Source organism: Hordeum vulgare, chromosome 5H, assembly GCF_904849725.1.
Source record: "Hordeum vulgare subsp. vulgare chromosome 5H, MorexV3_pseudomolecules_assembly, whole genome shotgun sequence".
Lineage (NCBI taxonomy): Eukaryota > Viridiplantae > Streptophyta > Magnoliopsida > Poales > Poaceae > Hordeum > Hordeum vulgare.
The window spans coordinates 487,730,273-487,802,361 of NC_058522.1; the positions used below are offsets into that span (position 1 = coordinate 487,730,273).

The 72,089-nt window shown below is 46.6% G+C and overlaps 3 protein-coding genes and 1 long non-coding RNA gene across 5 annotated transcripts; 3 read left to right on the top strand and 1 right to left on the bottom strand.

Annotated features, from left to right (window-relative positions):
* Window positions 1-29,547: 29,547 nt before the first annotated feature.
* Window positions 29,548-32,371, bottom strand: LOC123396072. 2 transcript variants are annotated; one of them, XM_045091103.1, is made up of 5 exons: window positions 32,067-32,371; window positions 31,757-31,890; window positions 30,438-31,292; window positions 30,194-30,349; window positions 29,548-30,109 (listed from the first exon to the last, which is right to left on the bottom strand). In XM_045091103.1, the coding sequence occupies exons 1-5, from the start codon at window positions 32,251-32,253 to the stop codon at window positions 29,741-29,743; spliced, it is 1,701 nt and encodes a 566-aa protein (XP_044947038.1). In that variant the 5' UTR covers window positions 32,254-32,371; the 3' UTR covers window positions 29,548-29,740. The 2 variants fall into 2 exon arrangements, with proteins under 2 accessions (XP_044947038.1, XP_044947037.1); XM_045091102.1 differs by having other exon boundaries at window positions 29,548-30,349.
* Window positions 32,372-36,055: 3,684 nt separating this feature from the next.
* Window positions 36,056-50,922, top strand: LOC123396978 (pyrophosphate-energized vacuolar membrane proton pump-like). Its single transcript, XM_045091712.1, has 3 exons — window positions 36,056-36,296; window positions 49,834-50,405; window positions 50,539-50,922. The coding sequence occupies exons 1-3, from the start codon at window positions 36,056-36,058 to the stop codon at window positions 50,920-50,922; spliced, it is 1,197 nt and encodes a 398-aa protein (XP_044947647.1).
* Window positions 50,923-51,272: 350 nt separating this feature from the next.
* On the top strand, window positions 51,273-51,773 carry LOC123396979 (COP9 signalosome complex subunit 5-like; the record flags this gene model as incomplete). Its single annotated transcript, XM_045091713.1, has 3 exons — window positions 51,273-51,335; window positions 51,412-51,559; window positions 51,667-51,773. Coding segments are annotated over 3 exons (318 nt in total), but the record flags the coding sequence as incomplete, so codon positions are not given.
* Window positions 51,774-52,664: 891 nt separating this feature from the next.
* LOC123396073 lies at window positions 52,665-53,495 on the top strand. Its single transcript, XR_006609891.1, has 3 exons — window positions 52,665-52,729; window positions 52,826-52,915; window positions 53,477-53,495. It is a non-coding gene; the product is annotated as an uncharacterized LOC123396073 (long non-coding RNA).
* The last annotated feature ends 18,594 nt before the right edge of the window (window positions 53,496-72,089 follow it).

Here is a 72,089-nt window from a genome sequence, read left to right on the forward strand (position 1 = left end):
CCTCGGAGGAGGCTAAGGAGGATGTCTGGATGAAGGAGTTCATGACGGATCTTGGAGTTGTGCCGAGCGCACTAAATCCAATAACTTTGTTCTGTGACAACACTGGTGCCATTGCTCTAGCCAAGGAACCAAGGTTTCACAAGAAGACTCCTACTACAACAAAAGACCTTCCAACGGCGCCAGAAATAGGCACATCGACGGGAGAATACTTGGCTTGATCTTTCTGCTAAGGCTACGCCTTAAGGGACTTCCTAGGCAAGTATGCAAAGGATTTCCCCCGTGGCCTTGGAGCCTTGCGTTGGTGTTCCCTCGAAGCGGAAAGGGTGATGTAGCGTAGCTGTGGTAAGTATTTCCCTTAGTATGAGAACCAAGGTATCAATCCAGTGGAGGAGTATCTCAAGATCCTCCACAAACACAAAAAACTTGCTCCCAACGCTATGAAGGGGTTGTCAATCCCTTATAGATTGTTTGCCAAGTGAGAACTGAAAGCAACAAAGTAACAAAGCAAAGTAAAAGCGGAGGTGTAAACGATGGATGTGAATAAACCTGGGGGCCGTAGTGTTTACTAGTGGCTTCTCTCATGAAAGCAAGTAGACGGTGGGTGAACAAATTACTGTCGAGCAATTGACAGAACCACGCAAAGTCGTGACAATATCTATGCAATGATTATTTCTATAGGCATCACGTCCAAAACAAGTAGACTGATATTGTCTGCATCTACTACTATTACTCCACACGTCGACCGCTATCCAGCATGCATCTAGTGTATTAAGTCCATAAGAACAGAGTAACGCCTTAAGCAAGATGACATGATGTAGAGGGATAATCTCAAACCAAAGATAAAAAACCCATCTTTTTACCCTTGATGGCAACTACTTGATGTGTGCCTTGTTGCCCCTACTGTCACTAGGAAAGGTCACCACATGGTAGAACCCAAAACCAAGCACTTCTCCCATTGGAAGAATCATAGATCTAGTTGGCCAAACAAAACCCAAGACTCGGAGAGACTTACAAGGATATCAAATCATGCATATAAGAAATCAGCAAAGACTCAAATATATATCATAGATAATCTTATCACAAATCCACAATTCATCGGATCTCGACAAACACACCGCCAAAGAAGATTACATCGGATGGATCTCCATGAATATCATGGAGAACTTTGTATTGAAGATCCAAGAGAGAGAAGAAGACATCTAGCTACTAACTACGGACCCGTAGGTCTGAAGTGAACTACTCATGAGTCATTGGAGGGGCGATGATGATGAAGAAGAAGCCCTCCAACTCCGAAGTCCCCTCCGGTAGGGCGCCGGGAAGGGTCTCCAGATGAGATCTCGCGGAACCGGAAACTTGCGGCGACGGAAAAGTATTTTCAAGGCTCCCCTGATTTTTTGCGGAATATTTGGGAATTTATAGGCCAAAGATCTAGGTCAGGGGGCGGCCAGGGAGGCCACAAGCCTGCCCACCGCCGCCTCCCCCTGGTGGCGGAGTGGGGGCTTGTGGGCTCTGTGGAGCCCACCTGGCTTGGCCCAAAGGTCCCCTGATCTTCTTCCGTTCGGGAAAAATCATTTCGAGGTTTTTCTTCCATTTGGACTCCGTTCCAAAATCAGATCTGAAAAGCGTCAAAAACACGGGAAAAAAAACAGGAACTGACACTTGGCACTGAATTAATAAGTTAGTCCTAAAAAAGATATAAAAGGTACATAAAACAACCAAAGAAGACAAGATAACAGAGTGAAACCATCAAAAATTATAGATACGTTTGAGACGTATCAAGCATCCCCAAGCTTAACTCCTGCTCGTCCTCAAATAGGGAAGTGATAAGAATGAATTTTTGAGGCTTTCATGCTACCTAGCATAGGTGTCCTTTGTAATTCCTCTTAGGTGACGTGAATTTTCAGATCCATTAGATTCAAAACAATAGTTTGCTATTGACGTGGAAACAATAATAATTCAAGCAAAGTAGCAAAGTAATCATGAACTTTCGAAATAACAAGGCCAAAAGAAAGTTATCCCTACAAAAGCATATAGTCTGGTTATGCTCTATCATCATTGCACAATGAATTTAAATCATGCACAACCCCGGTATTGGCCAAGTAATTGTTTCACACCTTTACTTTCTCAAACCTTTTCAACTCTCACGCAATACATGAGCGTGAGCCATGGTTATAGCACTATAGATGGTGTGGAATGTAGTGGAGGTTGCAAGACAAAAAGGAGAAGCAAGTCACATTAACTAGGCATATCAATGAGCTGTGGAGATGCTCATCAATAGATATCAATGCGAATGAGTAGGGATTGCCATACAATTGATGCACTAGAGCTTTGAGTATGTGAAAGCTCTTGAAGGAAGCTAGTGGCCGTGCATCCAACTTGCTTGCTCACGAAGACCTAAGGCAATTTTGAGGAAGCCTATCATAGGAATATACAAGCCAAGTTATATAATGAAAATTTCCCACTAGCTATATGGTGGTGACAAAATGAGAGACTCTCAATCATGAAGATCATGGTGCTTAATATGCACAAGTGCGGAAAGAGTGGTAGCATTGTCCCTTCTCTCTTTTTCTCTCATTTTTTTGGTGGGCTCTTTGGCCTCTTTTTTTTGGTGGGCTTATTTGGCCTCTTTTATTTCGTCACATGGGACAATGCTCCATTAATGATGATCATCACACTTTCAACTCAAAACTTAGAGTAACGATGACTCTATATGGAATGCCTTCGGTAGTGTACTGTGGCAATGATCTAGCATGGCATAGACATCAATGGAAACATCATGCTAGCTATCTTACGATCATGCAATGGAAATGTAGACGTGGTGGCACATGTCATGGTTGTAGGTTCATGGCAATATATCTCGGAATGACTTTGAAAAAGCCATAGTAGGTCGGTATGGTGGCTGTTTTGAGGGAGACTAATGGTGGGTTTTGTGCACCGGCGAAAGTTGCACGGCACTAAGAAGATAGTGATGGTGGAAGGTGAAAGTGCATCTAAACCATGGACTCAACATTAGTCATGAAGAACTCATATACTTGTTGCAAAAGTTTTATTAGTAATCGAAACAAAGCATTCAACGCATACTCCTAGGGGAAGGGTTGGTAGGTATAAACCATCGCGCGATCCCGACCGCCACGCAAAGGATGACAATCAATAGACTAATCATGCTCAGATTTCATCACATAGCGGTTCACCATACGTGCATGCTACAGGAATCACTAACTTCAACACAAGTATTTCTAGATCCACAACACCTTACTAGCATGACTTCAATATTACCATAACCACAACTCAAAACTAATTGAGATGAATCAAACTTCTCTAACTATTCAATGCACATGAAGGTGGAAGTTTTCGTATCCCTTTGGATAACTAGCCCTTTTGAGACTACTTTCAAAGCATAGATCAACTACCAAGCCACGCACCGCTGTGCTCTAAAAGATATAAGTGAAGCACATAAAGCAAAAGTATCTAGCTCAAAAGATATAAGTGAAGCACATGTGAGCTGAATTGTCCACCAAAAGATATAAGTGAAGCTCGACAAAATCATGGTGTGTGCATATCTCTCTCTCTAGGTGTGCAGCAAGGATGATTGTGACACAACAAAAATAAAAGACTCCTACGATACAAGACGCTCCAAGCAAAAATACATAACATGTGGTGAATAAAAATATAGCCCCAAGTAACGTTACCGATGGATTGAAGACGAGAGAGGGGATGCCTTCCCGGGGCATCGCCAAGCTTAGGCTTTTACGGCATCCTTGAATCTCTTGGGTTTCCTTGGGCATCCCAAATCTTGATCTCTTGCTACTCTTATCTCTGTGTCCATAAGAACTTCACCCAAAACTTGAAAACTTCACAACACGAAACTTAAACAGAAACTCGTGATAACATTAGTACAAGAAAGCAAACCACCACTTCCTTAGGTACTATAGAAAACTTAAATTCTACTTGTGCTGATGTTGGGTTACTGTAATTTCAATCTTCCATGGCTAATACCCCCCGATACTATCCATAGTTTCATCAAAATAAGCAACCAACACAACAAAAACAGAATCTGTTAACAGCAGACTAGTCTGTAGCAATCTGTATATTTCGTATACCTCTGGTACTTCACAAATTCTGAAAAATTACGACAGTCTGAAGAATTTGTGTAGAAATCATCAGCAAAAAGAATCAACTCAAAATATCTTACAGAAAAAAAAATTCCTTTCGTGAGCAGAAAGTTTCTGTCTTTTCCAGCATGACCAAACGATCATCCCCAAGACTAATCATAACGGTTTTGCTTGGCACAAACGCAAAAAGAAACACAAAAAACACAATCATAACAGAATTATGAAATTGTGGAAAACACAAATCAGAAATAAAAATGATAGATTCGTTGGGTTGCCTCCCAATAAGCGCTTTTGTTTAACGCCCTTAGCTAGGCGAAAGTGATGGAATCACGTATAGTCATCTTTGGTGCTCAAACCATAGGTAGCCCTCATCGTAGATTCATAAGGCAATCTTATTTTCTTTCTAGGAAAGTGCTCCATGCCCTAATTTAAAGGAAATTGAAATCTAATATTCCCTTCCTTCATATCGATGATAGCACCAATAGTCCTTAGGAAAGGTCTACCAAGAATAATGGGACATGAAGGATTGCAATCTATGTCAAGTACAATGAAATCCACGGGTACATAGTTCTTATTTGCAACAATAAGAATAGCATAGATCCTCCCCAAGGGTTTCTTGACAGTAGAATCCGCAAGATGCAAATTAAGAGAACACTCTTCAATCTCATGAAAACCAAGAATATCACATAAAGACTTTTGAATCGCGGAAACACTAGCACCCAAATCACACAAAGCATTGCACTCATAGTTTTTGATCTTGATTTTGATAGTAGGTTCCCACTCATCATGAAGTTTTCTAGGTATAGAGACTTCTAGTTCGAGCTTCACTTCAAGAGATTTCATCATAGCATCTACGATATGCGCGGTAAAGGCTTTGCTTTGGCTATAAGCATGTGGAGAGTTTGCAATGGATTGCATCAAAGAAATGCATTCAAACAAGGAGCAATTATCATAATTGAATTCCTTAAAATCCAAAGTGGGAGTTTCATTACTACCCAAAATTTTGACTTCTTCTACTCCACTCTCCACACCTTTATCATCAAGATAGGTGGACTCCGAATCATTGGGGCGTTTTTCAACCAAAGAGGATTCATATCCAGCCCCTCCATAAGTAGGTTTGACACGCGAAATCAAAGATTCAAGAGGAGACACACCAAGTACTTTAAGATCATCGTGATTTGCATCACTAGAACGCACCCTTTTAAACCATTCATGTCTAGCGCGAATTTTGGCGGTTCTTTCTTTGCTCTCATTCATGGAGATACGCATAGCTTTCAAAGTTTCATCCAAGTTGACCTTGGGAGGAGCGCATCTAACTTTCAAAGCATCAATATCACAAGACATCCTATCAACGCTCTTAGCCAAATCGTCTATTTTGAGTAGTTTTTCCTCTATGGACGCATTGAAAATCTTTTGAGAGTTGATGAACTCTTTGATATTACTCTATAAATCAGAGGGTAATTTGTTGTGATTTCCATAAGTGTTGTTGTAAGAATTGCCATAATTGTTAGAGGAGTTACTAGGAAAAGGCCTAGGAACATAGTTTCCTCTAAAAGCATTATTGTTGCCAAAATTGTTCCTACCAACAAAATTCACGTCCAAACTAGCGTTGCTACTCTAAATCAAAGAAGATAGTGGCATGTCATTAGGATCTACGGTAGTGTTTCTAATAGCAACCAAATTCATCAACTCGTCCATCTTAGCACTAAGCGAGTTAATCTCTTCTATAGCGTGCACCTTTTTGCTAGCAGGCGACCTTTCAGTGTGCCACTGAGAGTAGTTGGTCATGATATTGTCTAGGAGTTTTGTAGCGTCTCCTAACATGATTTCCATGAATTTTCCAACTGAGGCGGAGTCCAAGATATTACGAGAAGCAAAATTCAAGCCAACGTAAAAGATTTGTATAATCATCCACAAACTTAGGCCATGAGCGGGACAATTTCTAATCATAAGCTTCATCCTCTCCCAAGATTGTGCAACATGTTCATGATCAAGTTGCTTGAAATTCATGATATCGTTACGTAAGGAGATGATCTTAGTGTTGGGGAACGTCGCATGGGAAACAAAAAATTTCCTACGCGCACGAAGACCTATCATGGTGATGTCCATCTACGAGAGGGGATGAGTGATCTACGTACCCTTGTAGATCGTACAGCAGAAGCGTTAGTGAACGCAGTTGATGTAGTGGAACATCCTCACGTCCCTCGATCCGCCCCGCGAACAATCCCGCGATCAGTCCCACGAGCTAGTACCGAACGGACGGCACCTCCGCGTTCAGCACACGTACAGCTCGACGATGATCTCGGCCTTCTTGATCCAGCAAGAGAGACGGAGAGGTAGAAGAGTTCTCCGGCAGCGTGACGGCGCTCCGGAGGTTGGTGATGACCTTGTCTCAGCAGGGCTCCGCCCGAGCTCCGCAGAAACGCGATCTAGAGGAAAAACCGTGGAGGTATGTGGTCGGGCTGCCGTGGAAAAGTCGTCTCAAATCAGCCCTAAAACCTCCGTATATATAGCTGGGAGGGAGGGGACCTTGCCTTGGGGCTCAAGGAGCCCCAAGGGGGTCGGCCGAGCCAAGGGGGGAAGGCTCCCCCCCCCAAACCGAGTTGGACTTGGTTTGGTGGGTGGGAGTCCTTCCTTCCCTTCCCACCTCCTTTTTTTTCTTTTCTCTTTGATTTTCTTTCCTAGGCGCATAGGGCCCTTTTGGGCTGTCCCACCAGCCCACTAAGGGCTGGTGCGCCACCCTCAAGGCCTATGGGCTTCCCCGGGGTGGGTTCCCCCCCCCCCCCCCCCGGTGAACTCCCGGAACCCATTCGTCATTCCCGGTAACTCCGAAAACCTTCCGGTAATCAAATAAGGTCATCCTATATATCAATCTTCGTTTCCGGACCATTCCAGAAACCCTCGTGACGTCCGTGATCTCATCCGGGACTCCGAACAACATTCGGTAACCAACCATATAACTCAAATACACATAAAGCAACGTCGAACCTTAAGTGTGCAGACCCTGCGGGTTCGAGAACTATGTAGACATGACCCGAGAGACTCCTCGGTCAATATCCAATAGCGGGACCTGGATGCCCATATTGGATCCTACATATTCTACGAAGATCTTATCGTTTGAACCTCAGTGCCAAGGATTCATATAATCCCGTATGTCGTTCCCTTTGTCCTTCGGTATGTTACTTGCCCGAGATTCGATCGTCAGTATCCGTATACCTATTTCAATCTCGTTTACCGGCTAGTCTCTTTACTCGTTCCGTAATACAAGATCCCGCAACTTACACTAAGTTACATTGCTTGCAAGGCTTGTGTGTGATGTTGTATTACCGAGTGGGCCCCGAGATACCTCTCCGTCACACGGAGTGACAAATCCCAGTCTTGATCCATACTAACTCAACTAACACCTTCGGAGATACCTGTAGAGCATCTTTATAGTCACCCAGTTACGTTGCGACGTTTGATACACACAAAGCATTCCTCCGGTGTCAGTGAGTTATATGATCTCATGGTCATAGGAATAAATACTTGACACGCAGAAAACGGTAGCAACAAAATGACACGATCAACATGCTACGTCTATTAGTTTGGGTCTAGTCCATCACGTGATTCTCCTAATGACGTGATCCAGTTATCAAGCAACAACACCTTGTTCATAATCAGAAGACACTGACTATCTTTGATCAACTGGCTAGCCAACTAGAGGCTTGCTAGGGACGGTGTTTTGTCTATGTATCCACACATGTAAATGAGTCTTCATTCAATACAATTATAGCATGGATAATAAACGATTATCTTGATACAGGAATTATAACAATAACTATATTTATTATTGCCTCTAGGGCATAATTCCAACAGTCTCCCACTTGCACTAGATTCAATAATCTAGCCCTCACATCATCATGCGAATTACATTGTAATAAATCTAACACCCATACAGTTCTGGTGTTGATCATGCTTTGGCCGTGGAAGAGGTTTAGTCAGCGGGTCTGCTACATTCAGATCCGTGTGCACTTTGGATATATTTACGTCCTCTCCCTCGACATAGTCGCGGATGAGGTTGAAGCGTCGTTTGATGTGTCTGGTCTTCTTGTGAAACCGTGGTTCCTTTGCTAAGGCAATGGAAATCGTGTTGTCACAGAACAAGGTTATTGGATTCAGTGCGCTTGGCACCACTCCAAGATCCGTCATGAACTGCTTCATCCAGACACCCTCCTTAGCCGCCTCCGAGGCAGCCATGTACTCTGCTTCACATGTAGAATCTTCTACGACGCTTTGCTTGGAACTGCACCAGCTTACCGCACCCCCATTAAGAATAAATACGTATCCGGTTTGCGACTTAGAGTCGTCCGGATCTGTGTCAAAGCTTGCATCGACGTAACCTTTTACGGCGAGCTCTTCGTCACCTCCATACACGAGAAACATCTCCTTAGTCCTTTTCAGGTACTTTAGGATATTCTTGACCGCTGTCCAGTGATCCACTCCTGGATTACTCTGGAACCTACCTGTCATACTTATGGCCAGGCTAACATCCGGTCTAGTGCACAGCATTGCATACATGATAGAACCTATGGCTGAAGCATAGGGGACGGAGCGCATATGCTCTCTATCTTCATCAGTTGTTGGGCACTGAGTCTTACTCAATCTCGTACCTTGTAAAACTGGCAAGAACCCTTTCTTGGACTGTTCCATTTTGAACCTCTTCAAAACTTTATCAAGGTATGTGCTTTGTGAAAGTCCTATCTGGCGTTTTGATCTATCCCTATAGATCTTAATGCCTAGAATGTAAGCAGCTTCTCCTAGGTCCTTCATAGAGAAACTTTTATTCAAGTAATCCTTTATGCTCTCCAAAAACTCTACGTTGTTTCCAATCAGCAATATGTCTTCCACATATAATATTAGAAACGCCACAGAGCTCCCACTCACTTTCTTGTAAATACAAGATTCTCCAACCACTTGTATAAACCCAAATGCTTTGATCACCTCATCAAAGCGCTTGTTCCAACTCCGAGATGCTTGCACCAGTCCATAAATGGATCGCTGGAGTTTGCACACCTTGTTAGTATTCTTAGGATCGACAAAACCTTCGGGTTGCATCATATACAATTCTTCCTTAAGGAAACCGTTAAGGAACGCCGTTTTGACATCCATCTGCCAGATTTCATAATCGAAAAATGCAGCTATTGCTAACATGATTCTGACGGACATAAGCATCGCTACGGGTGAGAATGTCTCATCGTAGTCAACTCCTTGAACTTGCGAGAAACCCTTTGCCACAAGTCGAGCTTTATAAACGGTCACATTGCCGTGAGCGTCCGTCTTCCTCTTAAAGATCCATTTGTTCTGAATAGCCTTGCGGCCCTCAGGCAGTACCTCCAAAGTCCACACTTTGTTCTCATACATGGATCCTATCTCGGACTTCATGGCTTCTAGCCATTTGTTGGAATCCGGGCCCACCATTGCTTCTTCATAATTTGCAGGTTCATTGTTGTCCAACAACATGATTGACAAGACGGGATTACCGTACCACTCTAGAGCAGCACGTGGTCTCGTCGACGTGCGTGGTTCGACAGAAACTTGAACCGGAGTTTCATGATCATCATCATTAACTTCCTCCTCAACCGGCGTCGCAATGACAGAGGTTTCCCCTTGTCCTGCGCCACCATCTAGAGGGATGAGAGGTTCGACAACCTCGTCAAGTTCTATCTTCCTCCCACTCAATTCTCTCGAGAGAAACTCCTTCTCGAGAAAAGCTCCGTTTTTAGCAACAAACACTTTGCCCTCGGATTTGAGATAGAAGGTGTACCCAACTGTCTCTTTTGGGTAACCTATGAAGACGCACTTTTCCGCTTTGGGTTCGAGCTTTTCAGGCTGAAGCTTTTTAACATAAGCATCACATCCCCAAACTTTAAGAAACGACAACTTTGGCCTCTTGCCATACCATAGTTCGTATGGTGTCGTCTCAACGGATTTTGATGGTGCCCTATTTAAAGTGAATGCAGATGTTTCTAATGCATAGCCCCAAAACGATAACGGCAAATCAGTAAGAGACATCATAGACCGCACCATCTCTAAAAGAGTACGATTACGACGTTCGGACACACCATTACGCTGTGGTGTTCCAGGCGGTGTTAACTGTGAAACAATTCCACATTGTCTTAAGTGAGCACCAAACTCGAAACTCAGATATTCACCCCCACGATCAGACCGTAGGAATTTGATCTTCTTGTTACGATGATTTTCAACTTCACTCTAAAATTGCTTGAACTTTTCAAATGTTTCAGACTTGTGCTTCATCAAGTAGACATAACCATATCTACTCAAATCGTCAGTGAAGGTGAGAAAATAACGATATCCGCCGCGTGCCTCCACGCTCATCGGACCACACACATCGGTATGTATGATTTCCAACAAGTTACGTGCACGCTCCATTGTTCCAGAGAACGGAGTTTTAGTCATCTTGCCCATGAGGCATGGTTCGCATGTGTCAAGTGAATCAAAGTCAAGTGACTCCAAAAGTCCATCAGCATGGAGTTTCTTCATGCGCTTTACACCAATATGACCTAAGCGGCAGTGCCACAAAAATATGGCGCTATCATTGTTAACTCTAACTCTTTTGGTCTCAATGTTATGTATGTGTGTATTGCTATCAAGATTCAATATGAACAATCCTCTCACATTGGGTGCATGACCATAAAAGATGTTACTCATAGAAATAGAACAACCATTATTCTCTGACTTAAAAGAGTAACCGTCTCGCAATAAACAAGATCCAGATATAATGTTCATGCTCAACGCAGGCACTAAATAACAATGTTTTAAGTTCATCACTAATCCTGATGGTAACTGAAATGAAACTGTGCCGACGGCGATTGCATCAACCTTGGAACCATTTCCTACGCGCATCGTCACTTCATCTTTCGCGAGCCTTCGTCTATTCCGCAGTTCCTGTTTCGAGTTGCAAGTATGAGCAACAGAACCGGTATCGAATACCCAGGCACTACTACGAGAGCCGGTTAAGTACACATCAATAACTTGTATATCAAATATACCTGATTTTTCTTTGGCCGCCTTCTTATCTGCCAGATACTTGGGGAAATTGCGCTTCCAGTGACCCATACCCTTGCAATAGTAACACTCCGTTTCAGGCTTAGGTCCAGCTTTGGGTTTCTTCGTCGGATTGGCAACAGGCTTGCCGCACTTCTTTGAATTACCCTTCTTGCCTTTGCCGTTTCTCTTGAAACTAGTGGTCTTATTCACCATCAACACTTGATGCTCTTTACGGAGTTCAGACTCTACGACTTTCAGCATCGCAAACAACTCGCCGGGAGACTTGTTCATCCCTTGCATGTTGTAGTTCAACACAAAGCCTTTATAGCTTGGCGGCAGTGATTGAAGGATTCTGTCAGTGATAGCCTCTTGCGGGAGTTCAATCCCCAGCTCAGCTAGACGATTTGAGTACCCAGACATTTTGAGCACATGTTCACTGACAGACGAGTTTTCCTCCAGCTTGCAAGCATAGAATTTATCGGAGGTCTCATACCTCTCGATCCGGGCGTTCTTCTGAAAGATAAACTTCAACTCCTGGAACATCTCAAATGCTCCATGACGCTCAAAGCGACGTTGAAGTCCCGGTTCTAAGCCATACAAGACTGCACATTGAACTACTGAGTAGTCCTCCTTACGTGCTAACCAAGCGTTCTTAACATCCTGATCAGCCGTAGCGGGTGGTTCATCTCCTAGCGCAGCATTAAGGACATAATCCTTCTTCCCAGCTTGTAAGATTAGCTTAAGATTACAAGCCCAGTCTACAAAGTTGCTTCCATCATCTTTCAACTTAGCTTTCTCTAGGAACGTATTAAAATTCAGGGTGACTGTCGCGTGAGCCCTGATCTACAACATAAATATATTCAAAGTGCACTTAGACTATGTTCAAGATAATTAGAGTTTAACTTCAATCAAAATTATATGCTAAACTCCCACTCAAAAAGTACATCTCTCTTAGTCATTTGAGTGGTTCATGATCCACTTTACACTAGCTCAAGTCCGATCATCACGTGAGTTGAGTATAGTTTCAGTGGTAAGCATCCCTATGCTAATCATATCATCTATATGATTCATGATCGACCTTTCGGTCTCATGTGTTCCGAGGCCATGTCTGCACATGCTAGGCTCGTCAAGCTTAACCCGAGTGTTCCGCGTGCACAACTGTTTTGCACCCGTTGTATGTGAACGTTGAGTCTATCACACCCGATCATCACGTGGTGTCTCGAAACGATGAACTGTAGCAACGGTGCACAGTCGGGGAGAACACAATTTCGTCTTGAAATTTTAGTGAGAGATCACCTCATAATGCTACCGTCGTTCTAAGCAAAATAAGGTGCATAAAAGGATTAACATCACATGCAATTCATAAGTGACATGATATGGCCATCATCACGTGCTTCTTGATCTCCATCACCAAAGCACCGGCACGATATTCTTGTCACCGGCGCCACGCCATGATCTCCATCAACGTGTTGCCATCGAGGTTGTCGTGCTACTCATGCTATTACTACTAAAGCTACATCCTAGCAAAATAGTAAACGCATCTGCAAGCACAAACATTAGTATAAAGACAACCCTATGGCTCCTGCCGGTTGCCGTACCATCGACGTGCAAGTCGATATTATCTATTACAACATGATCATCTCATACATCCAATATATCACATCACATCGTTGGCCATGTCACATCACAAGCATACCCTGCAAAAACAAGTTAGACGTCCTCTAATTTTGTTGTTACATGTTTTACGTGGTGACCACGGGTATCTAGTAGGATCGCATCTTACTTACGCAAACACCACAACGGAGATATATGAGTTGCTATTTAACCTCATCCAAGGACCTCCTCGGTCAAATCCGATTCAACTAAAGTTGGAGAAACTAACACTTGCCAGTCATCTTTGAGCAACGGGGTTACTCGTAGCGATGAAACCAGTCTCTCGTAAGCGTACGAGTAATGTCGGTCCAAGCCGCTTCAATCCAACAATACCGCGGAATCAAGAAAAGACTAAGGAGGGCAGCAAAACGCACATCACCGCCCACAAAAACTTTTGTGTTCTACTCGAGAAGACATCTACGCATGAACCTAGCTCATGATGCCACTGTTGGGGAACGTCGCATGGGAAACAAAAAATTTCCTACGCGCACGAAGACCTATCATGGTGATGTCCATCTACGAGAGGGGATGAGTGATCTACGTACCCTTGTAGATCGTACAGCAGAAGCGTTAGTGTACGCGGTTGATGTAGTGGAACGTCCTCACGTCCCTCGATCCGCCCCGCGAACAATCCCGCGATCAGTCCCACGATCTAGTACCGAACGGACGGCACCTCCGCGTTCAGCACACGTACAACTCGACGATGATCTCGGCCTTCTTGATCCAGCAAGAGAGACGGAGAGGTAGAAGAGTTCTCCGGCAGCGTGACGGCGCTCCGGAGGTTGGTGATGACCTTGTCTCAGCAGGGCTCCGCCCGAGCTCCGCAGAAACGCGATCTAGAGGAAAAACCGTGGAGGTATGTGGTCGGGCTGCCGTGGAAAAGTCGTCTCAAATCAGCCCTAAAACCTCCGTATATATAGGTGGGAGAGAGGGGACCTTGCCTTGGGGCTCAAGGAGCCCCAAGGGGGTCGGCCGAGCCAAGGGGGGAAGGCTCCCCCCCCCCTAAACCGAGTTGGACTTGGTTTGGTGGGTGGGAGTCCTTCCTTCCCATCCCACCTCCTTTTTTTTCTTTTCTCTTTGATTTTCTTTCCTAGGCGCATAGGGCCCTTTTGGGCTGTCCCACCAGCCCACTAAGGGCTGGTGCACCACCCTCAAGGCCTATGGGCTTCCCCGGGGTGGGTTCCCCCCCCCCCCCGGTGAACTCCCGGAACCCATTCGTCATTCCCGGTACATTCCCGGTAACTCCAAAAACCTTCCGGTAATCAAATAAGGTCATCCTATATATCAATCTTCATTTCCGGACCATTCCGGAAACCCTCGTGACATCCGTGATCTCATCCGGGACTCCGAACAACATTCGGTAACCAACCATATAACTCAAATACGCATAAAACAACGTCGAACCTTAAGTGTGCAGACCCTGCGGGTTCGAGAACTATGTAGACATGACCCGAGAGACTCCTCGGTCAACATCCAATAGCGAGACCTGGATGCCCATATTGGATCCTACATATTCTACGAAGATCTTATCGTTTGAACCTCAGTTCCAAGGATTCATATAATCCCGTATGTCATTCCCTTTGTCCTTCGGTATGTTACTTGCCCGAGATTCGATCGTCAGTATCCGTATACCTATTTCAATCTCATTTACCGGCAAGTCTCTTTACTCGTTCCGTAATACAAGATCCCGCAACTTACACTAAGTTACATTGCTTGCAAGGCTTGTGTGTGATGTTGTATTACCGAGTGGGCCCCGAGATACCTCTCCGTCACACGAAGTGACAAATCCCAGTCTTGATCCATACTAACTCAACTAACACCTTCGGAGATACCTGTAGAGCATCTTTATAGTCACCCAGTTACGTTGCGACGTTTGATACACACAAAGCATTCCTCTGGTGTCAGTGAGTTATATGATCTCATGGTCATAGGAATAAATACTTGACACGCAGAAAACAGTAGCAACAAAATGACACGATCAACATGCTACGTCTATTAGTTTGGGTCTAGTCCATCACGTGATTCTCCTAATGACGTGATCCAGTTATCAAGCAACAACACCTTGTTCATAATCAGAAGACACTGACTATCTTTGATCAACTGGCTAGCCAACTAGAGGCTTGCTAGGGACGGTGTTTTGTCTATGTATCCACACATGTAAATGAGTCTTCATTCAATACAATTATAGCATGGATAATAAACTATTATCTTGATACAGGAATTATAACAATAAATATATTTATTATTGCCTCTAGGGCATAATTCCAACACTTAGCCGGCGGAAAATACTTGGATATGTAAGCATCTTTGCACTTATCCCAAGAATCGATACTATTTTTAGGCAAAGAAGAAAACCAAGTTTTTGCATGATCTTGCAACGAGAAAGGAAAAGGTTTCAACTTAATCACATCATTATCCACATCTATTTTCTTTTGCATATCACAAAGCTCAATGAAGGTATTGAGATGGGATGCGACATCTTCACTAGGAAGGCCAGAGAATTGCTCTTTCATAACAAGATTCAGCAAAGTTGCGTTGATTTCATATGATTCCACACTAGTGGCGGGAGCAATCGGAGTACTAATAAAATCATTATTATTAGTGCTCAAGAAGTTGTAAAGTTTGGTGTTTTCAGCCATGATGACTTCAATAAACAAACAAGCACACAAGCAAGCAAGAAAACCGGCAAAGGCAAAAGAAAACGGCGAATGAGAAAGGCGATTGAAAACGGCAAATGTGAAGTGGGGTAGAGGAAAACGAGAGGCAACTCGCAACAAAAGTAAATGCAAGAGAAGAGTTTGTGAGACCTACTTGGATAGATCTTGATTTATCCTCCCCGGCAACGGCGCCACAAATAGGCGTGTTGACGGGATATTACTCTTGTCTTGATCTCCTCGGCAAGCGATCCTCCTCCCCGGCAACGGCGCCAGAAATACTTCTGCTACTGCAACAAAATACCTTCCAAAGGCGCCAGAAATAGGCATGTCGACGGGAGAATACTTGGCTTGATCTTTCTGCTGCGGCTACGCCTTAAGGGACTTCCTAGGCAAGTATGCAAAGGATTTCCCCCATGGACTTGGAGCCTTACGTTGGTCTTCCCTCGAAGCGGAAAGGGTGATGTAGCGTAGCGGTGGTAAGTATTTCCCTCAGTATGAGAACCAAGGTATCAATCCAGTGGAGGAGTATATCAAGATCCTGCACAAACACAAAAAACTTGCTCCCAACGCTATGAAGGGGTTGTCAATCCCTTATAGATTGTTTGCCAAGTGAGAACTGAAAGCAACAAAGTAATAAAGCAAAGTAAAAGCGGAGGTGTAAACGATGGATGTGAATAGACCCGGGGGCCATAGTGTTTACTAGTGGCTTCTCTCATGATAGCAAGTAGACGGTGGGTGAACAAATTATTGTCGAGCAATTGACACAACCACGCAAAGTCGTGACGATATCTATGCAATGATTATTTCTATAGGCATCATGTCCAAAACAAGTAGAACGATACTGTCTGCATCTACTACTATTACTCCACACGTAGACCGCTATCCAGCATGCATCTAGTGTATTAAGTCCATAAGAACAGAGTAACGCCTTAAGCAAGATGACATGATGTAGAGGGATAATCTCAAACCAATGATAAAAAGCCCATCTTGTTACCCTTGATGGCAACAACATGATGCGTGCCTTGCTGCCCCTACTGTCACTGGGAAAGGTCACCACATGGTAGAACCCAAAACCAAGCACTTCTCCCATTGCAAGAATCATAGATCTAGTTGGCCAAACAAAACCCAAGACTCGGAGAAACTTACAAGGCTATCAAATCATGCATATAAGAAATCAGCAAAGACTCAAATATATATCATAGATAATCTGATCACAAATCCACAATTCATCGGATCTCAACAAACACACCGCCAAAGAAGATTACATCGGATAGATCTCCATGAAGATCATGGAGAACTTTGTATTGAAGATCCAAGAGAGAGAAGAAGCCATCTAGCTACTAACTACGAACCCGTAGGTCTGAAGTGAACTACTCACGAGTCATTGGAGGGGCGATGATGATGATGAAGAAGCCCTCCAACTCCAAAGTCCCCTCCGGCAGGGCGCCGAGAAGGGTCTCCAGATGAGATCTCGCGGAAAAGGAAGCTTGCGGCGGCGGAAAAGTATTTTCGAGGCTCCCCTGATTTTTTGCGGAATATTTGGGAATTTATAGACCAAAGATCTAGGTGAGGGGCGGCCAGGGAGGCCACAAGCCTATCCACCTCCGCCTCCCCCTGGTGGCAGAGTGGGGACTTGTGGGCTCCCTGGAGCCCACCTGGCTTGGCCCAAAGGCCCCCTGATCTTCTTCCGTTTGGGAAAAAATCATTTCGGGGTTTTTCTTCCGTTTGGACTCCGTTCCAAAATCAGATCTGAAAAGAGTCAAAAACACGGAAAAAAACAGGAACTGGCACTTGGCACTGAATTAATAAGTTAGTCCCAAAAAAGATATAAAAGGTACATAAAACAACCAAAGAAGACAAGATAACAGCGTGAAACCATCAAAAATTATAGATACGTATGAGACGTAGCAAAGACCAGACACATCAAACGACGCTTCAACCTCATCCGCGACTATGTCGAAGGACATCTGAATATTGCAGATCTGCTGACTAAACCTCTTCCACGAGCAAAGCATGATCAACACCAGAACTGTATGGGTGTTAAATGCATTCCAATGTAAATAACATAGCGATGTGAGACTAGATTATTGACTCTAGTGCAAGTGGGAGACTGTTGTAAATATGCCCTAGAGGCAATAATAAAATAGTTATTATTATATTTCCTGTTTCAAGATAATCGTTTATTATCCATGCTATAAATGTATTGAATGAAAACATAAATGCATGTGTGGATATATAGACAAAACTATGTCCCTAGTAAGCCTCTAGTTGACAAGCCACTTGAGAAAGGATGGTTAAGGTTTTTTGACCATATAGAAGTGTTGTCACTTGATGACTGGATCACATCATTGGGAGAATGATGTGATGTACAAGACCCAAACTATAAACGAAGCATGTGATCATGTCATTTTGTTCCTATTGTTTTATGCGTGTCAAGTATTCATTCCTATGACCATGAGATCATGTAACTCACTGACACCGAAGGAATACCTTGTGTGTATCAAACGTCGCGACGTTATTGGGTGACTATAAAGGTGCTCTACAGGTATCTCCGAAGGTGTCCGTTGAGTTAGCATGGATCAAGACTAGGATTTGTCACTCCGTGTGACGGAGAGGTATCTCGAGGCCCACTCGGTGATACAACATCACATATAAGCCTTGCAAGCAATGTGACTAAAGTGTTAGTCAGGGGATCTTGTATTACAGAACGAGTAAAGAGACTTGACGGTAACGAGATTGAAATAGGTATAGGGGTACGGACGATCAAATCTCGGGTGAGTAACATACCGAAGGACAAAGGGAATGGTATACGGGATTATATGAATCCTTGCAACAGAGGTTCAACCGGTAAGATCTTTGTAGAATATGTAGGATACAATATGGACATCCAGGTCCCGCTATTGGATATTGACCGGGGAGTGTCTCATCTCATGTCTGCATAGTTCTCAAACCCGCAGGGTCTGCACACTTAAGGTTCGGTGACGTTTCGGTATAGTTGAGTTATAGGTGCTGGTGACCGAAGTTTTGTTCGGAGTCCTGGATGAGATCCAAACGTCACGAGGGTTTCCGGAATGGTCCGGAAACAAAGATAGATATAAAGGATTGTTTCATTTGACTTCCTGAAAGATTTCGGGCATTCCCGGCAGTGTACCGGGAGTGACGAATGGGTTCTGGGGTTTTGCCGGGAGGGACCACCCACCCGGGAGAGAACCTAATAGACCCATGGGTGGCGCACCAGCCCTTGGTGGGCTGGTGAGGCCAGTCCAATAGGACTATTTCGGCCAAGGGGAAAATCAAAGGAGAAAAAAAAGAGGAGGTGGGAAGGAAGGAAGGAACACCTCCTTCCAAACCGAATTAGAGTAGAAGTCCCCCCTCCTCCCTTCGGTCGACGCCCTAGAGGCTCCCTTGATCCTCAAGGCTAGACCCTCCCCTCCTCCTATATATACTAGAGGTTTTAAGGTTTTTGAGACACAACTTTGCCACGTGCAACCCTAAACCTCTACTTCGTAGTTCTTCCTCTAGATCGGATTTCTGCGGAGCTCGGGTGGAGCCCTGCGGGAATAGATCATCACCATCACTGGCGCGTCGTCACGCTATTGGAGAACTCATCTACTTCCCCGTCTCTCTTGCTGGATTAAGAAGGCGGAGATCGTCATCGAGTTGTACGTGTGCTGAACGCGGAGGTGCCGTACATTCGGTGCTAGATCGGGACGGATCGTGGGACGACCATGATTTGAATCACGAAGTTGTTCCACTACATCAACCGCATTTCTTAACGCTTCCCGCTTAGTGATCTACAAGGGTATGTGGATCCGATCTCCCTCTCATAGATGAACATCATCATGATAGGTCTTCGTGTGCGTAGGAAATTTTTTGTTTTCCATGCAACGTTCCCCAATAATATACACACATATTGATGTGAGTGACACTAGAGGAGTTGAATTGTGCAAATTATGTGAAACTAGATCAAGATGTATTTTGGTCATATATGTACCTTTCAACGGTTGGCATCGATGTAGAACTCTCGCTCTGAATTCCATTCTATGTGTGATATATGCTTATCAATAGGACATCGATAGCCGCAAAGCAGCACAGTGCCGGTATCTTCGCGGCTGGTGGGATAGCTACGGGAATGAACAAAAGTCGCGCGGTTGCGGCGGGATGATTCGCCGAACTGGACTAGCTGCATTGGTTGTGGGGAGCTCATGGCGTAGCCAACAGGGTCAGAAGAGAGCTCGACCAGGACGACGGAGTCCCAAACTTTCGACACGCTTGCCGACGTGGGTCCATAACTAAGAGGACCTATAGATAGTTAGGGAGCATAATTGGAAGTGGATATATTTTGAGAACCCAACACTAGCTTATTGATGTCTACTACGCAACTGTCTTCTTGTAGACGTTGTTGGGCCTCCGAGTGCAGTGGTTTGTAGGACAGTAGCAATTTTCCCTCAAGTGGGTGACCTAAGGTTTATCAATCCGCGGGAGGCGTAGGATGAAGATGGTCTCTCTCAAGCAACCCTGCAACCAAATAACAAAGAGTCTCTTGTGTCCCCAACACACACAATACAATGGTAAGTTGTATAGGTGCACTAGTTCGGCGAAGAGATGGTGAAACAAGTGCAATATGGATGGTAGATATAGGTCTTTGTAATCTGAAATTACAAAAACAGCAAGGTAACTAGTAACAAAAGTGAGAACGGACGGTATTGCAATGCGTGGAAACAAGGCCTAGGTTTCATACTTTCACTAGTGAAGTTCTCTCAACAATAATAACATAATTGGATCATATAACTAGCCCTCAACATGCAACAAAGATTCACTCCAAAGTCACTAATAACGGAGAACAAACAAAGAGATTATTGTCGGGTACGAAACCACCACAAAGTTATTCTTTCTGATCGATCTATTCAAGAGTCCGTAGTAAAATAACACGAAGCTATTCTTTCCGTTCGATCCATCATAGAGTTCGTACTAGAATAACACCTTAAGATACATATCAACCAAGACCCTAATGTCACCTAGATACTCCATTGTCACCTCAAGTATCCGTGGGCATGATTATACGATATGCATCACACAATCTCAGAATCATCTATTCAACCAACACATAGAACTTGAAAGAGTGCCCCGAAGTTTCTACCGGAGAGTCAAAACGTGTGCCAACCCATATGCATAGGTTCCCAATGTCACGAAACCCACAAGTTGATCACCAAAACATACATCGAGTACTCACATGAATATCCAAACGTGTGCCAACCCATATGCATAGGTTCCCAATGTCACAAACCCGCAAGTTGATCACCACAGATAGACACGTGCAAGACATACATCAAGTGTTCTCAAAGAATCAATCTGATAAGATAACTTCAAAGGGGAAATTCAATTCATTACAAGAAGGGAGAGGGGGAAGAACATCATAAGATCCAACTATAGTAGCAAACCCGCGGTACATCAAGATCAAGACATCTCAAGAACACGAGAGAGAGAGAGAGAGAGAGAGATCAAACACATAGCTACTGGTACATACCCTCAGCCCCGAGGGAGAACTACTCCCTCCTCATCATGGAGATCGCCGGGATGATGAAGATGGCCACTGGAGATGGATTCCCCCTCCGGCAGGGTGCCGGAACGGGCTCCAGATTGGTTTTTGGTGGCTACAGAGGCTTGCGATGGCGGAACTCCTGATCTAGGTTTCTCTCTGGAGGTTTCTGGATTTATAGGACCAGATGGCGGTGGAGTTCCGTCAAGTGGGCCCCTGAGGGGCCCACAAGCTTGGTTGGTGCGGCCTAGGGGGCCGTGCCGACAAGGCTTGTGGCTTCCTCGGGACCCCTCTCCGGTATCTTTTTCTTCCGGTATTTTTGATATTTTCCATAAAAAATCATCGCGAAAGAATTATTCTATTTGGACTCCGCCTGAAAAAGGGTCAAAAACACGGAAAGAACAGGAACTGGCACTTGGCACTGAATTAATAGGTTAGTCCCAAAAAAGATATAACATGCATATTAAACATCCAAAGTTTGACAAGATAACAACATGAAACTATCAAAAATTATAGATACGTTGGAGACGTATCACTTATGTAGGCCAAACTTAGTGTTGGCGTTCACTAATAACGAACGACGACACTACATAATATATTTGTGGCGTCGCATGACGTCCGACGCCATCAATATATTCCGACTGGTAAGCTCAGTAGGGCCCACAATTTGGTGGCATTCCACTTTAAATCCACGCCAGCACTAACTACACAAAGTTGGCATACCAATTTCTCCAATGCCATCGCTATTTGAAAAAATTAGTGTTGGCGTCACGTCAAATTTCCACGCCACCAACGTAAGTTGTGGCTAGCCATTTCTCCATTAGTGATAGGTCAGGCTCGGGGCCCACCCTAGATGAAAAACTTTGGAGGCCATGTGATGAAGCGTGAGCACCGGGGATTCAAGTGAAGACTTGGCGTGTACTCCAAGAAGGGAAGATCTCGTTCGACATGTAACCTATAAATGGTAACTGACATTCATGTAACCCTAGATACTCCCGGTGCCTATATAAACCAGGGGGTTTAGCTCTAGAACATACACATAACATCATAGCCCCTAGGGTTTACCCTACAAACCCACGATCTCGAGGTAGATCAACTCTGTAATCTCCAAAATATTAATACAACAAGAGCAGGACGTAGGTTTTACCTCCATTGAGAGGACCCGAACTTGGGTAAAAGCCTCGTGTTCTAAGTCTCATGTTACCATCCATCTGATCTCACAGCTCGGGCCCCGGCCCCTAACCGAGGTCTGACAGTTTTGACACGGACACACACCACCCACCACATGATCCGTCATCGTTGTCCGAAGGCAGTTGCTGCTGGCGATTGTCGTGGCCACCCCCCTCCCCCCATCGCCGGCCGCCTTGGCCACCACCCCACCATCGGTCATCGAGACCGACCTCTCCGCACACGCCGACCGAAGGCGGGAGGTGGAGGCCACCAAAGGCGAGTCGCTCGGCATTTGCGTTAGCGACCTTGCACGCATGCAAAGAAGCTAACCGCCATAGTGGACGAGGCAGAAGCCACAACAGTGGCGCGAATGTGGAGATCTACAAGGAGTATTGTCGCTTCGAGGACGCGCGTCATGAACGGCGAAGGACAGCAAATGCACGCGATGAATTCCACTCCTCCAGCTCGTTGGTAGGCTCCTTCTCCTCTGCCTCTTACTGAGCATGCTCGACAGAGGAAAGGTTGATGGAAGTAGCACAAAGCCCCTCCGTAGTAGTATTTAGGCGCTATTTTATTCACTTCATCTCACTATAGATATGGTTGAACTTTACTACGTACTTAAAATTAACAAGTATATATAGTTGAACTAGCTATTTCAGTAGGTGGTTGGCAACAATTGGGAAAAAGTTTGTTTAGTTCAGCTATCGAGTTAAACAGTTTTATATAAAGAACAATGCTTAATCTACAAATGAAATGTATGTTTACTGAATTTCAGTTGCAAAACTAGACAGAACTAGTGATTTTGAGATGCAAAATTTGACAAATGATAGTGTTACAAGGTTGACAAATGGCAACGTTACTAGATTAACAAATGCCAATGTTTTCAATTTGACAAATGGTGATATATCCAATATGACTTATGAAAATCTTACCAAATTTTCTGTAGTAAGCACGAGTCATCATAGAAAATTGTTTGCGATGACGCGATGCACAAATTCTTCGCACGAAATTTTCCCTTGGCTTAGCGGTGAAGGAACCATAGCTCTCGCTAAACATTGATGGTTTGTTATTTACTTGATTAGTGTGTGCATTAAGAGAAAAACATTGAGTTGATCAAACGGTATATTTCATTCAGTCAAACTGTGACTTTACATTCATACGACCGAGATACAATATAAAAATTAACCACGGCGATATTGTCATCCTCCGGGATGCCATTGTTCAAGTCTTCACGCCAGGCCATAATGTTCTAGACTTCCAAATAAAAGAGTCGGTCGTCGCATGATCAACGGGAGGGGTCGAAGGGTTGCGGAGCTACGAGGAAGCGGTCAAAAGTGGCATCCCATGTCGCTGAGGGGGGCACAACGGGTCTAGGTGCATGCACAAACACGGGCACGATGGGTGCAGGCACGCGTAAGGGGACCAACACAAAGGGTGCAAGGGGCACATGAGGCCATGTTCATGACATCTCATTCATCCTTATGTTCGATTTTTGTGTGCCATGACATAGGTGAACAGTCTGGATGATAGGAGGCGCGCAAGAGGGAAATGGGAGACAGAGAGAAAAGATTGCGAGTAAACATGGTAGAGGCTAGGGTTCTACCAGGTCTCGGGCGTAGGTTGTAGGGGTGGAAGTGCGGCCGGCGCGGTTGGGGACGTAGGCGCCGGCGGTTGGGCGCCTTTGCTGCGTGAGAGAGAGAGAGAGGCGGCTAGGGCAGGGCGGCTAGGGTTAGGGTTCCGGCTCCTTTGGGAGTCGGGCAATAGAATTGTCTTATTGCTTAATTCCGAAATAACTGTTTACATTTGTTTGTATAATCTCAATAACTTGGACTCTAAGATAACTAAGATAACTTGGACTCTAATATAAATTGGACTCTAAGATAGCTAAGATAACTTGGGCTAAGCCCGTAACTAACCCTGCCCATTGGGCCTCCTCTGTTGGTACGTCGTACCGGTCATAACATCTCTCCCCGCCTTCTCAAACAGCTCGTCCTCGAGCTAAACATATGGAAACGGTTGGCGGAAATCGTCGAGCTTCTCCCAAGTCGCTTCCTCCTCTGGCAGGTCGGCCCACTGTACCAAGACATGCCAGACGCCGCGGCGCTGCTGCGCCAGCAGCACCTTCGCCACCTGCGCGGTAGCTGGAAGGAGGGGGCCATCCGAAGTAAGAGGAAGGGTCAGCGTCGCTGCAGGAGGGCCCCCGCGGTAGGCCTTCAGTAAGCCGACACGGAAGACGTCGTGGAGGCGAGAACCAGCTGATAGCTCCAAGCGGTATGCGAGTGTGCCGACATGCTCCAGCACACGAAAGGGACCGGCGTAGCGAGGTCCCAATTTGCGCTTGGAGCGTGGGTCCAGAGACTGCGTGGTCCTGTGGAGGAGGCGCAGCCACACCCAATCGCCCATCGCGAACTCCGCCTCGCGATGATGAGCATCATAGTACTTCCGGGACAGCTGTTGTGCTTGGAGAAGACGCTGGCGCGCCTCAGCCAGAATGTCGTCGCGGGTGCGGAGTAAGTCGCCCGCTGTCTCAGACCGAGCCGTCCCAAGCTCGTAAGGGAGCATCGTCGGAGGTGGGCGCCCGTAGACCACCTCGAAAGGCGTGGTGCGCAGGGCGGAGTGATAGGAGGTGTTGTAGCAGTACTCCGCCCACGCCAACCAGTCCACCCAAGCTCGTGGACGATCACCAGTAACACAGCGCAGGTACATGGCGATCACCTTGTTGACCACCTCGGATTGGCCGTCCATCTGAGGGTGGAACGCCGTGCTCATGCGTAGCTTCACGCCCGCCTGTCGAAAGAGATCCCGCCAGACATGTCACGTGAACACGGGATCACGATCGCTGACGATGGACGAAGGAAAACCGTCGAGGCGGACAATGTCGTCGAAGAAGGCCCGCGCCACGGAGGCGGATGTATATGGATGACCCAGGGCGATTAAATGTGCGTACTTGGAGAAGCGATCAACCACCGTGAGGATGACGGACTTGTCGCCCACCTTGGGAAGGCCCTCGATGCAGTCCATGGAAATATCCGCCCACACCTGGGAGGGTATGTCCAGCGGCTGGAGTAGACCCGCAGGTCATAGTGTCTCTGTCTTGTTCCGCTGGCACGTCACGCATGACCGCACCCAGTCGCAGACCAGCGCGCCATCACCGGGGATGTAAAAATCAGCACGGAGACGATGGAGAGTCTTCTGCACGCCCTCGTGCCCTGCAAAGTGCGCCAAGATCAGGACCTGGTGGCGCAGGTCGCCATGGTCGGGCACGAAGATGCGGTGGCCATGGAGGAGCAGCCCCTCGTCCACGCGCCAGGGCGCTGCCAGCTCGCCGGCGTCAAGGCGTTGGCACAGGCCCTGCGTGTCCGCGGCCGTTGAAGTTGACTGGCGAATGTCGTCGATCAAGGCGAAAGATGGCCCGGAGCGGATGCACATGATAGTGCCAGCAGTGGCGACGTCGTCCGCGACATCCTCAGTGTCGCGGCGGGACAAGGCGTCGGCGACCGTGTTGAGACGGCCGGGGCGGTACTCGACGGTGAAGTCGAAGCCGAAGAGCTTGCTGGTCCACTGGTGCTGCGGGACGGTGGAGAGGCGCTGGTCTAGCAAGAACTTGAGGCTGTAGTGGTCTGTGCGCACAAGGAACGACCGGCCCCAAAGATAAGGCCGCCAGTGGCGCACCGCCTGAACCAGCCCAATAAGCTCGCGCTCGTAGGCCGCGAGCCTGTGATGGCGAGCGGCGAAGGGGCGGCTGAAGAAGGCGAGCGGTCCCTCGCCCTGGTGGACGACGACGCCGAAGCCGATGCCAGAGGCGTCGCAGTCCACCACGAACGGCATATCGAAGTCCGGCATCTGGAGGACGGGTCCCGTCGTGAGCGCCCGCTTGAGAGCCTCGAATGTCGTAGTCACTTCCTCATCCCACGAGAAGGCATCGCGTCAAAGGAGATGCGTCAGTGGTGCGGCGATGAGGCCGAAGTCCCGATGTACTTCCGGTAGTAGTCGGCGAGGCCCAAGAAGCCATGGAGCGCCCGCGGTGACCGCGGGGTCGGCCACACGGCGACGGCGGCGACCTTGTCCGCGTCCATCGCTACCCCGTCCGTCGAGATGGCGTGCCCCAGGTACGCGACGGAGGTCGTGCCGAATGAGCACTTCGAGAACTTGGGGTGAAGATGATGCGCTCGAAGCTCGTTGAAGATGATGGCCACGTGATGTAGGTGCTCCGCCCAAGATGCACTATAGATAAGAATGTCATCAAAGAAAACAAGCACAAAGCGTCGCAAGTATGGGATGAGCACGTCGTTCATCAGGGCCTGGAAGGTCGCCGGCGCGTTGGAGAGGCCGAACGGCATCACGAGGAACTCGAAGTGGCCATGGTGAGTGCGGAATGTCGTATTCTCGATGTCATCAGGGTGCATGCGCGCCTGATGGTAGCCCGAGCGCAGGTCGAGCTTGGTGAAGAAGCGCGCTCCGTGTAGCTCGTCCAAGAGCTCATCCACGACGGGGATGGGGAACTTGTCCTTGGACGTGAGGGCGTTGAGGGCGCGGTAGTCGATGCAGAAGCGCCATGTGTCGTCGGCCTTGCGCACAAGGAGCACCGGGGCGGAGAACGGCGATGTCGAAATTCGGATGATGCCCTGTGCGAGCATGACCGCCACCTGATGCTCGAGCTCGTCTTTCTGTAGCTGAGGGTACCGGTACGGGCGCACGGTGATAGGCGTCGTGTTCAGCAGCAGGTGGATGCGGTGGTCACAGGGCCGCGCGGGAGGGAGGCCCTGTGGCTCGTCGAAGATGTCGATGTGCTGCTGCAGGAGGTCGGCCAGGGGGGATGCGCCTCGTCCAGTGTGGCCGCCATCAACTGGAGCTGCGGAGTCGCGGCGCCAGAGCCGCCGATGCCCGTCCACGGAACGCGACGGCCGCCCTCGCGCCAGAAGATGAGGGACAACACATCGAGGTCCCAAAGGATGGGGTCGAGAGTGGACAGGAAGTCGATGCCGAGGATGAAGTCATAGCAACCCAGGTCGATGCCGACGCAGTCGATGGAGAACGGCTCGTCGCCGATGAGGACGGGAACCTGCCGCGCCACGCCCTGGCAAGCAAGGCGGTCCCTGTTGGCGACGGTGACGCTGAACTTCTCTGAGCCCGTCGGTTGGAGTGCGAGGCGGCGCATGGCGTCCCCGGACATGAAGTTGTGTGTCAAGCCCGTGTCCACGTGCACGGTGAGATGCTCCCCGTTGATTGTCACCGGAAGCAGCATCGTCTTTGCCGTCTTGATGCTAGCTATGGCATGAAGGGAGACGACGAAGGCGGTTGCATCGACCGGACCGTAGGTCGTGACGCCGGCCTCGGAGAGTGTGGTGGCGTCGAGCTCCGCGGTGAGGATCTCCACCTCCACGTCGTCGACGGTCTCCAAGTAGAACAGGCGGGCGCACGTATGACCCGGCGCATACGGCTCGTCGCAGTTGAAGCACAGGCCCTTGCGGCGCCGCTCGAGCTGCTCGGCCGACGTCAAGCGTCGGAAGGTGCGTGTCGGCGCGGGAGCAGCCGCAGTAGTGGCCTGCATGGTGGGGCGTGTCGGGGTGGCGGCCGCCGGGACGGGGTGGGTCGGGGGACGTGTGCCGCGGCCCGGGAAGGCCTGCTGCAGGGCGTTCGCGCTGCTCGTACGCGCGCGCGTAGTACATGGCCCTCTGCACGTCCTGGGGGTCGCGCATCTCGACGTCGATGCGGATGTGGTCGGGAAGGCCGCCGACGAAGAGCTCGGCACGTTGGCAAGCCGTGACGTCAGGCGCATGGCAGGCCAACGTCTGGAAGCGGTCGGCGAAGTCCTGCACCGAGGTGGTGAAGGGGAGGCGACCGAGCTCGGCCAGGCGACTCCCACGTATGGTGGGGCGAACCGAAGGAGACACAGGTCGCGAAAGTGCTCCCACGGAGGCATCCCGCCCTCGTCCTGCTCGAGGGCGTAGTACCACGTTTGTGCGACGCCACGGAGGTGGTAGGAGGCGATCCATGTGCGGTCGGACGCCATGGTTCGTGGCCCCCTGAAAAACTGATCGCACTGATTGAGCCAGTTCATGGGGTCGACGGTGCCGTCGTAGGTGGAGAACTCCAGCTTGGTGAAGCGGGGCGGCTGCTGCACATGCGGCGAGGCCGCATAGGCGACCTCGTGGCGACCCAGCTCGGCGGAAGGAGGGTGTTGCGGCACCACGGAGCTCCCGGAGTACGAGTCGGTATACCCGCCGAACCCCCCAAAGGCGGTGGCGGGCGGCTGCAACACCGTCGGCTGGAGCGGCGCCGTCGTGTAGGTCGGCGTGTCAAGCCACGTCGACAACGGGGACGGCGATGACGGCCACCTGACATGGTTGACCGGTAGGCCCTGGGGCGCGACGGTGGCCGGGGAAGGTGGCGCGAAGGGCGCCGTCGGTGGAGGTGGTGGTGGCGGGGTCGCGTACGGAGCCTGGAGGAAGGTCCGGAGGTTGGAGACCGCCAGGGTGAGGTCGGGGATCGCCGAGGACCGCCGGGGAGAGGACGGGGGCAGCTTCGGCCGCCAGGGTCGTAGTACCGGAGGCGGCCGGACCTGAGGTGGCCGGCGGCAGCGACTAGTGAGGCGGCGGCGGTGGTGGTGCTAAGGTCCGACAAACTCATCGAACCCAAGCTATCTGATACCAAATTGATAGAGGCTAGGGTTCTACCAGGTCTCGGACGTAGATTGTAGGGGTGGAAGTGCGGCCGACGCGGCTGGGGACGCAGGCGCCGACGGTTGGGCGCCGTCGCTGCGTGAGAGAGAGAGAGAGAGAGAGGTGGCTAGGGTAGGGCGGCTAGGGTTAAGGTTCCGGCTCCTCTGGGAGCCGGGCAATAGAATTATCTTATTGCTTAATTCCGAAATAACTGTTTACATCTGTTTATATAATCTTAATAACTTAAACTCTAAGATAAATAAGATAACTTGAACTCTAATATAATTTGAACTCTAAGATAGCTAAGATAACTTAGGCTAAACACGTAACTAACCCTGCTCATTGGTAAGATAGCTAAGATAACTTAGGCTAAACCCGTAACTAACACTGCTCACTGGGCCTCCTTTGTTGATACGTCGTACCGGTCATAACAAAAAAGTAGCAAGGCCATCTATTAAACAACGGCTCAGGCACCATCAACGAAGAAGTTGGGAGCACAGGCAGCGATAGAGGTTAATGGGCTCGCTTCCCGATGAGCCTATTCATGCCTTCCAGTGAGCCTGCGCGACGGAGGACTGCACAATCACCACTAGTGCGCATGGCGGACAAACACACATCACCGCAGGTAGCAACCGATACAAGAAGTTGCACCTGCAGCTAGCAGCTGGGATGCATGTCCTCTTTCAGCACAAGTTGTGCAACAATGATCAAATGACAAGTGCATCCGGTGATATTATCTACCCCACATTGCACAGTACTAGTAAGTTCCTGAAAAAAGTACTGACACATATCCCAGAAGTTAGACAGCTCTGGTAACTTATGTAGGTAGCAAAAACAAAGCAAAGCTAGGACTACACAAACGAAGCGTTGGGTAACATACAATAATTTGACCTCCAAATTTCACAAAGCATGACACCGGCTGCAAGGCCCCAGAATATTTAACCAAGTTGTACATGGAACTATCCCTTTAACGTATGTCTTTATAGCCATGATGGATCTGCATGCCTCCTTGATATACTCCTTGTCCAGGCTAGAGCATTTCCTAGATATGTTGCCAGAGCACCGAGAATTCACCCTTATAGTGTCTAATATAAGGTACTTGATTGACATCGAACTCTCAAGAATATGGCGTGTTAGCTCAACCAAGCTCTTTTGGGGGCAGAAACCAGTTATCCGAACACTCTTGAGCTTGTCATGGCGGTGTTCTGGCATTTGCCTCAGAGTTGAGGGATCTCCAACAAACAAGTCATACTTCTTCTCCACTGATACCTGGAGATAAATGGCCGAGTTTTTTGGGGTTAATGATTCCACCACAGTTATTAAATAAACCTTGCAGGATGAACAATGACTTACAGACAAGACAAAAGTTTCCAAGGAAGGAGAAGCATCCAGGAAAGAAACCAAAGATAAAAAATCATATTCCCTGTTGAGGCTCCACCACCAATGAATAGTAATACTCAAGGTCTTGAGGTGGAGAAATTTGCTAGGTACCATCGGTGCGTTGACCATCTGCATAAAGATGTCTCAGATTAATTACATTCCAAAACATGGCTAATGTTACATGCATATTTATCACCTGAATCTAAGCGTGCCGTACCTCATGAGGAGAAATTATGTTGAGTCTCTCAAGATTTGGCACAATGGATGGAAGCTTGTCAATAGCATGACTGATGGCACATCTATGGTGCAATTTAAGGGACTTCACTTGCAATGATTTTCCAAGTGAGAGTTGTACTTCATTACCTGCAAACTGAAAGCTGGAGATATTTGGAGCTTTGTTCTCTATAACTTTAAGTCTCAAGCAATCAAGCAACTCCATGTAGCTTAGCCGCTGCAGCAGGCAAGGTATCTCAAGGCGAATTATATCATAACAATATATTAGTGTCAATTTCTCCAGAGCAAACGAATTGGAAAGAAGGCAGGCTAACTCATCCCCTGTAATACGCACTTGATACAGATACAGCTCTGTCAGGCATCTCAAATTAAGGGCAACTGTGGGACGCAATACACAATTATCAAGGTGGAGATGCCGTATAGTGTTTCCGCTTCTTTCAGATAAAAGTGAGCAAGGGAACTCGTATTTTGCCTTCTCCGACAACAGTATAAGGGTAAGTTCTTCCATAACTGGTGTAATGGCAATCTGAAGCCAGCTATTGAGACGATTGTAGGATTTGGTATTGTAAGGACCATGGAATTCAAGTATGAACGTCTTCACACCGACGCCTCTATGGTTCGCCAGAATATGGTCAATATTGTTGTTGTACTCTCTTCTATTTCTTCTATCATTTGAGTCCTCTGTTCCCTCGAATAAACTTTTCTTTGAGCACATTGTTTCCTTGGTGAAGGTGAGATTCAGATGGCATCTCCAGGAGTGATGAAAGGCACGAGACACACAGGCAGCCCTGGCATCGTCTCGCATTGGCACTAGGGAATGTATATGATGACAGATTTCCTGCATGCACAAGTGGAGAAATTCAACATTTGACTCAAGAGTCATCAAAAGTATAATGCACAAGGCTTGCTCCTTAAATGATGTTTTAAAGCTGGACAAGGGTGGTATAAGCTAGCAAAGGAAGAGGCTAAGGACCAAGGGTGCTATATAAGCTAGATTCGGAAAAGGCCAAAAGATCTTGAGAGAGTTCCACTAATCATACACTGAAGAAGAGTGGATCTAAACTAAGCAATCATGGCAAATGAAACAGAAGACACCGCTTATAAGGGAAACATGATAACAGGGGATCCAAACCTAACGAAACAATTTATGCTGGTGGTTGGTCGCAACAGCACAAAGCAAAGCTGCTAATGCGCTGGGACCTTAGGAGATTGCGGCAGTGCAAAATATGTTGATAAATTCTTCTTTGGCTGTGGTGCTGATAATTTCACGTGCAATAGAAGTCTCGCATTATCAGAACATACCTCTGGAAGGTCTGGACCCAGGTAACTTGGTCTTTTGCCACAATGAGAATGGTCATCCTTTTCGGAGGCTTGGCTGGTTTTTAGATCAACGGAGGGTTTGCAGTTTCTTCTGGCTAATGAAGAAACAAGTCCATCTGCAATAGATTAATGTCATGGTACAGGTCAAAAGAAAGCAAGCAAATCACCAGCAGCTGAGCATCCGAACAAGAGGTATACACACAGTAGAAGAGGAGATAGATGAATACTACTCCGCGCAAGAGAGTAGAAGAGAGGCTCAAGGAGCTAATGAAGGGTCGGGGCTTAGGCTTACCATGGGATTGCGTACGGCCATGTTTCCGCATCTGCTCCCGCTTCATGGACATGAGCCGCTTGAGCGCCATCAGCCCCATGCCTCGATAATTCCGTCGTCTCTGTGTTTCTCTGCTCTCGCCTGCCCCTGTCGCTCCCTCTCCGGTACTACCTGAATTCATGTGGGGCGCTGAGCTCGGGTAGGACATCCTGCCCTATCTTCAAATACCGATATCTGTATTTTCGAAGCAAAGTGGCGCGGAGGGACGAAATCGGGTCGGCGCCGCCGGCCAGTGCCAAACTGCTACTAGTCGGGAGTTAGCGGAATCTTTTTTCTGAGCAGGAGAAATCCACCAGCCAAACCCTACCTCTATATGGATGGGCCAAGGCCGCTTTACAAGGGAGGCAGAATCAGAGAGGAAGCCGGTCTGGACTCTGAAAGCCGTCTGCACTCGGCTTAGGCCTAATTTGCGGTTTCTCCCTGTATAAGGCCTTGTTTGATACTAGTGTTTTTGAAGAGATTGGTGGGGATAATTCTTTAAGGGATTAAGTGAAACCCTAACCTTCACCCAATTTCTTCAAATCCTCATTTATCTTCAATACACTAGATAGAGGTAGTGTATTGGGTATTGAAAAAAATACACTATAATTTAGGAATTTAAGGGAAGATGTGGGGATGAAACATGTCAAATACACTAGAACCAAATGGTGTTATGGAATGTGTGGGATTGAGGGGTTTGATCGGGATAATCCCCACAAATTCCCTAAAATACACTAGTACCAAACAAGGCCTAATAAATAAATAATACTGTAATCCTACCAAAACGCTATAGAACAGACAAAACCTATTTGTCGCCCGGAGGCGGCAAATAGCGAGGCTTCGCTGAAGGGCAGGCATAAAAAATGGGCGGGGACAAGTGCCCTTCCTTCACTCGCTGTTCTTTCAAGTACTCCCTCCGTCTCGGTGTATAGGTCATCTTAGGTTGTGCATCATGACCAAGACGGAGAGGAAGACAAAAAAATTAATGTGATTTTGCTAATTAATACCATTGCATGCAATGAACCGACCACTGCATGTCGTGCTAGTTAGTCTCGAGTCATTAAAAACATACACGCCCCACGTCTCTTATTGGTTGATTCTTTTATTCATGTCCAAAAACGAAAAACGAGATGAAATTTAATATATCGTGCCTAAGTGTTTTGAAATTATTTGATTTTCGTAAAATGACTTATAACCGAAACGGAGGGAGTAGGCTATCTTTAAAATGTATATGCATTGTTCTTTTTATCCATAGAAATGCATGCATTCTTCAACCTGCGGGTCGTGCTTCGTTAATGAGTAAACAACAGGTATAATAAACCAGTTACAAGCTTTAAACCCAACCCCCCCCCCCTCACGCAGCTACTCCTCCGTTTCTAAATATAAGTCTTTTAAGAGATTTCATTAGGTGTCTACATACGAAGTAAAATGAATGAATCTATACTCTAAAGTATGTCTATATACATCCGTACGTAATCTTCTAGTAGAATGCCTAGAAAGACTTATATTTAGAAACGGATGAAGTACAATCCAATTATGCACAACCTGTAACCAAATTTTAATTACAGCTAACATCATCATTTCTGATTATGCATGCTCTCGGGAATACCTTTTCATTAGAAAGCGTGTATGGTGTATGCCTAGACTCCCTTCATTATTTGGATTGTTTTCTCTTCTTTTTCTGAATTTATTGCCTTCCTTATTTTTCAAAAATCCCTTTTAATTAGAAGGCATGGTCTGCTTTTGCTTCCTTATGTGGTGTTTCTTTATCTAGGGACTAGACTAAAAAGTCATTTTTAGTCCCTAGGTAAAGAAACAGGAGAGACTTTTTTTAAGGGACTAGAAAAAACTCTAGGTAAAGAAACATAAGAGACTTTTTCTTTAGTCTCTAGGACTAAAAAAAGTCTAGTCCCTTGAAAAGAAACACCACCTTAGTATTCCATGTTGCCTTGGGATTTATATAGAAAGCATGGGCAACGCTCCTTCCTTATATTTCGTCACAATGCCTCAATTTCTTTCCTTTCTTATTCTTTACATGTAGATTAAAATTCCCTCTTATTTTCTTCCATGTTAAGGTCTCTTTTTTAAAAGAATACACTGACCCTGTCCAATTGGTTGCAGCAATTGTTATGTGTTGAGCAAACCAACCTTTAGTTGGATGGTTAGAGGAACAGTGGTATCCCCAACTCAACGGGGTTTAAATCCTGATGCTTGCATTATTTCTGGATTTATTTCAGGATTTCCGGCAATACGTTTTCAGTGGAAGGAGACATTTCCGTCGACGACGAGGTGTCTACAGTGACTTCGTAAATCTCAAGATGATATGACGGCTCAGTCTCTCGGAGGTGCTCATAGGGATAGAGTGTGCGTGTGTGTGTTCATAGGAATGAGTGTATGCGCGTGCGCGTGCGCTTGCATATGTACTGTGTTTAAAAAAAGTTATGTGTAAAGGAGGTCCCGTGTTCAGTTCCCCACAATAGCAAAAAAATGTCTTGTCTTAAGCAATACTAGTAAAAGGGCCCGTGCGTTGCAACGGGAGAAAAAAATAACACACGCTTTTAATCTTTTTATAATCATTTTAATTTATTAAAATAATAAGCTAACTAACTAATGTAGCCAGTCATATCCTATTTTGTTAAAAATTCAACCCGTCCAATGTTAATTCCACCATGATGAGAAATTGAGCGGGACAAGCAAAGCAAAACAAAGAGGCTACGTGAATTGATCAATGGACTCTTATCTTATTTCACTCATGGGGTAGAGAATGTGAGATCAGATGACAAACTGAAGGTGGTGTTCCATTCTCTCTCTCTACAACAATGCAATCTTACATTCAATACATTCATTCATCAACAAACAAAGTCCCACAAAACAAAATTTCTTGCCGGTGCTTGGCACACGGTTGGAGGCATGGGGAGGGGATCTCATCAGATGATGAGTTCTGTCGGAGGAGGGGATACGATGAGGGGAGCAAGGGTTAGGCGCCTCTATATGGCCATAAGGAGTCGCCGTTGCCGCGCCATAACCTCGGAGTTCTCCGTGTGAGCCATGGAGGCCCGCCTCCACCTGTAAGTACTTCGCTCCACCGCGCCTTATCCGCGCGCTGCCGCCGTTCTGCATTGAGCAGACGCATCATCCCAAGTCGCTGTAGCTGTCCGTTGATTTGATCCAGAAGCTGTGCTCGAGCGCCAAAACGGGGGCAGCAAGCGGACAGAGGTACGACCGCCACTACTAGGAAAAGGGCTATAGATGATATAGATATTAATGGCGCACCAGACAAGTAGTGCGCCACTACTATATAGCAGTGGCGCATCATGTGCAGGTGTGCCATTAGTGTGATGGACACTAATGACGCACCACACACTCGGTGCGCCACTACTATAAATTTTTTTTTGCAAAAGTACTAATGGCGCACGGGAGCAGAGTGCGCCATTACTAGTTTAACTAGTAATGACGCACCACTCACCCAGTGCGCCACTACTATATTTTTTTATTGGCAAAACTACTAATGGCGCACCACCAGATGGTGCGCCATTAGTAACCAGGATTACTAATGGCGCATTTGTAGGTGGTGCGCCACTACTATTTTTTTAGAAAACTACTAATGGCGCACCATCAGCTGATGCGCCATTAGTAACCAGGGTTACTAATGGCGCACCCCTGGGGATGCGTCATTGCTATCACCCCCGCTAAAATCCCCATGCCAGTCCCCGCGCTCTGTGGAGAGGACCTGGTCGCCACTCTCCTCTTCCTGCAACCTCGTCTCCCTCCAAACCCTAGCCCCGCACGTCGCCGGCCGCACTGCTCCGCCTCCTCCTCTCCTCCACTTTTCTCCTCCGTCCCTCCCTCGATATGTTTCCTCTCCTTGCCCACGCCGCCTCCTCCCGCACGGATAAGACCCGTCCGTCCCCCCATCCCACCCCGCCCGCCGCCGTCCGGTCCGTCGTTAGGGTTTCATCGGCCAGCCAACCATGGCGATCCTCGGGGAGCTCGGGATGGAGATCCTCATCCCCGTCTGCGGGGTCATCGGCATCGTCTTCGCCGTCGCGCAGTGGTTCATCGTCTCCAAGGTCAAGGTCACCCCCGGCGCCTCCTCCGCCGCCGCCGGCGCCAAGAACGGCTACGGCGACTACCTCATCGAGGAGGAGGAGGGCCTCAACAACCACAACATCGTCGTCAAGTGCGCCGAGATCCAGACCGCCATCTCTGAAGGTGAGCTCACCCGTCCCCTCCGCCGACAACGGTGGTGGTCCCCCCTCTCCCTCTCACCCGCTCCCTCCCCCAGATCTGGAGCCGCAGTTGCTCGGCACGCGCAGATCCGGCCGTTTCGCCGGAGGAACCGCCCACGATTCGAGCGCGGATAATGTTTGAAACTGTCGGCTAGTATATCATTTAGAAAGTAGATTCTGCTTCCAGGGGCCAATGGACACGGATTGTGGCCGTCCGTTGGCTCGTTCCATCGATTCCAGCGCTGATCTGAGCGGGGAGCTTTCGAATTTCAGCTCCAAGACTCTTTTTTCCACGCTTTATGGAAGGATAAAACCATGAGAAAGCTGAGCCGTAGCGGTGCCAAAAGATGTTCCTTGCTTCCTTTTACGCAAAAGGAGGCCGAATCCGGGCGCCGGAGCTTTTGATTCGCCCGTGAGCGCTGCAGAACAATGTCGTTTTCTCCGAACCATGCTGCGTTCCTATGATATGATATTTGTCACTCCTGGCTTAGTTCCAAATCCGCACGGTTTCAAAGTGGGCTCATCTTGACGCTTTTCTTTGCTAGGCTAGAAATTTGTTTATGCGGCTCCATGTGGGGGCTAGGCCAACAAATCACCATCTCCCCCTTTTTAAATCTGAATTAAAATTGTCATCGGATGCTTGTGTTTGGTGCCAAATTAAGGCTTCAATAAACACTTCTTTTAATGCTCCGAGCGGTGCCCGTGCTCTGCATCGGTGTTGTAGTGAAGATGTGGCTTTCAGTGGGCAACTGCACATCTCTACCGTCACTGTCTTTTTTAATTATGATGATAGCTTCGTATTGGAAGGTGCGTGATGGATCTGCCAGACGCAAGAATCTCGACACGTTGTGAGTTTCCTTGACTTGAGCTCACTCCATTGCCCTGGGTCGGCAGATCCAGACCTGAAACGTCAGGCTCGTGGATAAGGATTGTCGTGGGTATAAGCCTGACAGTAGATGTGTAGGGTACGAAAAGGATGGGCAGAGTCCTAGCTACGGCGAGGATGTATGAGTTCAGGCCCCTCTACGGTGGAGGTAATAGCCCTACATCTCAGTGCTCAGGGAGCTTGTTGTCGAGTGGAATAGGGAATACAATGAGTTGCTAACCCCTTTACCAGCGGGGGAGGGTGGCTTATATAGAGTGCGCTGCCCTCCACGACGGTTCTGGTACAGGGGTGGAGTAGTGGCGATTGAATGTGTACGTTACAGGTAACGTACGCCCTAAATGCTAATAAATGTACCTGGAAACATATGACCGTTTCCCTTCAGGGGGGTTACGATGTACCGAGTGGTAGCCAGTCGGTTAGCTTGATATCCTCCGAATGCTAGTCTCCGACTGGATGATCGAGGGTACGTTACCGACTGGATGACAGGGACTCCTTAATTCAGTCGGAGCTGACTAAAGGCCTAGTCCTTTGCGAGGGGTAGTCCTTGGGTAGGACCTACAGGGCAGGCCTATGACCCTACCCTAGGACTATAACTCCATCATTAGTCCCCGAATGGATTGGGGTTGGAACGACGAAGCGATGTTTGCAGTTGGATCCGACTGGAACGGACTTGGCTTGGGCGTTGCTTGCCTCGGTCCATTTTGACTTTTCTGATCGACGATCCGAGTGGAAGTACTCGCGAAATAGACTGTCGGGAGCCGAGTGCTTCTGCGGCATCTTCTGACACGACCGGTCAACTGACAACGGCGGATTTTCCGGGATCCTCAAATTTGGGCTTCCGCGCGCTCAGCGGGGATGACGCCATCGCGCTCGAGTAGCGCCTGACGCCTCGATTCTCGTGCCTTCAACCTCTCCACTAATATCACCGTGGTGGGTCGGGAGGATAAGGTTTCGGGGCCACCTGCCAGTGACCCAGTCGGAACCCTATTTAAATCTCGGTGGCGAGGCTTCTTCGTTACGCTCGCCGAATCTCTTGCTCTTGCCTGCTCCGTCCTTCTCGCCACCTCCAGCGCTTCTACACTCCTTCCTTCTCCTTCCTTCCGAGGGCTCGCAGTTGTCGCCATGACCAAGGGTCAGACCAGCAAGATGAAGGTGAGGAAGAAGAAGGGGAAGACGGCGGCGCCTGCTCAGCGGCGGCAGCGGCCGCTGCCGGCGGGGTGGATTCAGAGCGACTTCCTCCCCTCCACGGTGACGGAGGGGGATCTGCTGCAGCTGGTGGAGCACGGGATGATCGTGCACAAGTCCTGGAGGCTGCCGGCGGAGAACGAGGTCGAGCCGGCCCCTCAGGAGGGGGAGCGCGTCTTGCTGCTCAGCCACGTCCACCGAGGTTTCTCCTTGCCCCCGCATCCTTTCTTCAAGGGCATCATGAATCACTTCGGGGCACAACTTCACCACTTTCCCCCGAATGCCATTGCCCATCTCTCTGCCTTTATAGTTCTGTGCGAATGTTTCATCGGCTGCCCTCCCCATTGGGGTTTGTTCAAGCACATCTTTTCCGCTAGATCCCAAACCATCAAATGACTCAGCCAGTCGGATGATAAGACACATCTCCTCCAGCTCTGCGGGGGCTTAGGTTTCCAGAAAAAGAGTCGGAGTAGTTATCCTGCTCTTCAGTTAAGTGAGTCGGTCAGGAACTGGCAGTCGACGTGGTTCTACTGCGAGGATATCGCTTGTCCGAATGCGTCGACTAGGCTGCCTCCCTTTAGTTTAGATCGGCCCGCCCCGCCTAAGCAGCTCGCGCTCACGAAGGCGGAGAAGAACGACATCCAGCCTTTAGTTGAGGCACTCGTAGATGTCGTCAGGAGGGGGGTCACTGGCATAGACTTGCTGGAGGTCTTCCTCGGTCGGCGTATCCAGCCTCTGCAAGCTCGCGACCATGCCATGTGTCATTACACGGGGCCCGAAGACTCCACTCGGACCAACGTGGTGGGCGTGACTGAGGAGAAGGTGACCTCGTGGGTACTCTAGATCACAGGCCCCTGCGAGAATCCCAAAGGATCTCGGCGAGTGAAGCCTTACTGCGCGGATCATCCTCCTCCGAATCAGGTGAGTAACACTTGTCGAGTGCACTTAACTGTCTTAATTCCTGTCGTTTGTTTGAATCTCTGCGTGATGTCTGATGTTGCCGACTGAAATTTATGCAGAAGTGGACCAACTGGTTCTCCCCCGTCTCGAACGGGAATCCGGCCGAGGAGGAGGAGGAAGGCAGCCAGGAGGGCAGCGTGGAGAGCGCTGAGTATGTCTCCGACAGCGGGGAATCGGAGGAGGAGACTAGCGAGGAGGAGGAGGAAGACGAAGAGCAGGACTCGCCGCCTCCGCAATTAGAGCATCGGACCAAGCGCCGACACGAGCCCGCCATTCCCTCGGCTCCTCCTGCGTCTTTGAGTGCTCCGCCCACTGTCCCGGTGGTCCTGAGTGTTCGAAGTGCCAAGAGGGCCAGGGATGCCGCTGCTGAGCCTGCGGGTCAGTCTTCTAAGGCGGCCAAACCGAGTGGGCCTAAGCCTCGGAAGGCTCTGCCGCGAATGAGGGTTGTTGTCCCTGTCACCTCCACGTAAGTGTATCCATCTCCCAATTCCTTTTGATATCCGAGTGAACTCCTGTTTACTGGTCGAATGGATTTTACTCGACAGAGTCGCTACTTCTGCCACCTCTCCGGTGCGCTAGGAAGATGATCCCATGGAGACGGAAAACATCGTCTCGTCCCAGCCAGGTGCGTTGTAGTGACGCTGAGTGTTTTATACTATCACGTCTCGAATTCTATCATAGGTCCTGCTTCTTTCTTTTTCTGAGACCTCGCGTCATTCGGCCTGTCAGGGGCGATTTGCCTGGACGAGGGCGACCAGGGGAGAGCCGAACCAGCTACGGAGCCTGTTCTTGAGGCTGCTCCACCTGCTGCTGCTCTCGCCGCCGACGTGCTGCCGACTGAGGCGCTGCCACAGACCGAACCGGTGCTGGTGGATGAGGAGCCGACTGGAGCGGACCTTGGGATGCCTCAGGAACTTCCGACGCTGCCAGGCTCGTCGAATGTCGATTTCAACATCCAGCATCTCCCGGAGGAGCAGGTGGGAGCGGCCAAGGGAGCTATGGTGCAGGCGGAGCTGATGGCTGGAGAAGCCAAGAGGGCCTACGACTCTGTTGCGTCCTTGTACCAGCGGAGCTTGGAGCTGCGGGATGATATCCGAGTAAGTGGGCTAGTAAGTATTTACTTTTCTCTTGTAACCCACTGGGTGTTCTTGGATAGCATATGTTGTTTGCAATGGGTTCACTCTGAGTGAACCCAGTGGGTGTAGTCCCCGAGACTTCTGTCGAGTGCTTGCACTGACAGTTGTCTTTATACATATTGTCTTTACTTTGGTCATGTCTGTAAATAATATAACCGACTGCGAGCAGTTGTGGCACTCGGAGTGCACTTACTGTAAGAGTCCCCGAGAGTAAGTTGTACTCAAGTCGGGTAGTATTGGCCTCATAGGCGTAGGTGAAAACATGCATCTCAATAGGGCGGGCCTGCTTGAGTTGCATGCCAGTGGGGTCACTCTTAGTGAACCCACTGGGTGTAGTCCCCGAGACCGCTGTCGACTGCTTGCGTCGCCAGGGGTCTGAAGAACTTAGACTTTTATTTGTTGAACTTTCTGATTGTCCCTTGGTGTTTGTTGGCAGAAAACCTGTGAAATGGGGACGGCCTATGAGACTCAGGGCGGAGAGGAATCAGTTCGCTGGTGAGCTTGATGCGACCATGCTCGCAATGGCTGGCATGAAGGATGCTCTGGAGGGACGAGAGAAGGCATTGGAGCAGGATCGTGAAGCGAACAAGGTGTTGACTGAGGAAGTGGAAAAGATGAAGAAACAGAGGACTGCTCTGACGGGTCAGATGGTCGTGCTGAATAAACGATGCATAGCTCAGGAGAAGTATGTCAGCGACTGGGCTGGGCAGATGATGACGCGTCTGGCTGGTAAGTCCTGTTTTTTGCCGAGTGTTTGTCCTATATACGTCACACTCGGCGCTTATTGCTTGCTTGTCCTTCTGTTGCAGATTTTTGCGTTGATGCTGAAGTTGAAGCAGCGGACGTGGAGCGATCGATTCGCGACAACGTGCCACTCGGCAAGGACGCCAATCGGGATTTGCTCCGGGCGCACATCCGCGTGGGCAAAGTTGGCCCTTTCATCGGTCAACTGAGAGAAGTCGTCGGCCGAATCGACAAGGAGCTTTGGCTAGAAGGTGAGTCGCGGCAGGAGATGGAGAACCTGATGGCGCGACTGGAGGAGATTCCGAACCGAGTGCAGTCGTGGAAGAAATCTGCAGCTCTTTGTGGTGCAGATGTTGCTCTGTCCTTGGTCCGAGTCCATTGCAAGGAGGTGCGCGAGGAGAAGCTGAAGACATTGAAGGTCGCCAATACGAAGAAACTTCGATTCAAAGACTTCATGGAAACTTTCCTTGAGAGCGCTACCCGCATCGTCGACGGTATTGATCTGGACACGTTCGTAGAGCTCTCCAGTCCTGAGGTTAATCCGGATGATGCGTAAGAACACTTTTATCCTCGGTATGCCGAGTGTTTATCTGTAAGGTACTTTGGCCACTGCTGTTGGCCGTCACATTCTTAAATCGGTGCGGGTAAGCTTGATCCGCACCGAGTGAGCTATCTTTGTTAGAACTTTTGAATCTGAATCAAAGCGTTTGCTCTTGTGTTGCAATGTTGTTTCGAGTGCGACGTTTAGTGCACACTCGGAGAAAACGATTACTTAGGTGATCCTTGATCATAGCAAAGTCCCCGAGTGCGACGTCTAGTGCACACTCGGAGGAAGTTATACTTAGGTGATTCTTGATCACAGCTAAGTCCCCGAGTGCGTCGTTTAGCGCACACTCAGAGGAAGTTATTACTTAGGTGATCCTTGATCACGGCTAAGTCCCCGAGTGCGGCGTTTAGCGCACACGCCGATGAAGTTATTACTTAGGTGATCCTTGATCACAGCTAAGTCCCCGAGTGCGACGCTTAGTGCATGCTCGGAGGAAGTTATTACTTAGGTGATTCTTGATCACAGCTAAGTCCCCGAGTGCGACGTTTAGTGCACAATCGGAGAAAGTTATTACTTAGGTGATTCTTGATCACAGCTAAGTCCCCGAGTGCGACGTTTAGTGCACAGTCGGAGAAAGTTATTACTTAGGTGATTCTTGATCACAGCTAAGTCCCCGAGTGCGACGTTTAGTGCACACTCGGAGAAAGTTATTACTTAGGTGATTCTTGATCACAGCTAAGTCCCCGAGTGCGACGTTTAGTGCACATTCGGAGAAAGTTATTACTTAGGTGATTCTTGATCACAGCTAAGTCCCCGAGTGTGACGTTTAGTGCACACTCGGAGATAGTTATTACTTAGGTGATTCTTGATCACAGCTAAGTCCCCGAGTGCGACGTTTAGTGCACACTCGGAGAAAGTTATTACTTAGGTGATTCTTGATCACAGCTAAGTCCCCGAGTGCGACGTTTAGTGCACACTCGGAGAAATTTATTACTTAGGTGATTCTTGATCACAGCTAAGTCTCCGAGTGCGACGTTTAGTGCACACTCGGAGAAAGTTATTACTTAGGTGATTCTTGATCACAGCTAAGTCCCCGAGTGCGACGTTTAGTGCACACTCGGAGAAAGTTAGAACTTAGGCGATTCTGGATCGCAACTAAGTTTTTTTTTGTGTGTGACCGGAGTCTGCGACCGTGGAAGAACTCTGAATCTGCAAAAACTGAATCTGCTTTATATTATTTCATCAATACTTGTTCTTTACACTGCTTCAGTCGTCGATCACGTGTAGAAGCGCTTCAAGAGGTCTCCATTCCATGCACGCGGCTCGTCTGTCTCCCTCTCGATGTTGTAGAGTCTGTATGCTCCGTTGTTCAGCACCTTGGAGATGATGAAGGGTCCTTCCCAGGCCAGGGCTAACTTGTGAGGTCTTTGCTGATCCACCCGGAGCACCAGGTCGCCTGCTTGGAACGTGCGACTCCTGACGTGGCGTGCGTGAAAACGCCGCAGATCTTGTTGATAAATGGTTCAGCGAGTCAGTGCCATCTCGCGCTCCTCCTCCAGAAGGTCCACTCCATCTTGCCTTGCTTGTTCTGCTTCAGCTTCGGAGAAGAGTTCGACTCGTGGCGCATTATGAAGCAAGTCACTCGGAAGGACCGCTTCTACTCCATAAACGAGGAAGAACGGTGATCGCCCTCTAGATCTGTTCGGGGTTGTGCGAAGACCCCAAAGTACTGAAGGTAACTCGGTGACCCATGCGCCAGCGGCGTGTCCCACCTCTCGCAGGAGTCGGGGCTTCAAACCTTGAAGAATAAGCCCATTCGCCCGCTCTGCTTGTCCATTGGATTGAGGATGTGCTACGGAAGCAAAATCTACTCGGATACCTTGGCTTGCACAGAAACCTTTGAATCTGTCTGAGTCGAATTTTGTCCCGTTATCCGTGATTATGCTGTGAGGTACACCGAATCTGGAGATGATGTCCCTGACAAACTTGACGGCTGTTGAGGCATCGAGTTTCTTGATGGGCTTAGCTTCGATCCATTTCGTGAACTTGTCGACTGCCACCAATAGATGTGTGTATCCCCCCTGGCCTGTCTTGAATGGTCCGACTGTGTCTAATCCCCAAACCGCAAACGGCCACACGAGCGGGATTGTCTTCAACGCAGATGTCGGCGTGTGGGACTTGTCGGAGTAGAACTGACAGCCCTCACATCGGTCGACCATATCTTTAGCCATCTCGTTCGCCTGCAGCCAGAAAAAACCAGCCCTGAATGCCTTGGCGACGATTGCTCTCGAAGAGGCGTGATGACCATAGGTCCTCGAGTGAATATCTTCCAGGATCAACTGCCCCTCCTCTGGGGAGATGCAACGTTGGAGAACGCCTGAAACGCTCTCCTTGTACAATTGGCCATCAATGATAGTGAACGACTTCGATCTGCGGACTATCTGCCTGGCCTGGACTTCGTCTTCTGGTAGTTCCTGTCTCAGGATATATGCAATGATCGGCACAGTCCAATCGGGGATGACAGTAAGAATCTCCAATTCATCTGCTGCTTGGTTTTTCAGGCGCGGAACATGGTGGAGTTCGAGACCTTCAAACTTTTTCTCGAGCTTCCTCACTGCATTGTAGTATGTGGTCATGGTGGGGTTCCTGACATCCCACTCTTTCATCACTTGATTGACCACCAAATCCGAATCGCCATAGACCATCAGGCGACGGACGCCGAGTGAGATGGCCATGCGCAATCCATAGAGGAGAGCTTCATACTCCGCCTCGTTGTTGGAGGAATCGAAGTGTATCTGCAGCACGTACTTGAGTTTGTCGCCCTTTGGCGATATGATCACAACGCCAGCGCCGGAGCCACTCAACATCTTGGACCCATCAAAGAACATTGTCCAATGGGCCAAGTATATGTGGGTCGGTTGTTGTTGTTCTACCCATTCTGCTATGAAGTCAGCCAGGGCTTGAGACTTAATAGCTTTCTTGGCCTCGAACTTGATATCGCAGTACAACATCTCCATTGCCCACTTCGCCACTCGGCCTGACGCATCTCGATTGTGGAGAATTTCCGACAACGGAGCATCAGAAACGACACACACCGAGTGGTCTTGGAAATAATGAGCCACCTTCTTCGCAGTCATGTAAATCCCGTAGATAAGTTTTTGATAGTGGGGATACCTCTGCTTGGAAGGAGTCAGGACCTCGGAGACGTAGTACACTGGCCGCTGAACTTTGTATGCTTTGCCTTCTTCTTCTCGTTCGACTGTAAGAACAGTACTGACGAATTGATTTGTAGCCGCGATATACAGAAGAAGGGGCTCTTTACTGAGCGGAGCAGTAAGAACCGGTTGGGTGGAAAGTAGGACTTTGAGGTCGTCGAATGCGACTTGGGCTTTGTCTGTCCACTCGAAAGTATCTGATTTCTGCATGAGTCGGTACAGAGGAAGTGCTTTCTCGCCGAGTCGACTGATGAACCTGCTCAAAGCCGCTAGGCAACCTGTGAGCCGTTGAACGTCGTGTATTCTGACCGGCCTCTCCATTCGAACAATGGTCCCGATCTTTTCGGGGTTGACATCGATCCCTCGTTCGGAAACGAAGAAACCGAGTAACTTTCCGCTGGGAATGCCGAATGAACATTTGGCGGGGTTGAGCTTGATATCGTACCTACGAAGGTTGGCGAATGTTTCTGCCAAGTCAGTCAGCAGGTCGGAACCTTTGCGTGACTTGACTACGATATCATCCATATATGCTTCCATATTCCGACCGATCTGGTCGAGAAGGCATTTTTGGATCATGCGCATAAAGGTAGCCCCTGCATTCTTCAAACCAAATGGCATAGTGATGTAGCGGAAGCACCCGAATGGGGTGATAAAGGTTGTCTTTAATTCATCGGGACCATACAGACGGATCTGATGATAGCCCGAGTAGGCATCAAGAAATGATAAACGCTCGCACCCCGCAGTCGAATCGACAATTTGATCTATGCGGGGGAGCGGAAAATGGTCCTTCGGGCAGACCTTATTGAGGTGCTTGAAGTCGATGCACATTCAGAGTGACTTGTCCTTCTTGGGCACCATGACGACATTGGCGAGCCACTCGGAGTGGTGAACTTCACAAATGAAATTGGCCGCCAGCAGCTTGGCCACCTCCTCTCCAATTGCTTTCCTCTTGTGCGCGGCGGACCGGCGCAAGCGCTCTCGGACGGGCCGAGCGACAGGGTCCACATGCAGTCGGTGCTCAGCCAACTCCCTGGGTACACCTGGCATGTCAAAGGGTTTCCATGCGAAGATGTCCCAGTTCTCACGGAGGAATTGGGTGAGCTCGGCTTCCTATTTAGGATCGAGGGTGGTGGAGATGTTCGTCGGGGCAGCAGTGTCGTCCGTCGGGTGGATGCTGACCTTCTTCGTCTCTCCCGCCGACTGGAATGTGGATTCTGAAGCTGGCTTCTTCGAGCGCATCAGGTCGGCGGGGTCGACTGTTTTCTTGTACTCGTCGAGCTCGAGGACGGCCATCTGCTGGTCGGCGATTCTTGATCCTTCCTGCAAGCACTCTTCGGCTCGCTGTCGATTGCCTGTGATGGTGATCACGCCTTTTGGGCCTGGCATCTTCAGCTTCAAGTATACGTAGCATGGACGGGCCATGAAACTCACATACGCCGGGCGGCCCAGGATTGCGTGGTAAGCGCTCTGGAAATCCACCACCTCAAATGTGAGCTTTTCCTTGCGAAAGTTCTTGTCGGAGCTGAAAACGACGTCCAACGCGATCTGGCCGAGTGACTTGGCCTTCCGTCCAGGGACGACTCCATGGAACTGCATACTGCTCTCGCTGAGTTTGGACATCGGAATGCCCATCCCCTTGAGAGTGTCAGCGTACATGATGTTCAAACCGTTGCCGCCGTCCATAAGGACTTTGCGCAGTCGGACTCCTTCCACCACCGGGTCGACGACCAGAGCTTGTCTTCCTGGGGTGGGAACATGCGCTGGATGATCCGACTGGTCAAAGGTGATCGCAGTCTGAGACCATTTAAGGAACTTGGGGCTGGTTGGAGTGGCCATGTTAACCTCCCTGTTCACCAGCTTCAGTCGACTCTTGCTTTCGACGTCAGCAAAAATCATGAGTGTCGCATGGACTTGGGGGAACGGATCCTCCTTATCCTCCTCATCTTGTTCATTGACCTTCTCACTCGGTTGCCCTTCGCCGAACCCCTGGATCAGGAGGCGGCACTGCCGAGTGGTATGCTTCGGATATATGGGGTTGCCCTCTTCGTCCATCTTCGTATGAACCGGGCATGGTTGGTCCAGGATGGGATTATTGAACGGCTTCTTCTTGGGGGTAAACTACGCCTTCCCTTTGCCCTTGAACTTGGCATTGGTCACGACTGCAGCTTCTGCCTGTGGAGTGGATGGAGCTTTTTTGCTTTTGCTTCCGAGTGTTGCTTCCATCTCCGTCGCCGACTGTCTTGTGCTTGCCGCTTCGGATGCGGTCCTCTTCTTCGCCATTTGCGTAGCGAGCTGCTATCTCCATCATCTTGCTCATGGAGATGTCACCTGTTCGACCGAACTTGAGGTACAACTCTCTATACCGCACGCCTGCCTTGAAGGCGCAGACTGCTTGATGCTCGGTGACGTTCTCCACCGTGTGGTAGAGAGTTGTCCAACGCTGGATGAAGTCGCGCAGGGGCTCATTCGGCTTCTGGACGCAATGCTGGAGCTCCACGAGGCCCGCAGGGCGCTTGCACGTCCATTCAAAGGTCTTGATGAACACTCGGGCCAGATCTGCCCAACTGTAGATGCTCGAGGGGGCTAACTGATTCAGCCACGCTCGCGCCGAGTCGTCGAGCATCAGAGGGAGGTGCTTCATGGCGACATGGTCGTCCCCTCCTCCGATCTGGACTGCCACTCGGTAGTCGTCTAGCCATGTTTCTGGCTTGGACTCTCGTGTAAACTTACTGATTCCCGCCGCCAATCGGAAGTTGGGCGGGATGTCAGCCGAGCGGATGGCTCGACTAAAACACTCGGGTCCAGACACGATGGTCCTGCTTCCACCTGGACGGTCCATATTGTGACCATCGCGGTGGGCTCGGCCCCTGTCGACCCTTCGCTGGGCGATACGCCCTCTTGCGTCGGGTCTTGGGTCGTAAGTGTCGCCGACTGAACGCCGATCATCATGATGTCGGGACCCATAGGGCCCACCCCGCGGAGGGGTGCGTGAGCGGCGGCGATCTTCGTGAATCATGGAACGACTGCCTCCCCTATGGCGCTGATGGGAACCAGGGCTATGAACCGACCGATGCGTATTCGCATGAACGGAACTGTTATGGATCCTGTTGTGCGACTGGGAGACCACCGAATTCTGCTGCTGCGCCGTGTGCAACAGGGCTCGGATCTGCTCGATCCCTCTTCCTGCCTCTGAATCAGTCGGCTGGAGGGAATCGGCTATCTTGGCAGCCGCAGCCAAGTTGAGGAGGGGTGTGCGGAACAACTCTACGTTGCTCCGCCGAGTGTGCCGACTGGCAGAACGGCGAGGTGGACGGCGCGCGCAGGACGTTTCGCCGACCTCGCGCTCGCTTCGGCCAGCTTGACGGGGATCTTCATGGGAGTTGGCCATGTATACTTCTGCTGCGGGCCCGCGACCCGCATACTCGGAAGGAAACTCAGTCAGAACCGAGTCCGAGTGCTGGGACAGCGGGGTAACCACAACGGACTCTAGAACCGCCACTTGTGAGAATGCGTTCTGGCGCGCCTGGGCGTGTTGCACCCAACGCTGGAGCCGCGGACGGCGAGACCGCTTGCTGCGGCGCGTGACGGCGGTGCAGGTCGACACCGGAGCCGACTGTTGGAGAAGAAGAATGCCGCAGGCGCCGGCACGGAAGTGCGTAGCCCCACGACGGGGAAGCGCCTAACGTCGAGAGGAGCATCCCGAAGCCACGCCGAATCGTCGATGATGAAGGAGAGAGCGCCGAAGAAGATCTGGTGACCCATGCTCGAACCTCCACCGGACGACATGACGAAAGGAAGTAGTCGCAAACTCGTCGGAAGTCGCTTAGACGCCTGCCCCACGGTGGGCGCCAACTGTCGTGGGTATAAGCCTGACAGTAGATGTGTAGGGTACGAAAAGGATGGGCAGAGTCCTAGCTACGGCGAGGATGTATGAGTTCAGGCCCCTCTGCGGTGGAGGTAATAGCCCTACGTCTCAGTGCTCAGGGAGCTTGTTGTCGAGTGGAATAGGGAATACAATGAGTTGCTAACCCCTTTACCAGCGGGGGAGGGTGGCTTATATAGAGTGCGTTGCCCTCCATAACGGTTTTGGTACAGGGGTGGAGTAGTGGCGATTGAATGTGTACGTTACAGGTAACGTACGCCCTAAATGCTAATAAATGTACCTGGAAACGTATGACCGTTTCCCTCCAGGGGGTTACGATGTACCGAGTGGTAGCCAGTCGGTTAGCTTGACATCCTCCGAATGCTAGTCTCCGACTGGATGATCGAGGGTACGTTACCAACTGGATGACAGGGACTCCTTAATTCAGTCGGAGCTGACTAAAGGACTAGTCCTTTGCGAGGGGTAGTCCTTGGGTAGGACCTACAGGGCAGGCCTATGACCCTACCCTAGGACTATAACCCCATCAAGGATCTCGCCCATCTGTCACTGACATGTCAGTTTGTCCCTAGCCTCGTGAGATTGCCATCTCCATTTGCCTAACCCCCATCTAACTCGTGTCATGTTTCTTGTGATTTGGTGATTGGTGTCACCAATGTTGACCTGAGGTGTTTCTTCATTGATTGGTATGGGTAAAGTGGAAGATCTACTCTTGGAATTGTTTGCTAGGGTGGGATTCGCTACATGGCTTGCCGATCTTCCCTAGATGTAAAACGGCAGTGGTGGTAGATATTTGTTTGGCAATGTGTCAGTCTCTAGGTAGATCCTATTTCATCACCTACTAATTTCAGGAAGATACAATTGAACTGAGATTATGTAGTCTGAAAAGCGGACTATATATTTAATATATTACCATTGAGTTTGATCATATGATTTATGTGTAACAATCAACTTTTATTGTGAACAGGGGCAACATCATTCCTTTTCACCATGTACCAGTACGTTGGTATGTTCATGGTTGTCTTTGCTGCGATTATCTTCCTCTTCCTTGGATCGATCGAGGGATTCAGCACAAAGGGCCAGCCCTGCACCTACAGCAAGGGCACCTGCAAGCCAGACCTATACACCGCTCTCTTTAGCACTGCATCTTTCTTTCTTGGAGCCATCACATCTCTGGTGTCTGGTTTCCTTGGAATGAAGATCGCCACATATGCCAATGCCAGGACGACCCTGGAAGCAAGAAATGGTGTTGGGAAGGCATTTATCACCGCTTTCCGCTCTGGTGCAGTCATGGACTTCTTGTTGTCATCAAGTGGTCTTGTGGTTCTTTACATCACCATCAACGTGTTTAAGATGTACTACGGTGATGACTGGGAAGGTCTTTTCGAGTCCATCACTCGTTATGGTCTTGGTGGGTCTTCCATGGCTCTATTCGGAAGAGTTGGTGGAGGTATCTACACTAAGGCTGCTGACGTGGGTGCTGACCTTGTTGGCAAAGTTGAGAGGAACGTTCCTGAAGATGACCCAAGGAACTCAGCTGTAAGTTCTCTTCTCACTTCTCAGCTTTTGGCTAATAGTTTTAGGCAAATTAGCAGACATTGCTTACAATTTATATTGTGACTATTTTGCTTCATGACATACCCTTTGCTGAACTTGGAACTCTTGTTTGCAGGTGATTGCTGACAACGTCGGTGACAATGTTGGTGATATTGCTGGAATGGGATCAGATCTCTTTGGTTCATACGCAGAATCTTCCTGCGCTGCTCTTGTTGTTGCTTCCATCTCATCTTTTGGAATCAACCATGATTTCACTGCGATGTGCTACCCACTGCTCGTAAGCTCTGTAGGCATCATTGTTTGCTTGCTCACCACACTCTTTGCAACTGACTTCTTTGAGATTAAGGCTGCAAATGAAATTGAGCCTGCTCTGAAGAAGCAGCTCATCATCTCCACTGCTCTAATGACTGTTGGTGTTGCGGTCATCAGCTGGTTGGCTCTTCCAGCTAAGTTCACCATCTTCGACTTCGGTGCTCAGAAGGAAGTGTCCAACTGGTAATTTTTTGGGTCAATATTTGTTCAATTCTGCAATGTTGTACTTCCTTCTGATTATGCTTTCTTGATTTTTCACAGGGGTCTGTTCTTCTGTGTGGCAGTTGGTCTGTGGGCTGGTATGATTGTTGGATTTGTGACTGAATACTACACTAGCAACGCCTATAGGTAACTAAAACATTAGTTTCTAGTTATATTATTGTTCATATTTTATGTTATTGTGCCTTATCCCCGAGCTGTTTCCTTGTGGCAGCCCTGTGCAAGATGTTGCCGATTCCTGCAGAACTGGTGCTGCCACCAACGTCATCTTCGGTCTTGCTCTGGGGTACAAGTCTGTTTTCATCCCAATTTTCGCTATTGCTGTCAGCATCTACCATACCACTCAACAAGATAGAAGATTTTGGTGTTCACTGCAAACAGGTAATGCGATCAATTCTTTAATTTATATTTTTGCAAGCTTGTGTTTTAGTTCTATTCTAACTCTATTTTCATGCAGTACTATTCTTTGGATATAACCTATTTCAAGTCATCCCTGGACTCTCACCTCCTTGATCTACTCTGGAACAAGTACTGGGTCAACACATTGTCTTCGTCACCACTTCTGGGTAACACGGATTATGTTGCTGGACAAATCTTTGATTTAGGTAAGCATTCCCCTTGTAGAAATATTTCTGGGAACTTGTTTTCTGGTTATGTCTAGTTTGGCCTTGCAATAAATAGAGAGAGTGATAACTTCTTTTGTGCTACACAGCTGATAAACTAGAGCAAGCTGAAGGGCAACTGGCACACAGTCGATTTGGCATACTTATGCCATCACAGCGAAAGAAAGAGTTCAGTTTCTGTGTTCATGCCCTTTAAACTTGGTTATCCTCAGTTTCTGTGTTCATGCACACTGTCCTCTTTGCTCGTCTGAAGGTTCACAAAGCCGGTACTATTTTGGGGGCTGCATAATCGTTTCAGTTTCTGCATCTTTCATGTGCCATATCAATATCTGCTTGTCTGTTTAGTATACCCTCTGTTCCTAAAACTACTAAAACGTCTTTCATTTAGGAACAAATGTATTATCATGTTGTTTGTTTTGTTAATTTTTTGTCACTTCCTATAGTAAATGGATGGTCCTGTATGTCTGATTGTCAAACTATTGATATAATGATGGAGTTCCATTAGGTCAATTATCACTCCCTATTATATGATGTTTTGCATATTTCAATATGGGCTACATATGGGCTGAAATGAGTGAACAAACACACTTAAACGTGTCTACATACATTTATTTTAGAAAAAGTTGGAACATCTTGTAATAGTGAACGGAGGGAGTAACTGACCTTATGCCTGTCACATTGCCATGTTATCTTCATATGGATATGTTACAAATATCTGCTATTTGTTTATTAAACGAAGAAAGTATACCAGATATGATGCTAATTTTATGGTGATGTATAAAAAAATATTAGTAGTGCGAAGATTGTGAAAATGGTTGAGCCCCTAGGAGAGGTTGATGGTGTTGTTTGATACTTCGATGCTATGCTGTCCTATGTAGTTATGAAATGCTTTATGTCAATTACTTCATTGAGCTTGAGTGCATGAAACGAGGGATTGTACCAGACCTATATAGATCTAGTTTGCTTTGTTATTGCAGTTTTGTAATATGTTCCTCCTACACCGTGTGTATTTACACTTACATACAAAAATGGTTCTTTATTTCTCAAGTACTCTCAGTTTCTACCCATCTTGTGCTTTCGGACGTGGATCAGTTTGATACTATCCTTGACATGGAAAAAGATGAGTTGGCTCCTGAGATAGAAGAGGAAGAAGTAAGACATTACCGACTCTGAGAATCAAGCTAATTTTGTTATGTTCTCACTGCTCACAAACTTTCCCATATATTGTGGATTCACTTGCCAATACAGGAAGGCGAGATAGAGTATGTTGAAGGTGATGATATCGAGATGGGTGACATGGATGATATGGAAGATTTGAAGGCTTTGGTGATGAAGATGGTAAACATTTCCCTTGTTTCTACTGATTTTAATTTTGCATGTTATAGAGTGCTCTGATTTTCTGTGTTCACTAGATAATGTAAAGAAACTTTACATTTTCTGAATTATGGGCCTTGAAATTCCATTCGGACTTGTTTAATTAAGTATGCGGTGTAGAAATATTTATTTGGACAAAATGGTTATTTGGCATAGTAGTGCCAACTGCAAATCTGACCTCCATACAAAATACAAAATGATTGCAGTAGTGGCCTAGGGGGGATCATACACCATGTCGCCTATAAACATTGATAAAATCGAACACATCTTACTGTCTTGTCAGTTGTCACGTACGATTTGATGTCCAACATATAAAGTAGTAGTGGCCTGGGGGATCAGTAATTATGTTTTTCTCTTTATGAAAGCTCTTTCGATGATTTCTTTATTGTAGAGGTTCTTCCAAAATATGCATTTGTTTCACAATGTTAGTTTTTCTTTCAAAGTGATTTCATCGTGCCGTACGCTAATTTGAACTAGCACAAATTCCTGCCGGAGCATAATTTGTTCCTCACCTTTCCGCAACAGGTGGAAGAAGACGAGGACATGGGTAGCAGGCAAAGGACGCGAATGTGATGCTCCAGGCACGACTTCAGTAACATGCTTGGTGTCGATGATGTTGTAATTTAGATAATTTTGCCTGTCTTTCTCATGATGACCGCATCTCTCTTCTATGTGATGGTAGTTTAGATGATCGATATCGACTTATAATGTGAAGACAAACTCGCCACTCGTGGTCTTGAGACTTGTAATGTTCTAACTTTGTTCGGTATTTTAAATTTGGAGACTAATATGATGAATTGTATTCGGAGACTAATCATCTATTGTATTCGATAAATCTGCTGTTTATATGTTGTGCTCTCTATATTCTGTGCAGTAATATGTTTTGTAATCTGTGCAAATATCAGCAAAAAAGAAAAAAAAATACCTAATATTCATACTAGTGGCGCACCACAAAAGCACACTAGTGGCGCATCGTCAACTAGTGCGCCATTAGTAAGCCAGATCACATGGGTAAATATGGCCCGTGGGAGGCATACTAATGGCGCACCATGAGCTATACTAATGACGCACTGCCTGGTGCGTCATTAGTATACCAGATACTAATGGCGCACCATGAACTATAATAATGACGCACTGCCTGGTGCGCCATTAGTATAACATTAGTAAAAAATTCTAATTGCGTGATGCTAGTGGCGCACCTGTAGTGCGTCATTAGTAGCCAAAACAGGTGTGTCACTAGCAGGCCTTTTCCTAGTAGTGCGTGGAAGCGTGTGTGTTGAGATCGACAACAGTGGTGGTTGAGGTCGGCAGCGGCCTGGGCACAGGCCAGGGTGGACCAGGGTCGACGCGATGCGCTCCAGCGTCGCAACAGGGACAGTAAGCGGGGAGAGGTACAATCGCGGAGGCGGGGGGGTTGAGATCGGCAGCGGTGGCGGTTGAGGTCGGCCACGACGGCGAGTGGTGTGGCGGCGGCCTGGGCACAGACCAGGGTGGCCCAGGGTCGACGGGAGGAGGCGATGCGTACGGGTATAATTTTTGCAGCGAATCGTTTTTCCCTTTTGCGTTGCAGATAAATGATAGAGCGTGGGTTGAATAACAAAAATTATAAGGGCTTTTTTATAAAAATACAATGATAAGTTTTCGACGAAAGCAATAGCCGCTTTATTATTAGATATAGATTTGAAGATATTTTTCAGTCTTCCTTTGCTACGAACAGTTTCATATCAGATTATCTAGCTGAAGTTCGCCAAGCAAATGACCGGGTTCGGAGACCAGCTAGTGTACCAGTGGTGAGGCAGTCATTATGGATACCTCCGACCCAGGAGGCGTAAAAGTAAATGTGGATGCTGTTGTTTCAGCAAGAAGGAGATGTGGAGTCGCCTATAGAGACCAATATGGAGGTTTCCTTGGGGCCTCGGTGGTAGTAATCAAGTTCATCACCACATCCTCCCACACTTGAAGCAATGGCTATTAGGGAAACTCTATCCTTGGCTGAGGATTTATATGTTAAAGATATTCATGTTGCATCCGATTGCAAAACGGTGGTAGATGACTTGAAGAAGGAGACAAACGCGCCATATGGAGCAGTGATCCAAGAGATTTCTGAACGGTCTGATAATCTTCATTTCTGTAATATAGTTCATGAGTTTAGCAGCTGGAATTATGGAAGCTCACAATCTAGCAAAACACCTTCTCTCATTCAGAATCGGCCGACATGTTTGGTTAGGCCATCCGCGGGGATCTTTCCATGTAAACATTATAACGTCTGAATAAAAAGCATTGCAGATTGCCTCAAAAAATGTTTGTTCTTTACTTACTTGGACCGGTTTGGCTATTGACCAGGTGTCCTATTGATTAAGAATAGAATTCTTTATTTTTTTTATATCAAAAGTGAGCAATAACTCTGCTCGTTGCCCCTTAGAGCATCTCTAGCAGACCCGTAAAACTGGTCAAATCCATAAAAACATGGTGTTCAAAGTTTCAGTTGGAAAAAAGGTGTCGAGCAGACCTCGTAAAACTTGTTCGACCCTTAAACTTTTGAAGGGACATGGTAAACTCATCCGTGAAAACTTTATATGTGCAAATTCGAAGGCAATATACACTTCAACCCATAAACCGGTCAAACCTCATCGGAGCAAACGCGCCGCCGGGAAACTGGCCGGAATGTACCTGGAACTCAATGAAATCCGTCGTCGCACGTCGGAAGAAGCCGCTGCACGCCGAAATTTGCCGCCACCGGTCCGAATTGCGGTCGGTTCAACCTCCACTGCCGAGGCAAGGCCGTCCACGGGCAGGGCGAAGCAGGCCACCGGCAGCCCAAACCAGGGCGGGGCGGCACCGGAGAAGAGCGGGGCAGGCGTGGGGGAGCTCGTGCGGCAATGACGGCGAACGTGCGTGCGGCGGCGGGCAGTGTGTGGCTCAACTGGGATGGGCGGGCGCGCCAGGGAGCGCGGTCGGGGCGGGCAACACAGGGCTCCTCCACTTCGTGCGTGGCCTGGAACGGGCGGCGCCGAGATGAGGCGGGCGGCGCCAGGGCGAGGCATGCCGTGGCTGGAGACGGACTCGCCGAGACGGGAGGAAAAAAGAAAAAAAAAGGCTATAGTGAGATACAATTTTATTTACGAGGTATATTCTGTCCGGAGCAATTTCACACCGTAAAAATGATTTACAATGTTTCTTATACGACGTTTTAAGGAGCTAGAGATGCTATGTGTGGAAATTGGAGGGTCTAGGTTCGGTTCCCAGTTTGTGTAGTATTCTTTCTAGTCGAATTTAATTTTTTAATAAAAAATAGGGCTGCGGGTTAAGTACCAAAAAACTCACGGATTTTTCTAAAAAATAGCACAACCTAACAAGCATATATATATATATATATATATGTATGTATGTATATATATGTATCCTCTATTCTTAAATAGTTACAATCCACTAGCTAATTTTCCTCTTCATGTAACAATGACACATCATCAAGTCATGCATGGAATTATAAGTTACTTTTTTCATTAATCTCTTCATACAAAAATACCACCTCATGCAAAAAAAAATTCAGAGAATTAAGTCATGTAAGAAATTTTTATATTTGTTTGTGCATTAATTTTTGTCTTATACCACTTTTTTCAGGGAATTAAGTCATGCAAGAAATTTTTATGCATTAATTTTAGTCTTTTACCACTTATTCATACATTTTTAACAAGGTTCCCGCCATAACGCGCGGGGCATCGTCTAATATAGATAATATGAGTGACAATTTCTCTACTAAAACATGAAAGTTCTTCGCAATGCAGCATGGCATGGCAAATCGTGTGTATTTTTGTGGCAACTTTCTCCTGCGGTAGGATGGTAAGTTTTTATTTTTAGCCATGTGTGAATCTCTGTTGCACATAACAATTTACTCTGCCCACTGCATGGCATTCCTAATATTTTTTTCTGCTAGCATAATACTCCCTTCGTTAGGAATTATTTATCATACAAATTGATGTATTTAGAACTAAAATACATCTAGATACATTCATTTATATGACAAGTATTTTCGGACGAAGGAAGTATTTTCTCCTTTTCAGTATAACAAATGTTTCCTTAGTGGCATAGCATGGCAAATGTATCTTTATGGCACGACAATTTATGTGTTCGCTCAGAGTGGTTTTTTAAGCGAACACTCCCTGATGACGTCGTTTGTTCAGATGATGTCTGTTCGCTCACATGACCTCCTTAAGGCCTTGTTCGGTTGGGGTGGATTTAGAGGGGAATTGACAGGGATTGAGGAGGATTAAATCCCCTATAGGCCAAAATCTCCTCCAATGCTCTTCATTCCCTTTGAGAGAGGGATTAACCGAACAAGGCTTAAAAGAACTTCAGCATGTTCTTGGTATTTTTAGGGGCACCTAACCATATCCGCCTTGTTACAGGGTGAGACCTCTAATTGTGCATGTAGGCCTCCAACAGACGGGTCGGCGAAGAAGCGAGCGCAATGGGCCAACCCAGTAAACATGCTAACCCTTTTTATATAGCCATGCAACGCTCTGTAGCCAGTTTTTTCATTTGTTCGTTTTGTTTCCGCTTTCTTATGGCCTTTTGCTTTTCCTAATGGCATGGAATTTAAATACACACAAATGAACATGAATATTGAAAATATTGAGCGTCTATTTAAAATATGTGTGCCTTAAATTTAAAAGGTAGTTGTGTTTATAAAAAATGATTTGGATATTAAAAAGTTCACAATGTATTACAAACTCATCATGTTTAAAATAAAATGTTCATCATGTATTAGAAGATGACCGCCATGAGTTCTAAATTTGTATTAAAAATTTATTCATCATGTATTTAAAAACATTAAACCTATATTAAAATAGTACTCCCTCTATTCCTAAATATAAGTCTTTTGAAAGATTTCATTAAAAAACTACATACAAAGTAAAATAAATGAATTTATATTCTAAAGTATGTCTATATACATCTGTATGTAGTTTTTTAGTAAAATCATTAAAAAGACTTATATTTAGTAACTGAGGGAGTATTCATCATGATTCACAAAAATTCACCCATGTATTAAACAGAAAAAGGTAAAAAAAGAATGAAAACGAAAACAGCAACCCGTAAAAGACTAGAACAAAAACCACAACAGAAAAACTGAAAAACAAGAAACATCACAACAAAAGAAATAGCAAGGAACAATTGGAACGACAACCAAAACAACAAAACTGAAAAAAATGTCTTAGAAGAGGAGTGCAATGAACGAAACAACAAGAAAAACTGGAGCAACCACAACAACTAAAAATAAAAAAATGCTTCAACAACGTAGCAAAATGAAATAGCGTAGCTAACGCCAAAGTGGTCCGATCCAATTTTCCTCCCATGTGTGCATTGTCCCATATGTTTGCTGAAATCACTAATTAAAGAGTATTTCTTTCAAAGATCACTCCCACCTCTCTAAATCGTGAAGAGTGGCATACTATATGCATGTCACTTATCGCAACCTAGGAGTTTTCCCTTTCTTCGTAGATTCATATTTTTAAAATATTTTATCTCATACACCGTGCGTTCGAATCTTGAAATGTTTTTCACCATTGGTTTTATCGCGTCAATACCTTTAAAATTAGATCCTATATTGATAGGTTTTGATGATTTTTTTTTCAGAAAAATGGATCCAAAAAACCTGTGTCTTTCGCGATAGAAAAAACCGTGCCTCTCACAAAAAAATGTGTTTTTTCCTTTCCGAGAGGCACTTACGTACCCCTCACAAAGGCAAAACCGTGCCTCTCACGGACAAAAAATAGTAAACATGTTTTTTCCTTTGCGAGAGGCACCGCCGTGTCTCTCGCGCAGGCCAAACCGTGCCTCTCACGAAAACAAAATCATACATCTCACAAAAAAAATGTTTTTTCGTTTTCAAAAAGCACGGCCGTGCCTCTCACAAAGGCAAAAACAGTGCCTATTGAGAAAGTAAAATCGTGTCTCTCATAAAAACACAAAAAATGCATTATTTCACCAAAAAAATCCTTCAAAAAGCTATAAAAGACCGATGAAAAACCGAAACATTAAAAAAAACAATCTAAAAAACCAAAAATGCGTGCGAGAAAAATAATAATAAAAATAATAAATTTAAAGAAAGCGCTCAGAATACGACACGTGGCGACGACTGAGAACGCGCCAAATGGCAATGTATGGAAATGCTCGCTAGAAGATTCCCGCGTAAACGCTCGCTAACTAGTGGCTCTCATTATTTGCTGCTCCGCAGATGGCGTGAATAGAATTTACTTTGAGGATGGACGCGTCTATATCTTGCTTGTTGCGTTAAACAGGCGGCCGGATGCATAAGCTGGCCTGTGGAGCCAGGCCATGTAGTGATCTGGTGGCGAGCCGGTATTGTAGCTCGACCACGATACTGTAGCGAGTTGCTTGCTGTAGCAGACGAATTAACATTCAAAAAATTATTCATTTTAAATATTTCTTGGAAACTTCAGAAGATTTTTTAATGAAAATATATTCTAAAAATTGAGTACATTCTTTAGAAAAGTGGACATTTAAAAATATATCGGAACATCTTTTAATTAATATGTACGGTTTATAAACACGGTCAAGTTTCAAAAATCTTAACATCTTCATAAAGTTCCAAACTATTTATTTATTCTGACTTTTATTTTAAAAATACATATAAAATGGTAAGAGTAAAAAAATGATACATGTAAAATGTATTAAGAAACATCTCAAGGTTCCCAAAACTGGGTCATTTAGTATGGTTTTCACTTACAAACGAGTCAGCCCATTTACCTCGCTCGCTTTTCAGCCTCGTGCGTTTTGACGACAATTTGACGGAACACAAGCTCTTAAAAGGACCAAATTGCCTAGACGGGGAGAGGATGAATAGAGGTTTTTTTTACGGAATTTACTTTATCCTAATGCGGAAATGGATTAGAAGGATATTTTCAAGTATCTATTCTATACTACTAATAAACAAGCAAACATGAATTTCACAACGCGTATCCCATAAAACGCCCCACAACACACACCAACCAATCATCGCCACACAATTAAGCCCACAAATCTTAATCTAACAGCCCACAGAGTAATATAGATTTACTGGGTGGACTTAGCAATTACCATTGATTGACCATACTCCACCGCATATGACAAAACCAAACTCCACCGTATAGGAGAAAACCAAACTCCACCACACAGGACCTGTCTTCCGTGATTGCCGATTACAACAGGTACCATTGTCCTGCGTGCTGTCTTCCGTGATTGTCGATTACCATTGGCACCACATCCTGCCTGCACGCCGACCATCGCACCATCGCTGTCGCCATTGCCGATTGTTGCCGCGAGCAGCGTGGAGTCCGTCCGTGAGATCCCCCGGTGCCATCCGTCCGCGATATCCCCAGGTGCCAGGAGCCCTCGCCATTGCCGATTGTTGCCGCGAGCAGCGTGGCATCCGTCCGCGAGATCCCCCGTTGCCGAGCCCGCCCTGCACACTTTCGGCCAGACGGATCCCCCGGTGCCAGGAGCCACCTTCAGACAGACGGATACACGCATACACGCAACTGTGATTCTTCTGTGAACTTCTCCCGTGTTGAACTTCTTTCTTTCACCTGTTTCGGTATTACTCGGAATTAGATTTTGCCAATATAGATTTGTAAACTATAAACAGTTGCCTAGAAGCCGTTTGTTTTACATATACACTTAATGCCATTATCTAACAAATCAAACCAAAGAAGCCGCCAACTATTTTTTGGTGGTATACCTGTTCTAGCAACATCTTTTATTTTTTGGCAGCAGTAATGAAATTATTGAGATACATTCATATCATTATTTCTTGTAGGCTTCTACCATGGGTCAGACTATCACTATGGTGGTTTAAGGGCCCGAGTCTCATCTTTTATAAAGCTGTGCAGTGCAGTGTTTTCTCAACTACCGAATACAATGTAGACATATCCTAACTACCAAATGCCAATAGTATTTAGCAAGGTGGACAAATTGGTTGAGTTTCTTCTTATATGCACAGCATTTTCTCGTCCATGTGATGAAAAATAAGTATGCCATGTGCTGGCATTGCCTATCATCAGTTTTTATTTCATAATATTCATTGTCCTGTTCGTTGTTGCACCCTGCAAAATAAACAGTCAATCTGCGTGCAAACTTCCTGAGGAGGATACCTTGTTGGATTTCTTGCTTCCCTGACTGGTCTTTGTTTTGCAGATGAATTGTCAGCTGTCGACGCATTACATTCATTAACTGATATCTCTGTGAATATTCTACAAACTTCTTCTATAGCTGAATCTGGTTAGTCTTATCTATGGTGCTATTTCATATGTTGTGAGCTATACGAACTTCTTCTATATCTCAGTGAATGTTTCTTGTTTTATCAACCATTAAGTTAATGGTGCAATGAATGTTTCTTGTTTTATCAAGCATTAAGTTATGGTTACTGTTATGTGCTTCTCCAGAATTAATGCAATTAATATTCACATCAAGGCGAAGGTATGTCATCTCCCAATAGCACCGGGCCGCGCACCCCATTTCAGGATATAAGTAACAGCCAATTATTGGGTAACTATCATCAACCTCTTCGTAAATTCGGTTACTGTTGTTGCTGATGATTATATCCTAACTTGCTGAATTTACTTATACAGACCCTAAGAAATTAAAGAGGCAAAGGAACAAAGAGTATTATGCACGCAATAAAGAGGATATTCTTAAAAGATGTCGCGAGGCCCGTGAGAAGAAACATGCTTCAACAACAGTGGTTAATGACGAGCAAAATGTAGCACATACACCCCTGGCCATGACGCGAGGTAAAATTGCCCTTATACTGCATGCTTGTTCGTAACTGATGAGATGCCATGCTCCAAACTAACGACAAACTGCCATAGTTGTGGACCCTAATGAATTGCAGAGGCAAATGGTTGGGGAACAATATTCACAAAACATGGATTTTGTATTCAATAGACAACATGAAGCCTATGGTGATAGAAGATTGTCCATGGTGATTACTAATCTCAATGATTAAGAAAATGAAACACAAACACCGGTGTCCATGTCCATTGGTAATGATGATCAACAAATTATCTACATCACTATGTATTCATGGTTATTACCTTTCCGACACATATATGCAGACCCTAAGGAGTTGAGGAGGCAAAGGGACAGGGAGCGATATGCACAAAACAGGGATGAGATATTAAAACGACAACGCATATCCCGTGAAAAGAGAAAGACTGCAAGTCGACTCGTGAACGATGATACCACTGTGTCACACACACCAGCTACAGGTCAAACCGGTGTCACCCAACTACAAAGGCTGACATGTGATGTTACAGGTTGTGGGTTACCATGTAATATTGATTGCGTGTTCTTAGCTCATCGAACATGTCCAAACCAATGTTTACTGACGTGGTGCTGAAATTTTGTCGCAGGCTTATCAACTATGCAAATTTCATCTCTGAACGCGTCCCTCATAACCAAGATATTAATTTAACAAACGAGGAAGATTCCAATTGGTTGCACAAGAATGATGCGTATCAGAGGCAACAACGACATGGAAGCTCAGAAATAGCTATTGTTGTGCCTCTTGGACAGAAAGTTCAACCAACTGGGAGCGTCGTCAGAGATATTGCACAAGGTATATTTAACTGGCTTTGTTATATTGTTCATGACATTTTGGCTTTCGATTAGATCGTGCCTGTAATCATCTTTTGGATGAAAATTTATTGTGCATGCAGGGCCTCTCACCCAAAATCCACGTGTTCATGTACCCCAACTGAGCATACTACATGGTGAAGGTTCCACAATCGAAGATGCGGGTTAGTTCAGAGATATAATCATTTTGCATGTGGGCCAACATGATTTATTTTGTCGTAAATCTGGGATATCTATCGTATGTTCAGGTATACAACCTTCAAACAGATCCAACCAACCTGTAAATAGGCCGGCTAATGATACGAGAAGACCTGCTCAACCGGCTTCGCATGGTACTCAAAACACTAATAACCTATAATGGGATTTGCGACATTCTTATGCTCTAATGATCTTGTGATTTTCCACCAGGCGAGGACCGGAATGATGATCCATATGAAATTTTTGAGCCCGTTGATGAACATACCAGTTTACAAGGTAAAACACATACTTTCGTTCACATATAAAGGTCGTCATACAGAAGTTAGATGTACTTCTGTCTGACCAATATATTCCCTGCTAGACTTCTTGGATCCATTGGATACTGGTGCATACCATGAGCCTGATGAAGAAGCAAGAATTTATATGGATCAAGGTGTGTCCAGGAGCTCGGCCCGTACCCCGACCAAGGCATCGGATCGTCAATTCCTCTTGCGGCCTCATCGCGACCGTTGACGACGTTGGCGGTGCGGGCGTGCAACTCAAGAAGATCCAAAACCCTCTCGGGCGGAGCTCAGTGGCCCTCCTCGCCTCACCCGCACCTCACCTCGCCGTCGCACACACCACCTCGCCTGACTCAACTTGCCGTTCCAGAATCTCCGCCACACAGACGCCCATACACAACCGCCTGGTTCTTTCGTGTAACCCGAGGAACAAAGAGAGGAGCAGATCGGCACACCAGGGTTTTTTCTCTCTCATTCATCTTTTGTCTCGAGCCATGTCCGCATCTAATCTAGCATCTTGTAAGCCTGAATCCCTTCAAGTTGTGCTTTGTGCCAGTTTGGGCGGATATTGTAGATTCGACTTTTCTTGTGATGTGCAGCCGCGGGCTTGGACGATTCCACCATTATCAATGAGCTCTCCATTCTATCTCCCTCTTCTTGCCTCCCGACAACCAATATATTGTATATTTTCTTACATTAATTAGCAGCCACCATTATCAATGAATGTTGATAATGATTCTGTAGCCATGACAACATTTACATCATATTCTAATTACCTATGATTATGGTTCTAAAAACGTATGAAGTTCTTGTTTTCTCTGTACATTGCTGATAGAAATTCGGAAGCAAGAATACTAATATACTCTTCGGTTTTCAGGAAAACATGGACGAGGAAGGCAAGGACGAGCATGCGGAAAATATGCAGATTGAAGGCATGATAACGAAAGACGAAGATGTGAACCCCGAGTCATCAAAGACAATAGAACAGCAAGCCATCATGGATGATACAGAAAACATACAAATTGATGAGGTCATTATTATATTTTCATATGTCATCATTATTGTTATTCTGATGGGACAAAACAATATGTAATTTGTACTATGATATCAAATATACAACTCTTTACTCACCTTCATAATATTCTCTATTTTATATGTACTAGATATTGGATAATATTATATTATTGTGTGTTTCAGTTACTAAGCAAGGAAGAATCAAGTGGAATAGACGATAAAGATGAAACTGAGAAAAAGAATAGCACGCAGGCCAATGATTGCGAAGTGACACATGCATGCTTTCTTTTCAACTAACCCAAATAGTTCTAATCTAATTATATTATATCCTGCGTAGGGATTACTCTTTGTAATGTTGCTCTCAGGAATTAACAAGGAAGGGAACAAGTGAACAAATGCAGCCTACTCAAGACAATGAATTAGCACAAATGTTCGACACCGAAGAGGCAGAAGCTATAGGGACAAGTTGGCAGATTCAAATGTACGAGCCGACAAAGATGAAGCGGAGAAAAAGAAGAGCACATAGTCCACTCATTCCGAGGTGGCAAAGTCATCTTTTCTTTTTCAACTATGTCCTAAATAGTTCTAATGCTAATGTTATTATATCCTGCATACTTTTCTTAGGAATTAAGCTTCAAGGAAACAAGTGAACAAATGCATCAAGCTCAGGACGAGGAATTAGCATAGACATGGGGCACCGGAGGGGAAGAAACTATAGGGGATAAGCTGGCAGATTCAAATGGAATAGCCGGCAAAGATGAATTGAAGGAAAATAAGAGCACGTAGTCCACTGATTCTGAACTCTCCGAAGTGACGGAGGTATCTTTTCAATTCCAACTATGTCCCAAATAGTTCTAATTCTAATTCTATTATATCTTCCATACATATGTTTCCCACCTTTCCCTTTTTTTCTCTTCTTTTGGTTTTTTCTTTCTCTCTTGCACAAGACAGCCTTGGGCTGACCCCACCTACTTGGTGCGCCACCCCCAAGGTCCTTGGGCCCTCCCGGGTGGGTGGTCCCCCCTCCCAGTGAAGATCCGGAACCCATTCGTCATTCCCGGTACATTACCGGTAATGCCCGAAAACTTTTCGGTAACCAAATGAAGTCATCCTATATATCAATCTTCGTTTCCGGACCATTCCGGAAACCCTCGTGACGTCCGTGATCTCATCCGGGACTCCGAACAACATTCGGTAACCAACCATATAACTCAAATACGCATAAAACAACGTCGAACCTTAAGTGTTCAGACCCTGCGGGTTCGAGAACTATGTAGACATGACCCGAGAGACTCCTCGGTCAATATCCAATAGCGGGACCTGGATGCCCATATTGGATCCTACATATTCTACGAAGATCTTATCGTTTGAACCTCAGTGCCAAGGATTCATATAATCCCGTATGTCATTTCCTTTGTCCTTCGGTATGTTACTTGCCCGAGATTCGATCGTCAGTATCCGCATACCTATTTCAATATCGTTTATCGGCAAGTCTCTTTACTCGTTCCATAATACAAGATCCCGCAACTTACACTAAGTCACATTGCTTGCAAGGCTTGTGTGTGATGTTGTATTACCGAGTGGGCCCCGAGATACCTCTCCGCCATACGGATTGACAAAACCCAGTCTCGATCCATACTAACTCAACGAACACCTTCGGAGATACCTGTAGAGCATCTTTATAGTCACCCAGTTACGTTGCGACGTTTGATACACACAAAGCATTCCTCCGGTGTCAGTGAGTTATATGATCTCATGTTCATAGGAACAAATACTTGACACGCAGAAAACAGTAGCAACAAAATGACACGATCAACATGCTACGTCTATTAGTTTGGGTCTAGTCCATCACATGATTCTCCTAATGATGTGATCCCGTTATCAAGTGACAACACTTGCCTATGGTCAGGAAACCATGACCATCTTTGATCAACGAGCTAGTCAACTAGAGGCTTACTAGGGACAGTGTTTTGTCTATGTATCCACACAAGTATTGTGTTTCCAATCAATAGAATTATAGCATGGATAATAAACGATTATCATGAACAAAGAAATATAATAATAACTAATTTATTATTGCCTCTAGGGCATATTTCCAACAGTCTCCCACTTGCACTAGAGTCAATAATCTAGTTCACATCACCATGTTATTCCAACGAATCCAACACCCATATAGTTATGGGGTGTGATCACGTCTTGCTCGTGAGAGAGGTTTTAGTCAACGGTTCTGAAACTTTCAGATCCGTGTGTTCTTTACAAATATTTATGTCATCTTATAGATGCTGCTACTATGTGCTATTCGGAAATACTCCAAATATCTACTCTACTATACGAATCCGTTTCACTACTCGTAGTTATTCGGATTAGTGTCAAAGCTTGCATCAACGCAACCCTTTACGACGAACTCTTTAACCACCTCCATAATCGAGAAAAATTCCTTAGTCCATAAGTTACTAAGGATAAATTTTGACCGTTGCTAGTGATTCAATCATGGATCACTCTCTGTACCTCTCAACAGACTTTGAGTCAAGGCACACATTAGGTGCGGTACCCACCATGGCATACTTCAGATTCTATGGCCAAGGCATAGAAGACGACCTTCGTCTATTCTCTTTATTCTGCCGTGGTCGGGTTTTGAGTCTTACTCAAATTCACACCTTACAATGCAACCAAGAACTTCTTCTTTGCCGATCTATTTTGAACTCCTTCAAAAACTTGTCAAGGGATGCATCTTGTTGAAACTTCTATTAAGCGTTTTCGATCTATCTCCATAGATCTTTGATGCTCAACGTTCAAGTAGTGAAATCCAGGTATTCCTTTGAAAAACTCCTTTCAAACAACCTTGTATGCTTTATAGAAATTCTACATTACTTCTGATCCACAATATGTCAACCACATATACTTATCAGAAATTCTATAGTGCTCCCAATCACTTCTTTGGAAATACAAGTTTCTCAAAAACCTTGTACAAACCAAAAATCTTTGATCATCTCATCAAAGTGTATATTCCAACTCCGAGATGCTTGCACCAGTCCATTGAAGGATCGCTGGAGCTTGCATACTTGCTAGTATCTTTAGGATCAACAAAACCTCCTGGTTGTATCACATACAATGTTTGCTCAAGGAAACCGTCGAGGAAACAATGTTTTGACATCCTATGTGCAATATTTCATAAATAATGCATCAACTACTAACATAATTCTAACAGACTTTTAGCATCGCTACGAGTGAGAAAGTCTCATCATAGTCAACTGTTTGATCTTGTCGGAAACATCTTTGCGACAAGTCGAGCTTTTCTTAATAGTGACTTATCACCATCATCGTCTGTCTTCCTTTTAAAGATCCATCCTTACTCAATAGTCCTATGACCATCAAGTAGTTCTTCCAAAGTCTACACTTTGTTTTCATACATGGATCCTCTCTCGGATTTCATGGCCTCCAGCCATTTGTCGGAATCCGGGCCCACCATTGCTTTCTCCATAACTCGTAGGTTCACTATTGCTCAACAACATGACCTCCAAGACAGGGTTACCGTACCACTCTGCAGTAGTACGTGACCTTGTCAACCTACGAGGTTTGTAGTAACTTGATCCGATGCTCGATGATCACCATCATCAGCTTTCACTTCAATTGGTGTAGGCGCCACAGGAACAACTTCCTGCGCCCTGCTACACACTGGTTGAAGTGATGGTTCAGTAACCTCATCAAGTTCTACCACCCTCCCACTCAATTCTTTCGAGAGAAACCTTTCCTCGAGAAAGGATCCGTTTCTAGAAACAAACACTTTTCTTTCGGATCTGAGATAGGAGATGTACCCAACTGTTTTGGATATCCTATGAAGATGCATTTATCCGCTTTGGGTTCGAGCTTATCATACTGAAACTTTTTCACATAAGTGTCGAAGCCCCAAACTTTCAAGAAACGACAGTTTAGATTTCTCTAAACCTCAGTCTATACTGTGTTATCTCAACGGAAATACGAGGTGCCCTATTTAAAGTGAATGCGGTTGTCTCTAATGCATAACCCATAAACGATAGTGGTAATTCAGTAAGAGACATCATAGCATGGCCCATACCAAATAGTGCGTGGCTATGACGTTCAGACACATCATCACACTATGATGTTCCAGGTGGCATGAACTGCGAAACAATTTCCACATTGTCTTAACTGCATACCAAAACTTGTAACTCAGATATTCATTTCTATGATCATATCGTAGACAGTTTATCCTCTTGTTACGACGAACTTCACTCCTGAAACAGAATTGAACTTTTCAATATTTTAGACTTGTGATTCATTAAGTAAATACTCTTGTATCTACTCAAATCATCATTGAAGTAAGAACATAATGATATCCACTGTGTGCCTCAGCACCCATCGGACTGCATACATCAAAATGTATCACTTCCAACAAGTTACTATCTTGTTTCATCTCAATGAAAACAAGGCCTTGCTCATGTGGTATGATTTGCATGTCACTAGTGATTCAAAATCAAGTGAGTATAAAGATCCATCAGCATGGAGCCTCTTCATGCAATTTATACCAACATGACTCAAGCGGCAGTGCCACAAGTAAGTGGTACTATCATCATTACCTCGTATCTTTTGGCACCAATATCATGAACATGTGTAACACTACGATCGAGATTCAATAAACCATTGAAGGTGATTATTCAAGCAAAATAGAGTAACCATTATTCTCTTTAAATGAATAATCGTATTGCAATAAACACGATCCAATCATTGTTCATGCTTAACGCAAGCACCAAATAACAATTATGTAGGTTTAACACCAATCCTGATGGTAGAGGGAGCGTGCAACGTTTGATCATATCAACCTTGGAAACACTTCCAACACGTATCGTCACCTTGCCTTTAGCTAGTATCCGTTTATGCCGTAGCTTTCATTTCGTGTTACTAATCACTTAGCAACCGAATCGGTATCCAATACCCTCGTGCTACTAGGAGTACTAGTAAAGTACACATCAACATCATGTATATCAAATATACTTCTTTCGACTTTTGCCAACCTTCTTATCTACCAAGTATCTAGAGTTGCTCCGCCTCAGTGACCGTTCCCCTCATAACAGAAGCACTTAGTCCCGGGCTTGGGTTTAATCTCGGGTCTCTTCATTAATGCAGCAACTGCTTTGCCGTTTCATGAAGTATCCCTTCTAGCCCTTGCCTTTCTCGAAACTTAGTGGTTTTACTAACCATCAACTATTGACGCTCCTTCTTGATTTCTACTCTCGCAGTGTCAACATCGCGAATCGCTCAAGGATCATTGTATCTATCCTTGATATGTTATAGTTCATCACGAAGCTCTCACATCTTGGTGGCAGTGACTTTGGAGAACCATCACTATCTTATCTGGAAGATCAACTCCCACTTGATTCAAGCAATTGTCGTACTCAGATAATCTGAGCACACGCTCAACGATTGAGCTTTTCTCCTTTACTTCGTGGACAAAGAATCTTGTCGGAGGTCTCATACCTCTTAACAAGGGACAAGCATGAAATCACAATTTCATCTCTTTAGAACATCTCTTATGTGTTGGGGAACGTCGCATGGGAAACAAAAATTTTCCTACGCGCACGAAGACCTATCATGGTGATGTCCATCTACGAGAGGGGATGAGTGATCTACGTACCCTTGTAGATCGTACAGCAGAAGCGTTAGAGAACGCGGTTGATGTAGTGGAACGTCCTCACGTCCCTCGATCCGCCCCGCGAACAATCCCGCGATCAGTCCCACGATCTAGTACCGAACGGACGGCACCTCCGCGTTCAGCACACGTACAGCTCGACGATGATCTCGGCCTTGTTGATCCAGCAAGAGAGACGGAGAGGTAGAAGAGTTCTCCGGCAGCGTGACGGCGCTCCGGAGGTTGGTGATGACCTTGTCTCAGCAGGGCTCCGCCCGAGCTCCGCAGAAACGTGATCTAGAGGAAAAACCGTGGAGGTATGTGGTCGGGCAGCCGTGAGAAAGTCGTCTCAAATCAGCCCTAAAACCTCTGTATATATAGGTGGGAGGGAGGGGGGCCTTGCCTTGGTGTCCAAGGACCCCCAAGGAGTCGGCCGAGCCAAGGGGGGGAGGACTCCCCCCCCAAACCGAGTTGGACTTGGTTTGGTGGGAGGAGTCCCCCTCCCTTCCCACCTCCTTCCTTTTTTTTTCTTTCCTCTTGATTTTTCTTCTCTTGGCGCATTGGGCACTTGTGGGCTGTCCCACCAGCCCACTAAGGGCTGGTGTGGCTCCCCCAATGCCTATGGGCTTCCCCGGGGTGGGTTGCCCCCCCCGGTGAACTCCCGGAACCCATTCGTCATTCCCGGTACATTCCCGGTAACTCCGAAAACCTTCCGGTAATCAAATGAGGTCATCCTATATATCAATCTTCGTTTCCGGACCATTCCGGAAACCCTCGTGACGTCCGTGATCTCATCCGGGACTCCGAACAACATTCGGTAACCAACCATATAACTCAAATACGCATAAAACAACGTCGAACCTTAAGTGTGCAGACCCTGCGGGTTCGAGAACTATGTAGACATGACCCGAGAGACTCCTCGGTCAATATCCAATAGCGGGACCTGGATGCCCATATTGGATCCTACATATTCTACGAAGATCTTATCGTTTGAACCTCAGTGCCAAGGATTCGTATAATCCCGTATGTCACTCCCTTTGTCCTTCGGTATGTTACTTGCCCGAGATTCGATCGTCAGTATCCGCATACCTATTTCAATCTCGTTTTACCAGCAAGTCTCTTTACTCGTTCCGTAATACAAGATCCCGCAACTTACACTAAGTTACATTGCTTGCAAGGCTTGTGTGTGATGTTGTATTACCGAGTGGGCCCCGAGATACCTCTCCGTCACACGGAGTGACAAATCCCAGTCTTGATCCATACTAACTCAACTAACACCTTTGGAGATACCTGTAGAGCATCTTTATAGTCACCCAGCTACGTTACGACGTTTGATACACACAAAGCATTCCTCCGGTGTCAGTGAGTTATATGATCTCATGGTCATAGGAATAAATACTTGACACGCAGAAAACAGTAGCAACAAAATGACACGATCAACATGCTACGTCTATTAGTTTGGGTCTAGTCCATCACGTGATTCTCCCAATGACGTGATCCAGTTATCAAGCAAGAACACCTTGTTCATAATCAGAAGACACTGACTATCATTGATCAACTGGCTAGCCAACTAGAGGCATGCTAGGGACGGTGTTTTGTCTATGTATCCACACATGTAAATGAGTCTTCATTCAATACAATTATAGCATGGATAATAAACTATTATCTTGATACAGGAATTATAATAACAACTATACATTTATTATTGCCTCTAGGGCATAATTCCAACAGTCTCTGTTTCATCTCTTTAGAACATCTCTTATGTTCCGTGACGTTTGAAAACGTCTTCGGCGCCTTGCTTCTAAGCCATTAAGTATTTTGTACTGAACTATCGTGTAGTCATCAGAAACGTGTATGTCGGATGTTCACAGCATCCACAGACGACGCTCGAGGTGCAGCACACCGAGTGGTGCATTAAGGACATAAGCCTTCTGCGCAGCAACGAGGACAATCCTCTGCAAAGTTTGCTACTATCAACTTTCAACTAAATTTTCTCTAGGAACATATAAAAATAGTAGAGCTATAGCGCAAGATACATCGTAATTCGCAAAGACCATTAGACTATGTTCATGACAATTAGTTCAATTAATCATATTACTTAAGAACTCCCACTCAAAAAGTACATCTCTCTAGTCATTTGAGTGGTACATGATCCAAATCCACTATCTCAAGTCCGATCATCACGTGAGTCGAGAATAGTTTCAGTGGTAAGCATCTCTATGCTAATCATATCAACTATACGATTCATGCTCGACCTTTCGGTCTCATGTGTTCCGAGGCCATGTCTGCACATGCTAGGCTCGTCAAGCTTAACCCGAGTGTTCCGCGTGCGCAACTGTTTTGCACCCGTTGTATGTGAACGTTGAGT

Bases quoted from the DNA above. Each gene is read 5' to 3' on its own strand.
- LOC123396072 (XM_045091102.1), bottom strand. From the start codon at position 32,253: ATGTCCTACCCGAGCTCAGCGCCCCACATGAATTCAGGTAGTACCGGA. The intron at 31,891-32,066 runs GTAAGCCTAAGC...AATCTATTGCAG, and splicing joins TGGCCGTACGCAATCCCATG to ATGGACTTGTTTCTTCATTA. The intron at 30,350-30,437 runs GTACGGCACGCT...ATCTTTATGCAG, and splicing joins ACATAATTTCTCCTCATGAG to ATGGTCAACGCACCGATGGT.
- LOC123396978 (XM_045091712.1), top strand. From the start codon at position 36,056: ATGGCGATCCTCGGGGAGCTCGGGATGGAGATCCTCATCCCCGTCTGC. The intron at 36,297-49,833 runs GTGAGCTCACCC...TATTGTGAACAG, and splicing joins CCAGACCGCCATCTCTGAAG to GGGCAACATCATTCCTTTTC. The intron at 50,406-50,538 runs GTAAGTTCTCTT...TCTTGTTTGCAG, and splicing joins ATGACCCAAGGAACTCAGCT to GTGATTGCTGACAACGTCGG.